Source organism: Camellia sinensis, chromosome 6 (genome assembly GCF_055761805.1).
Source record: "Camellia sinensis isolate YWXY chromosome 6, ASM5576180v1, whole genome shotgun sequence".
Taxonomy (NCBI): Eukaryota; Viridiplantae; Streptophyta; class Magnoliopsida; order Ericales; family Theaceae; genus Camellia; species Camellia sinensis.
Genome location: NC_138966.1, coordinates 189699601 through 189760548, shown reverse-complemented (window position 1 = coordinate 189760548; position 60948 = coordinate 189699601). Strand labels below are relative to the sequence as shown.

The window sequence follows — 60948 nt, the reverse complement described above, 5'->3', positions numbered from 1 at the left end:
ACTCATGGAGTATGACCAAAAGATGGACATGCATGTGAGGAAACATGGACTACAACCTCAAAACTTCAATATATGTACATGCATGCAACAATTAAGCCACAATTCAACATCTAGACCATGTTTTGGCTCTACACTCCATCAATATGACATGAACCATGCAAGAATCAACTTAAAACATGAACAAGAAGACAATGGAGCTACCTTTAGTCTTGTAGTTCAAGAAGGGAGCTCAAATATGCAATCTACCCTTCAACAATTCTTCAATTTCCAAGCAATTCACAAGGTAGAACTCAATTTCTCTCCCTCTCCCTCTCTTGGTCGGTTAAGCACAAGAAATGAGCTGAAGCAATGTTTTGATTGAAGTGTATACAAGGCTCAACATGTGTGAAGTAGTGGCCACTAAGTGGTCTAATGGTAATTAAGTCCAACTCTTTAATTAGCTTAATTTAATCTAATTTAATCATACCTAATCAGTTTTCAGGTAAATACACCATAAAATCACATTAATTATGAGGATCATAGAACACTAATCGGTTTCTAATTCGGCCGCCGATAAGGCCTTCAATTAGCAGTTTAAACATATAAACATGAACAGATAATCATACAGTCAACAGATAAAATCCAATTCAAACAGAAGTATTCATTCCATTCAGTTTCAATTTCGGTCAGTCAGTTCAGTACTTTTAATCAGTTCAATTATCAGTCATGATCAATTCAGTTTCACGGTAATCAGTGTTTATCGGTAACTAATCAGTCATTAATCGGCAAACAGTATGAGGGTTGTTACACAACTTTGGTGATGACGGACACGTGGCCTTAGGCAACGAGTTAGGGTTTCCTAAATTTCCCCCAAAGTAAAATATTTAGGTGGCGACTCTGTATCTGGCAAAGCAGTCCATGTTTGGCACTTCTTTCAAAAAAATCTGTTATCTCAAAACGATTTGCCGGATTTGGACTCTTTGGTTCAGATTTAGAACCATGACAATTTGAGAGTCCGAGCTGTAGTGAGCCCAAATGAACAGAACGGGACTCATCCTCCCGGGGCGTTCGGGGACGTCTACAGGTCTCCTCTAGTCAGTTGCAACCCTAGCCCCAAGGCATATAAGGATGAAAGGCGGACTAGGTCGTCCCATCTGACACCCTCCTTCTTCCTCTATTCCTTCACCTGTTTGACTCTCTCTTCTGCCTCTGCCCCCAACTTCGGTTCCACCGACTTTGTGGAGACCTTCTTTATCGTCTGCACCCCTTCCGTCCCATTTGCCGATACGAAGAACCACCTCGGCCTCCACCCCTTTACAGATGATGGTAGTCCAGCTACTAACCCCCTGCCTGCCACCGCCTGCAAAGTCACCAAAGTCTCTTGCTGACCGGATGCTTTGTAGCATGAAAAGAACTCTTCGACTGTCATCGCCGATCCATTGGTCACCCGTGGCCACGTGATCGCGCAGGCCATTACAATTTTCCATGCATTGAGCATCAGTTGCCCCGGCGCCGCCTCCAGTCGATTAAGTATCTCTGCCACTAACTTGGGGATAGGCAACCTCAGTCCTGCCCGTAACGCTTCTTCATACAGTGCGAACTCGCCCGGCTGCACATCTGACGCCCTCTCCTTAGAAGTGGGCATCCTCAACTCTATCTCTACCGGAATTTGGTACTTCCTTCGTATCTCTTCCAACTCCTCCATTGTGAATGTGGATCTATCCGGTTTGGTGTGCCAGTGGTCCGGCTCCACTTGGCTTATCGGCCTAGTGGCCGTGATCATTGTCGTCGTTGTCGGAGGGGCCCGCACGACCTGACCAACCCTCTTCCCCTCCCTCCGCTCCACCCAATATTGTTCCGCCAAGTCCACTGCGTTGTCATCACCCAACGAATCAAGCCTTGCGGCAGACACTTCATTTTTCGGCCATTTCTCTTACGTGTTTATGTATTGCTTCGGACGCGGGCACAAGGAAGTTTGCAAAGTGTTGCAGAGGCGTATCGTACGGGACAAATAAGCTCACTTCAGGGATGTGTTGGTTTTTTGCAAAAAAGTAAGTAAAATGGATAACCCCAAAGGCCTACGGCTTACCCATATTCCAAGGGTAACGATTCAACTTCGCCAGTTTGAAATATTTCAAAAAACTCCTGCCCCTCCCGTTTCACTACCCTATATCACCCCATCCCTTCACTTCGCACTGACGCGTCACCTCCCCCACTAAAGGATTACGCCATGTGTACGACCACAATCCCTACTCCTTTCCTTTCTCTTGTCTTTTCCACATCACGACATCACGTGCTATGCCGCACCTCGAGCCCCGCGCACCGTCATTTCTCCTTCCTACTCGGTCACCCTTAGCGGTTGGACCTCCTCTCAGTCGACCTTCCCACTGGGTCACCCTTAGCGGTCGACCCTCCTTTCAGTCGACTTTCCCATTCAGTTACCCTTAGCGGTCGGACCTCCTCTCAATTGACCTTTCCTCTAGGTCACCCTCTGCGGTCGGCCCTCCTCTCAGTCGACCTTCCCACTGGGTTACCCTTCGCGGTCGGCCCTCCTCTCAATCGACCTTTCCACTGGGTCACCCTTCGCGGTCAGTCCTCCTCTCAGTCAACCTTCCCTCTCGGTCACCCTTCGCGGTCAGCCCTCCCCACGATCGGTCCGTCTACTCGGCCACCCTTCGCGGTCAGCCTTCCCCAAGATCAGTCCGTCCATTCGGCCACCCTTTGCGGTCGGCCCTCCTTACGATCGGTCCGTCTACTCGGTCACCCTTTGCGGTCGGCCCTCCTGGTCGGTATCCTCTCCTATCAACATCTCATAACCTCTATCTTCTTTACTATTCCCTTCATTGGTCTGAAGCTGCACTTGGGAATGGGAGACTACTGACATGGATGGACCCATAAAGGACATGACCCATCGCTTAAGGCCCAGTCCATGATTCTCAATATTCTTGAAGCCCAACGTCACACCAAGCACCAATAACATCTAAACACTTGGCAAGTAAAGAGTCAGCCACATCAGTAGACAAAGATCCTACAAAGTTATTGCACCACACATCAGCCATTAATGAGGTTCCTTGCAGCATTTATTGAGATAACCCGTCCCCGTCGGAACAAAACGACCTCACCATGAACAAGGCAAGCTAGAACATAAACTTTCGGCCAACGTGACAGGTTAGAAGGGACAAGGAAATGATTAGTAGAGGATATAAGGGGGTTTCGAAGACAAGGCAAAGGTTAAGCTTCTCTATCACTAATCTATCTCTACATTCCATCTCTCTCTTTCTAACTTGCTCGTCGGAGGGTTCGCTAGGGGACTCCTCGTTCCCCGTTGAACTCTTGTGCAGGTCTCTCCGTGGACTTGGTATCTCGGGCACTAGTTTGGGAAGCGTGGATCAAACCGACTTGTTCCGTTTGGAACTCGCTGTATCATCATATAAAAAATAAGATAAATATGTTATTTATATATGTAAAAAATATAAATATAAATAATAGTTAACTATAGATAATACATTTATATAATAGTGGTGGTAGATGTTATTATTTTGGTAAAATATTAACTTTTTTTTAGCATGTCTATATATATATTATATATAATTGTATAATTAAAATTTTAATTATAATCTTAGTCTCATACGAAAGTATGAATTTATAAATTTTTTGACTCATTAAGGCTCGTGAACAAGTTCGAGCTTGGTTCAAGCTTAAGTCAACTCCGCTCGAGCTCGGTTTGTTAAATTCTTATTGAGCTTGAACTTGAGTTTAAACTTATTAAAATCTTAATAAAACAAGTTCAAACATACTAAAATTTTATTCGCCTTGGCTTATTTTCAACCTTACCTATAACCACATATTAGTCACACCCATACAAGTATTGTGTAGAATATTTTATTGAGACAATTACACTGCTAGTGGTATCAGTGCAAGTTAATTACAAGTTAATAAAAATTTTAGGGTAAATTATAAATACACCCCTTGAGATTTGTTTAAAATACGAATTGTCTCATGTAGTTTGGAAAATTACAAACACCTACTTGGTAGAATTTTTTATTTAACAAAATTAATTGAAAAAGTAAAATTTTTAACTGTTCACCTATACAATAATAAAATTATCTGAATTATTAATTGAAATAAAATTTTAACATTATTAAAAACTGTTAATTGACTTGATAATTTATTAATAAAATAACCTATTTGTTATGAAATTAGAAACCTTAGATGGCATAATATAATTTTTAGAACCACATGGGATAGTTTATAATTTAAATAAAGCTCAAGAGGTGTGTTTATAATTTACTTAGAAATTTATAATTTTAATTATTAATATTATAATGATTTCCACCTATTGAAAATTACTTTTTCCTATCTTCAGGTTTATTTCCCCTATTTTATTTTCTCCCCACCCCCCACTCAATTGAATTTTTTTTGTATTAAAATTTTTTTAGTAAACCGTCAAGAGCTTCTAAACCATAAGAGCATCTAATTTTTAAGAGATGCCTTTAATTTCTACTTTCTAATTATTAACTTTTATTTCATAATAAATTACGGCAAACAATACCATTGTCCAGTTGTTTGCTTTCATTTTATTTTATTTTTTATTTTTTATTGTACTGGTTGAATTTTGTACTTGTTGAATTTTGTTTCCTGCCTTATTTAACTACTAGGCCAGCTCCACTGATTACAAATTTGCACACCACTGAGGACAGAGACTCAATAATGAGACCACAGTACGAACACTGGCATAAGCCAAAAAGTGGCGTTTTATACTTCACAGCCTGAAAAAAAATTCAACCAAAATAACAAGAGAGTTAATTTTAAAAAAAAGAAAGGAAAAAGAAGACATACAGACACCAATCCAAGGTGGAGAATTACAATCAAAATGACACTAATGTTAACAAATTCACATTACTGACACCCTCAAATAACATGGAGTAACATCAATCCAACAAAAATATAGAAGTCACTCAAGCCTATTTAACTATTAAGCCATCATCCTTTCCATAGGCATCTTGATAAAAACCTACTTCCATTGAGGATCTCAAATAGCCTGGGTCCATGCTATTCTACAGGATGCAACAATCACTCTTGGAGCTAGATGGCTCGCTTCTCTTTGCTTTGACAAATCTGTTTTAGTCTTGGCTTCGCATGCTTCCGTCTGTGTTTGGAGAGACCTAATGGGAACATTGTTCAATAAAGAAACAATTTCATTTAGGAAACAAAATGAATCACAATGATTCGAGTAAGTTGTAGAAATTTTTGTTAAGTATGCTTAGTTACTTACATGTATCCCTGTGATCAGTTTGTTTCAACATATGTATAACTGAAAGAGTAAATGAAATCATAGGAAAATAAATCCATAATACACCTCAATTTAAGGTGTATTATGGACTTATTTTTATGATTCGAACTGTCATTTTGTACGGTTTGTTGAGTACTTCATGTCTACCAAAAATCATATTAATCGGATATCAATAACTATATGATTGACAACCAAAAAAATAAACAATAAATTTTTCTTTTGAGAAATAACATAAAAAATATGCAATTCGATCATATAATTATTGATATCCGATTAATATAATTTTTGGTAGGCATGAAATACTTAACAAACAAAAATAAGCTCATAATACACTTCAAATTGAAACACAACAGTCACTGTTGTGACTTTTAACACAACCATGACCCCATTTCCCAAATAGTTACATGTGCGTGATCAACACCATAAGAGTTTCACCCATATGATACAAATATAGTGTAAAATATTTAATAATTTAATTAGAGTAACAAATTTTTTTTTTTTTTTTTCACCCACCTCCCACTTAATTATAATTTTCTTTTAAATTTTTAGCAATCCATCAAGAGCTTCTAGGGATATTGCCCAGTCGATTGCTATTTTTTTTTATTTTTTATTGTACTTGTTGAATTTTGTTGGGCTAATTTCAAATCAGTTGAGGTTTGGAAAAATATTTTAAGTTAATGATAAACTTCACAAATATTAAAAAGTAAAATTATAAACTATCTCATAAATTTGTAAATAGTTTTTGTAGTTTGCTTAAATTCCCCAATTTTGTTTCCTGCCTTGATTACAAATTTGCATTAGAGGATAGGGACTCAACACAATGAGACCACAGTACAAACAATATTATGGCATAAGCCAAAATGTTCCCTTTTGTACTTCTTAGCCTGAAAAAAAATTCAACCAGAATAAAAAGGAAGAAAAAGAAGACATACAGACACCGATTCAAAGTGGAGAAAAAACTTGCACATCATCACATAAATATCAAAACAAAAATGATTTACACTAAAAAGAGAGCTCTAATGGAGCACTAATTTGTCTTCTTCCTTCCCATTTTTTGTCTTTTACTTCACTGTTTGTTCTTTTTTTTTTTTTAAAGGTGGACAGCTCATTAGAGCTGCACTGTAGCAGCTCTAATTAGAGCTCTACAGCACTTCTGATATCAAAATGACACTAATGTTAACAAATTCACATTACTGACACCACCACCAAATAACATGGAGTAACATCAGCCCAACAAAAATATAAAAGTCACTCAAGCCTATTCAACTAAGCCGTCATCCTTCCCACATGCATCTTGATAAATACCTACTTCCATTGAGGATCTCAAATAGCCTGGTGGCTCTCTGTCCACGTTATTCTACCGGATGAAACCATCACTCTTGGAGCTGAATGGTTCACTCATCCAACCTATATCTCTTTGCCTTTGACAAATCCGCTTTATTCTTGGCTTCGCATGCTTCCATCTGTACTTGGAGGGACCTAATAGGAACAAAAGAAACACTTCCATTCAGGAAACAAAATGAAAAAGGAACTTCACAATGATTCAGGTAAGTTGCATATTTTTTTTTAATTATGCTTAGTTACTTACATGTATCCCTATGGTCAGTTTGTTTCAACAAATGTATAACTGGAAGAATAAATGAAAGTACAAATGAAATCATGACAAAATGTCATGATGAATTTTTATTCAAGAAACAAACAAACAAAAAATATGCGTATAAACATTCACAACTTTGCAAAAAAAATATATAAAACATGTCTCAACTCAACGACGAGCCTATGGGCACCCGTAGTTTTCATTAAATTCAAGAACCAACAAAAAAAATTCATTTTTAATCACCTTCAGGAAACTTTTCCTGAAAATATTGATGCAGTGTCTTTGTCACATCGTTATTGTTTTCAAAAGCATTTAAAGCATCACATCCTGACCAACAAAATCATATAGGACATATATATTATTGGGAGAAATACAAAACAGTGATTCTTTGGGGAAAAAAAATTACGAAATCATAAAAAAGTTAAAATTTTTAATTATTAACATTTATAAGATTTACCATTGATTTGTAATAATTTTTTGAAAATACCACTGGTGATATTTCCCCTATATTATTTGGTGTTAGAAAGAAATATATGAGATGGAAGGAAAGACTGACAAAATGAAGAATGATAATATCAATCATCTTAATAGCAATCACTTGGTACAGAGCATCCTTACAACAAGAAACAATAGCCACAAGGAGCAGAAAACTCCACCTCATATAGTTTGAGGAACTAAAAAAGATAGGCCCTTGCAAAATTTTAGCTTACAGCAGTATGTTGAGATATCGTGCACTAGCCTTGTTCTTCTGTAGTTTGCAAAAGTTTTTGAAGTAACCATATCCTGACCAATTGAATCGTCTATATATATAATTAATTTGGTGTTCGAAAGAAAATTATGAGATGGAAAGAAAGACCGACAAAATGAAGATGATAAACTCAATCATCTTCAAAATCTAACCAACCACCATGTGGTTGACAGATTTACTTGCAGTTGGCCAAAAACGAAAAAAAAAAAAATCGGCATGGTGAAAAATGATTCATGTAGCTAACCACACTAGATTGAGATTTGGGACACAACACTTAGTTTGGTTTGGCCTTGAATTGCGTCAATTCTACCTTATTTTGTTTATCTGGCTCTCTCTATCTGACAATTGAAGCAAGCACACCAACCATGGGAATTTGACCCTAGCCACTTGAATACATTTAAGCCAAAATTCTATGTTAAAAATATAAACTCACACTGTTCTACTTAACATCAATAAAAAAGAGACAACGATGCAGCAAAATAGACATAGAAGTAAAATGGAATGACAAAAGGCGGTTTAGTTCAATCATTCATGTTGCCTACCTAGTAGTAATCTTTTATGAGATGCTGGGCATTAGCTGCATGGGCTCTTGATCATATTGCTGCAATTGGGTGAAACAAGGCTCTCAACATAAGTTTCGACACCAAAATGATTTAGCCTGCCTCGAACCACTAGTTCCTTAGATTTCTTCTCTTGCGGATTGTAGAAGACTAGCTTATTTGCATGCATATCCAACAAAAATTCGCCAGTGGTTGATAAACACAGCGGCCTCCAAAAGAAAAATCACTAAAATCGATTGTAATTTTAGTCCAAGAATCCCTTACACCGTAATCTTTCATCACCCAAACATCTTTACGATCATCATCATGAGAAACAAGTAGATATAGGCACCCTCGAACAACACAAAGCTCGGGATATAGGTTCAATTCATTATCAGAAGAACAAGGAGATGGCAAATGCTGAAAATTTTCGTCTCGTAAATCAAGTAAAGCAATTACATCCGCCTTATTTGAATGCACGCGACTACTCACTAACCAGTGGAGAGCCCAACTAATTAGAATCCCCGGTGAAGACCCGTAAGCAAATAAGGACAATCCTTAATCCTTCTCCATGAATTGGTTCTTAGATTATACACAGTGACTATATTATCAACAATATTGCAATCATATTCATAATGAGAAATCCTCACAACTTTGTAATCATAATCAAACCCATAACTATCTAAACAATATTTATACTCAATTGAAAAAGGAGATTTGGGTAATTTTCTAGATTGTCTAGTAGATGGGTTCACCAAAAAGTAAGAGTTATAGTGATTGAGCATCAATAAAAAGCCATCACAGGAACCAGAAACTCCCTACAATTAGGGTTTTGGTTTGGGGGGGAATTTGAGGCGAACGGCCACGAAATCGTCGCGGAATTGGAATGATTTGAAATCCACGGATTGGAAAATGCAGGATCTAGAAACGAGAATGAATCGCTTGTGTTTGTTTTCGTTGTTGGTGTTGCGAGTGAGTTTGAGGCGGGTTTTGATGAAATGACGATCGGAGAAGAGATAGAGCCATGGCTTTGAAACGCACCGCAATCAGTTGAAGCTTCTCAAATGGCAATGCCGAACCTTCCAGAAGAGATCATCCTTGACATACTCTTGAGACTCCTAATCACCTCTCTAGGTGCGTTTCGAAACCATGGCTCTGTCTCTTCTCCGATCGTCATATCATCAAAACCCACCTCAAACTCACTCGCAACACCAACAACGAAAACAAACACGAGCGATTCATTCTCGTTTCTAGATCCTACATTTTCCAATCCGTGGATTTCAAATCATTCCAATTCTGCGACGATTTCATGGCCATTCGCCTCAAATTCCCCCCCAAACCAAAACCCTAATTGTAGGGAGATTTCTGGTTCTTGTGATGGCTTGTTATTAATGCTCAATCGCTATAACTCTTACTTTTTGGTGAACCCATCTACTAGACAATCTAAAAAATTACCCAAATCTCCTTTTTCAATTGAGTATAAATATTGTTTAGATAGTCATGGGTTTGATTATGATTCCAAAGGTGTGAGGATTTCTCATTATGAATATGATTGCAATATTGTTGATAATATAGTCACTGTGTATAATCTAAGAACCAATTCATGGAGAAGGATTAAGGATTGTCCTTATTTGCTTATGGGTCTTCACTGGGGATTCTAATTAGTTGGGCTCTCCACTGGTTAGTGAGTAGTCACGTGCATTCAAATAAGGCGGATGTAATTGCTTTACTTGATTTACGAGACGAAAATTTTCGACATTTGCCATCTCCTTGTTCTTCTAATGATGAATTGAACCTATATCCTGAGCTTTGTGTTGTTCGAGGGTGCCTATATCTACTTGTTTCTCATGATGATGATCGTAAAGATGTTTGGGTGATGAAAGATTACGGTGTGAGGGATTCTTGGACTAAAATTACAATCGATTTTGTGATTTTTCTTTTTGAGGCACCACTGACGAATTTTTGTTGGATATGCATGCAAATAAGCTAGTCTTCTACAATTTGCAAGAGAATAAATCTAAGGAACTAGTGGTTCGAGGCATGCTAAATCATTTTGGTGTCGAAACTTATGTTGAGAGCCTTGTTTCACCCAATTGCAGCAATATGATCAAGAGCCCATGCAGCCAATGCCCAGCATCTCACAAGGCAACATGAATGATTGAACTAAACCGTCTTTTGTCATTCCATTTTACTTCTATGTCTATTTTCCTGCATTGTTGTCTCTTTTCTATTGATGTTAAGTAGAACAGTGTGAGTTTATATTTTTAACATCGAATTTTGGCTTAAATGGATTCAAGTGGCTAGGGTCAAATTCCCATGGTTGGTGTGCTTGCTTTAATTGTCAGATAGAGAGAGCCAGATAAACAAAATAAGGTAGAATTAACACAATTTAAGGCCAAACCAAACTAAGTGTTGTGTCCCAAATCTCAATCTAGTGTGGTTAGCTGCATGAATCATTTTTCACCATGTCCATTTTTTTTTTTTTTCGTTTTTGGGCAACCGCAAGTGAATCTGTCAACCACATGGTGTAGTTGGTTAGATTTTGAAGATGACTGAGTTTATCATCTTCATTTTGTCGGTCTTTCTTTCCATCACATAATTTTCTTTCTAACACCAAATTAATTATATATATAAACAAGGCTAGTGCACGATATCTCAACATGCTGCTGTATGCTAAAATTTTGCAAGGGCCTATCTTTCTTAGTTCCTCAAACTATATGAGGTGGAGTTTTCAGCTCCTTGTGGCCATTGTTCCTTGTTGTAAGGATGCTCTGTACCAGAGTTGGCAATGGCATAATCTAGAAATTTTCATCTGCCAAATGAAATGTAGCAATAACATCCAAATTATTCGAATCCTTAGTTAACCAATGGAGAGAGCCACTAACAAAAATACCCGATGGGCATTTGAATATAAAAGGGTTACCCGGATAAGAATAATCCTCAATCCTTCTCCATGAATTGGTACTTTTTGCCTACACACTGACTATATTACTATCAGTACAATCAGAAATACAGAAATAATGAGAAATTCTCACAACTTTGTAGTCATCATTCGATGAATCATAGCCAAGTCCATAACTATCACAATAAAATTTATAACAAAATGTAGACTTTTTTGAAAAAGGTGAATTGGGTATTTTTCTAGACTGTCTAGTAGATGGGTTAACCAAAAAGCAAGAGCGACCGTTATGGAGCATTAGTAACAAGCCATTACACGAACCACGCAAAGACCAGCGACCATGATTAGGGTATTGATTTGGTGGGAATTTTAGATGCAGAGCAGCCAATGAATCGTGGCTGAATTGGAACGATTTGAGAGGGACGGAATAGAAATCGAGAGAGTTGGATAGGAGAATGAGGTGGGTTTTGATGAAGTGAGGGTTGGAGATTAGAGAGAGCAATGGTTTCGAAACAGACCTGAATCGGCAGAGAGTGGTGATGGGGAGTCTCGACAGTATTTCGATGATAATCTCTTCGGAAAGGTTCGCCATTGTCGTCTCGTGAGAGCTTCAGAGGTGTTGAGAGACGTGATAGTCTGTTTCCCTTGTTCAATCTTGTATATGCATTTAAATTAGGGTTATCGCACTGTCGTCCTCAAGTCAGATCTTCCAGTAATATTTATGACTATAATTTTCCATTTATATGCTTTAAAAAAATTATTGGTAGAAATAAAAACTCATTTGATGTTTATTTTTGTTTTTTAAAAAAAAAAAAAAAACTATAAACAATTTATAAAATTTATAAAATTCTAGTTTAAAAAATTATTTTTACTTGTTTTGAGAACAAATTTCATGACTTCTTCCTCCCCACGCCTTCGGCCACCACACCTGGCCCATCACCATCTTTGGCTTCCCCTATCTACGGCCACCATCACTAGCAAACACTGCCAGTGAGTGCTCCCACCTCCAACAACCATCAACTATCTCCTATCACCCGCAACCACTTCCATCAACACTCTCCTTTCTGTATAATTTACTTTTAGTGAATAAATAATCTTTACTAAACATTTTCCTCTCCCTTATTTTCTAGGCAACCAAAAGATAACAGAAAATAAAAGTTTATAATGTTTGACTGGTGACAACTGCTTGAGGCCTCATGCTCAGACTGTAAACTTGGATTTTGTGTTGTTACTCCTTTTGAAAGCGGAAGAATATGTAACAATTCACAGAATCACAAACAGAAAAACTGACTCCGTTTTAACTCCAATTCCTGAATAATTAAAATATTGCACTTCTGTGATTCAGAAAATTGGGAACATCTCCACCAACTGGCATTGCCCCAAACCAATATGAGTTCACATGTTTGTGTGGTTTCCAAATATACGTACAATGACAAACGGACACATGAAGAACTATAGATATCAATGGCACTAGTGAAAATGCAAAATAAAAATTCTTTCGGCTATTTGACAGTCCATAACATGAACAACAATACAAAAGCATGCCATAATCAACCAAAGCTACTATCTATATTCACCATCAGAACAGTGTGACAGAAACTCAATATCATAGAACTATAAATATCAATGAAAGCTCTACACCCAAAACCTCTTCCATCAATCAATCATCTTGATGAAATACTTTTCCCTCGAGAATGGTTCATCAATATCCTCAAGGCCTTCTAAAAATAGCCCAGATCTCGGATCTTCACTTGTAGCAGCATGTTATATTGAATTAGCCATGTGCAATCTGTAGTTCTCAATAAATTCCAGTAACCAAAAAAGTAATAACTTTTTTCCTGAAATATTCATGCAATTTCTTTGCCACTTTGTTTTCAAAGGCCTTTAAAGCGTCACATCCTAACCGACAGAATCATAAGGGAAATATAAATATAAATATATATATATATATATATTATTTGGAGTTGGAATGATAAATGTGAGATGGAAAGGAAGATTGACAAAATGAAGATGACTGCATCAATCATCTTCAAAATCTAACCAACTTTATAATGTTTGCCAGATTCATTTGCAGTTGACCAAAAACAAACAACAAAACGGGTGTGATAGGTTACCAATAATATCAACCTAAAGCATAACCAAAAATAAACTGGAAAGAAAGGCCTTAAACCTCTCTCTGTGAGGATTAAAGACGAGCACACCAATCTTGCAAAATTTGACCCCAGCCACTTAAGCCAAAGATGTATAATCAAAATATATAAACACACTCCATACAACATAACAAATTAAATTTACACCGTCATAATAACGTAAAGGAAAAAGAGACAACAATAGAGCAACATAGATAGATAAAAGTATAATGAAAAATATGTAAGTTGATCCATGATACCTATACAGTACTAATATTGATGCTTGCTATTGCCTCATGATCATATTGCTGCAATTGGGTGAAACAAGGCTTTCCACGTAAGTTTTTGCTACAAAATTATTTGGACAGGCTTGAACCACAAGTCTCTTAATTTTTTTCTCTTGTGGATTGTAGAAGATTAACTTTTTTTGACAAATCCCCAACAAAAATTCACCAGTCTTTGATAAACACAACGCTTTGCACAAAGGAAAACAACCATGATTGATTGTAAATTTGGTCCAAGAATCCTTCACACCATACTCTTTCATCACCCAAACATCTTTACAACCACCACAGCGAGAAACAAGTATACAAAGGCACCCTCCAAGAACACTGAGCCCTTCAAATAAAACAAAGTCATCAACAGGAGATGGCACATCTCCAAAATTTTCATTTGTTAAATCAAGTGAAGCAATTACGGTCGAATTATTTGAACCCACAAAACTACTAGCAAACCAATAAAGAGCCCCATTAACAAAAATCCTTGGCGAGTGAAAAGAATTTCAAATCATATTGATTAGTCCAAAGCAGTAGGTAATAGGAATATTTTATTTTATATTATAAATAAAATGAGCCAACCTTTTTAGTCAAGTCGATTCAGATTATTACAACTTTGAATCAAGAGGTTACTCATTATTCTAGTTGGATGTGAAAGACATCTATTGTTCAAAAGGAATCATTCTTTTCTATTCATTATCTATTTGTTTTTTAGATAGCATTCTCTTGAAAAAAAAAAAAGGGATATGATATGTAATTTTTTTCTAGTAATTGGTCAAAATTGAGGAAAGAATACGCCTAATTGGACTTTTCAAATTCGAATGAAACTAGTAACTAGGGAGAGTCCTCAATTCTTCTCCATGAACTAGTTCTTAAGCTATACTAATGATAGGTCAATCAAGAACTAGAGAGAGAGGAACTTAGAGAGAGATATTAGAAAGAGAGATTCTCAATTCAATTCAAATTCAATATATCCAAGTTAGTTACAAGTGATGTTGTAATCCTCTATTTATAGGATACACTATCTAACACATGTTATGCACATGACACTACATCATACTCCCCCTCTTAGGAAAAGACTTGTCTTCAAGTGAAGACAACAAAATACAACCAATATTATAAATGAAAGACACAAACCCAAAGTACAAGACGACAACTTTTCAAGGAACTATATTACAAGGGTAGAGGTATCATCAATGGAAGAGGCATCCGGAAAGTATGATACAAGGTGTTGCATGTTAAAGGTATTAGAGATGCCTAAATGAGGCGGTAGCTTGACTTTATAAGCATTGTTTGTGCAACACCTCACAAGGTCCCACCTTCTTGTCACTCAACTTAGCGTAGGTACCACGAGGATATCTCTCTTTGCTCAATACCACCCATACAAGATCCCCTACTTCAAACACCACTCTTCGCCTATGCACATCACCGGCCGCCTTATACGTCGCATTAGACTTTTCAATTTGTGCCCTCACTTGAGAATGAATGCTTTTCATAAATGTGGCCATTTCCTCCGCCTCAACACTTCCTCTCCTTGAGAGTGGCAAAGACACCAAATCCCCCACACTTGACGGCCTTGTCCCATAAGCTACTTTAAAGGGAGAAGTATTTATGGTGCGGTTGATAGATGAATTGTAAGCAAATTCAGCCGAAGGAAGGAAGCCATGCCAACTCTTGGGGTGATCCCTCACAAGACACCACAACAAGTTGCCAAGGCTATGGTTCATGACCTCCATTTGACCATTGATTTGCGGATGGAATGTAGTAATAAAACTCAAGTCTGTGCCAATTTTCCGCCACAAAGTTCTCCAAAAGTGAGCAAGGAACTTAGCATCTCTATCGGATACAATAGAAGTAGGCACCCCACGCAACTTGTAAACTTCCTTGAAGAAGAGATTAGCAATGTTTGTAGCATCCATGGTCTTCTTGCAAGGTATGAAATGTGCTATCTTGGAGAAACGGTCCACCACTACCATGATAAAATCACTTCGCCTTTGAGTATAAGGGAGGCCCAACACAAAGTCCATACTAATGCACCGCCAAGGAGCATCTGACACCGGTAAAGGGAAATATAGCCCCTCATTAGTGGCAGTCTCCTTGCTCCTTTGGCAAATTTGACAACGCTTCACATGACTTTGCACATCCTTGGTCATGCCCGGCCAATAATAAGCATCTTGAAGCAACCCAAGGGTCTTGTCCTTACCAAAAAGCCCTATCTTGTGATGCTCCACCAACAAATGTGCCCTCGAGGAATAACTAGGAGCACACAACTTAAGGCCATGGAAGATGAATCCATCTCTTATCATGTAACTTGGACAAGCCGTCCTATCCCTCATTTGCAAAGCATCAAAGATCTTGGAAAAGTAAGGATCACTTGTATAGAATATGCGAAATTCATCAAAACCCATAACTTCATTTTTCATTTCAATCAAGAGAGTCGTTTGCCTACTCAACCCATCGGCCACCTTATTGAGAACCCCCGATTTGTGGCGCAAAGAGAATGTGAATTGTTCCAAGTAGGCCACCTATTTGGCATGGCGCTTGTTAAGATGGGATTGACTATTAATGTACTTGAGAGCCTTATGATCGGTGTTGAGCACAAACTCCTTGTATGCAAGATAGTAGCTCCAATGCTTGATGGCTTGGATAATGGCATAAAATTCCAAGTCATAAGTGGAATACTTGAGCTTAGCCCCATTCGACTTTTCACTAAAGAAAGCAATGGACCGCTCTTCTTGGCTAAGGACACCTCCAATACCTAATCCCGATGCATTACAATCAAGTTCAAAGGTCTTGTCAAAATCTGGTTATGCCAAAATTGGAGCCTCGGTAAGCAACTTCTTCAAAAGATAGAAGCTATCAGCGGCTTCCTTGCTCCACTCAGAAACTTTAAGCTTGAGAATGTTGGTCAAAGGGGCAGCGATGCTACTAAAGTTTCGGATAAATCGCCTATAGAAAGTAGCCAAACCATGAAAACGCCGTACTTCTTGGATACTAGAAGGAGTAGGCCATTCCACATTTTCTTTGACCTTCTCTATATCCATAAGCACCCCACTAGAATACACAACATATCCCAAGAAGATGACTTGGTCCATGGCAAAGGTGCACTTCTTAGTGTTGCCATAGAACTTGTCTCACCTTAAAAGTTCAAAGGCTTGCCGAAGGTGGCACGAATGCTCTTCCAAACTTTGACTATAGATCAAGATATCATCGAAGTAGACTACTACACACACCCCCAAAAGTGGTTGCAACATTTGTGTCATCACTCCTATAAAAGTACTCGGAGCATTGGTAAGTCCAAATGGCATCACAAGCCACTCAAATAGGCCATGAGGTGTTTTAAAGGCCGTTTTCCACTCATCATCAGGCTTGATGTGGATTTGATGATACCCGCTTCTAAGATCAATCTTAGAAAACACCTTTGATCCGCAAGGCAATCCAACATATCACCCAATCTTGGAATTGGAAAGCGGTACTTGATTGTAATCTTATTGATTGCATGGCTATCCACACACATACACCAAGAGCCATCCTTCTTAGGTGTCAAAAGTGCCAAAACACCACAAGGGCTAAGTGTAGCTCGGTTTTTTCATGCCCCCTTTCGGAAGACGAATAAGCCCTATAGTATCGGACTCTAGCGGTATTGAATCTAATCTCACAAGTGCAATGTGAAATAGATAATCACCAAAGAGTCCAAATCCAGAAAATCTTTTGTAAAATCGATTTTGAATCAAATTGCCAAAAATGAATTGTTTTGCCAGATACAGAGTCGCCACCTAAATATTTTTTAGAGAAATTTAGGAAACCCATGACTTGTGCCAAAGGCTACGTGTTTATCATCACCAAGATTGTCTCGGCTCGGGAACTTAGGTGCGAGAGGGGAAGGTTATGAATTGAGCACCCCCACTCGCCCGATCAAAGATCGACCTCTACTAATCATGATATGAATCTTATGTACATTATATACTCTTGTTCCGGTTTATTAGGTTAGCATTACTATGTGATGCGCACACACACAAGTATAGACTAACTTGCAAGAATTGGAACACTTAATTCATGTTTGTTTTGAAAATTGCTTCGAATATATACCACTTGAAAAAGTGATCGCATATAAACATTACTCAAATTATTCCAATTCAAGTAATTAGCCTTCATCCACAGGCATTTCAAGCAATTATAGCACTTAAGCAATTAGCCTCATGGCAAACATGCTAGACATGGCAACAATCACACTCATACAATTATGTTAAAGCTAACAAAAGCTTATCTAGTACTCGAAGCTAAAAAGATTATAAAGTTAGAAAGATGCATGATCCTAACTAGGCAATATGACTAATGCAACACATGCGATATGCAATTAATAGGCTCGGCTACTAATATGATATATGAATCAACTTGATAACATGTGATCTAAGCACGTATTCAAAGAAGTATTTAAATGATAATGCAAGTTAGAATGATGAATCAAGCCTCGGTGCATGCAAAACAAGTGGAAGCAAACATGGGAATGCTAAACAAAACATGATGACCTAAACTAACCATTATAAGCTAGTAAATAAAAGGGAGAAAGACGTGTGGTTGGAAGACATACACATTATTAAAACATTGTGCCCTTACACAGGAGGGTCCGAATAAACTAACTAGCTACCTAATTACCTAGCTATTACAACAACAAATGAATAATTTAGCTAAACTACTTAACTAATTACTACAAACCAAATGAACTAATTAATTAACTAATCTAGCTAACTAAAATAATTATAACATGAGACGAATTAGCTATTCTAACTAATTAATTAAAAAGCCACTATTTTAAGCTCAACACTAATATATTTACAACATGGACCCCGAGGATTGATGGAGGGCTCATGCATGAATGCGGTTTCCATCTGAAAAAGCCGCTGTTTCTGCTGCTCAATGCCTCTGTTGCATAGTAGAACATTTGCACTGATTTCCATCTCCAGACTAACTCTATTCTGCTTCAAAAGTACACTGTTGGATTTTTCACTGGTGGTCGACAGAGGGCCTGCCTTCCATTGATGACTGGGCTTCCCTACTGCAATAGAGAGCAAGCAGAGTAGAGACAGTGTATTCTCAAGGGTTTGTTTGCACAATTTACGCATTCTTATCATTTGAACAGCTCAAAGGAGTAGTAAGTTTGATTCACAAACCACTAATGGATACAATTTCATTGCATGATGGCTTATGAATCAAGTGGTAAAATTCAATGAATGCAATAAAACAAGACTCAAAACCACCTCCCTATCATGAAAGATCAAGGGAAGTAATTGACAATGAATCTTGAACCGTTTTCATCACTAATGAGTTTGAAACAACTCAAGATTCAAGGGTTCAATTAACGTCCTATTGAACCCAAACAAGTTATTATCTTGCACCTTTTTAATCACCAATTTTATTACTCCATTTTAATTGCCTCTCAATTCTTTAATCAATTAAGTCCACAAGTGAATTTAAGTCCTCTAATGGAAAGAGGGCTCAAACCAAGTGTTGCTTTGGGCATGAAAGAGACATCATACCGTTAGTAATGAACCCCTAAAGGGATTAAACCATTAAGCATGACACCTCAATCTCATGCTTAAACAAACAAATAATTTGAAACCACTTTCAAAGCAAAGAAAAAAACCAAGAAAGGATGGAGATTGTAGATGTTATTAAAGGTGATCACAAGTATGGAAAGCCATAAATAAATGCAATCAACTTAAATGAGGTGGTGTCTAAGGCCTAAAACACCAAACACATGAGGACAATTACACTACAAGCATGCAATATAAGGTTCAAATGCAATGAATACTTAAAAATAGTCTTAAAACAGTGCTAAATAAGTCCTAAAACATACTGGAATTAAGACAAAAATAGCTAGGACAATAAGCTAAAACATAGAGCATGCTAGGCTAATAAGCAAGACATAAGGAGGGGAGGCTAACCCCTCCAATTTTGGACTTCAAAAAAACACTTTGACCACTAAAATAACTCTGAAAATCAGTGTTTAAAAGCTAAAAAAAAAGAAAGTGTAAGGGTGGAAAACACAAAGGTAAAGGCCTTGAAAGTAAGTTATAAAGAAGGGTGAACCACCCCTCAACCTTTAATGGCCTTAATCCATAAGTTTCACACCAAAAATAAAGGTTTTAAACAACTAAAAAATCAGTAGAAAAGATGGGAAACAAGTGGTGTAAAGATGGTACAAAAGCATAAACCAACAATTTCACACTCTCAAGTGCTTCAAGAGTTCAAATTCAAGCTCAAATCACCTCAGCAAGAAGCTTTCTAGCTTGGTTTAGAGTGTTTGGGCAAAGGTTATCCAAGTTGCAAGAGAGAGAGAGAGGATATTTTTGTTCCTAAAATTTTTCTAACCTTAAAACCAAGGGAGAAGGTCCTCTATATATACACAAACACACAACCCCCTCAAAAACATCCATTCATACACGTGGGAGCAGATGTAAGCATTTGTGCAAACAGCTGGCACAGTTGTCACGAAATATCTGTAAAACACATTGGCGCTAGTCGGTCACTAATGGTGGCCGGCAACCAGAAGTGATGGTCGGTAGCCCATAGAAGGGGCCGGCAAGCCACAAAAGGTTGCAGGCTTGAAGATCTCTAGGTTTGGTCCAAAAACAAGACAACAGGGGTACAAGGTTTGGAAGGCTCAAAACTGTGGCATTCTGCTGAGGGCTTCGAGCACTTGACAAGCATATACACTCATCATTGGGTGTGCAAGTGATGATGTCCCAGTCGCATGGGTGTAGACAACCCATTTTTGACCGCCCTTAAGACTTGGGTGCCATTGATTGATCACTCGATAATGAAATATGTGCTATGCAAATGTTTGATTTCTTCAGCAAGAAGAGCTTTAAATCCCAACGTTACACCCCATTTTGGACCAAAATTTTTTCGACCAAAACTATTTTAGACCTCAAAACCCTCTCTTTCAAAATATTTTTGAAAATGTTTTTACGATGTTCCGAGGCTCGCATTTCGTCAAATGTTGCACTTTTCGGTAAACTGAGCAAGGACAAAGTGGAAATAAATGGAAAAGAGATGAACTCTTTGAAAAATATTTAAAACATCTTATTTAGAGGTTTGAAGTTGGAAGAAAATTGAAGGAGAGGGAAGAAACCTAGTTGGGGAAGAAGTTAGGCATCAAACCTTTGAGGGAGAATTGAGCAACCTTCACTAAAATAGGCATATCTCTTTGAACACTTAGAATTTAGATGTGACGCTATGAACATTGGAAAGTAGACTTCTGGGGCTTCAATTTAGACTGAAGAATGACCTAAAACCGAGTCCAAATGAGGGAGATATGCCCATTTGAAGTCGGACAGGAAGCATAGCCAGCAGCCACCATTTGTGGACGGTAAGCCATCATTTTTTGCCTACCGGCCATCACTGCCGACAGCCACCATTTGTGGACGGCAAGCCATCATTTTTCGCCTGCCGGCCACCAGTGTAAAACCCATATATTTTCTCCAGCCGTTTCCATAAAGCTCCAGCTATCTTTTTTTAGATATTTTCGACCAAAGCTCATACATTTCTATATATAGAGGACCTCCCTCTTATCTTTCAAGGTTAGAAAACATTAGGAGTGAATAAATAATTTTAAAAAATTCTCTCTCTCTTTTGCAACTTGCGTAGCCTATGCCCAAACACTCTAAACCAAACCTAGAGAACTTCTTGCTGAGATGATTTGAGTTTGAATTTGAGCTCTTGAAGCACTTGAGAGTGTGAAATTAGTGTTTTTTTGACTTAAGGGTGTTCATTCATCTTCAAGAGGTATACTTTTTCTTACCTTTGTACCATTTTTACACTACTTGTTTTCCATATTTTCTTGTTGTTTTTAAGCTCTTTAAAACCTATTTTTAAGGGATAAAGCTTGTGGTTTAAGGCTATTAAAGGTAAAGGGGTTAGCCACCCTTCTTTACACCTTGTTTCCTAAGCCTTTACACTTGTGTTTCCCATTCTTTCATCAACTTCTTTTGAGCTTTTTACCACTAATTTTTAGAGGTTTTCAGAGGCTAAAAAAGTGATTTTGAAGTCCAAAAAATGGAAGGGTTAGCCACCCCTCATTTGGCTTGTTTACTAGCTTAATTGCCCTGTTTTAGCTACTTTTTTCCTTCATTTTAGCACTTTTTTTTGTACTATTTTTGGGCTGTATAAACTCTTTATTTTTTGGGCTGAAACTTATGGTTTAAGGCCAATAAAGGTTGAAGGGTGGTTCACCCTTCTTTGTACCTTGTTTTGGAGGCTTTTGCCCTTGTGTTTCCTGCCATTTTACTATCTTTTTCTAAGCTTTTAAACACTGTTTTTCAGAGTATTTTCAATGGTGAAAATCATGTTTTGAAGTCCAAATTTGGAGGGGTTAGCCTCTCCTCCTTGTATCTTGTTTTCTAGCCTAGTTAACTCTATGTGTTAGCTTATTTTCTAGCCATTTGTAACTTAATTCTAGCATGCGTTAGGCTCTGAATAAGACTTCTTTGCCTCTGTTTTTGGCTGTTTGTTGCATGTGAGCTTTGTTTTTCATAGTTGTAGTGTAATAGTCCTCACAAGCTTGGTGTTTTAGGCCTTTAGACACCACTTGTTTGAGTTGGTTGCATTGTTTTAGTGTTTTTCTCACTTAATTTCAGCAAGCATAATCTCTGTAACCTCCATCCTTTCTTGGCTTTTAATTTTGCTTTGAAAGTGGTTTCAAGTCACTTGTTTGCCTAAGTGTGAAATTGAGGTTCCATACTTAATAGTTTAGTCCCTTAGGGGGTTCATTATCAACGGTATGATACTTCTTTCATACCCAAAGCAACTTGTGTTTTGAGCCCTCTTTCAATTAAAGGACTTTAATTCACCCAATGGACTTAATTGGATTAAAGAATGGTTGGTAAAGTAAAATGAGCAATTCAAACTTGGGACTAAAAGTGAGCAAGATAATAACTTGTTGTGTTCAATCGGACGTTAATTGAGCACATAGAACTTAGACCATTTCACACTTGCTAGTGATGAAATGATCCAAGTCTTCAAGGTCACTTTCTTCCCTTGATCTTTCATGAAAATGGGAAGGTTTGTGTCTTGTTTTGCATTTATTGAGCTTACACATCTTGAGTTACAAACCATCATGCAATGGAATTGCTTGAGTTGCTGGTTTGTGGCTTAAGTTCACTACTCCTTGGATTTGCTCATGAAAATGAGGGGTGAGTTGCGCAAAAAAACCTTTGAAATACGCTGTATATGCTCTGTTTGTCCTCTGTTGTAACAAGATGAACATATGCATTAGTGGCCGGCAGAACACTTTCCATGGCCAGCAGACCATTATCCATGGCCGACAACCTTCAACCATGGTCGGCTGGTGGCCGACAACCTTTACCAGTGGCCGGCCAGCCATTGTTGCAAAATTCAGCAGAGTTTTGGTAAGGCAGAACAGAGTGAACAGCAGTGCTGGTGTTCAACTGTGCAAACCGAGGCATTCGGGAGCAAAACGGTGGTCTTTTCGGTAGAATCCGAGCAAGCGCGTGCACATCTCTCATTTCCCAGGGCAGAGTAGTTAATTGCTTAGTTTAATTATTAATTACAATTGAGTTGTAATTCTTTAATTAGTTAAGTAGTTAACTAGTTATGATGTAATTATTTTAGTTAGCTAGATTAGTTAAATAATTAGTTCATTTGTTGTTATAATAATTAGTTAAGTAGTTTTGCTATTTATTTGGTTTGTAATAATTAGCTTAATTAGCTTAGCTTAGTTAGCTAGTTAGCTTAATTCATTTAGACTTTCCTTCGTGAGAGCATGATGTAATAATTTGTATTTCTTCCAATCCTACGTCTTTCTCCCTTTTATTTATCTGTTTTTGATGGTTAGATTTGGGACATGTTTCAATTAGCATATCTTACACTTGCATCCATTCATCTTGTATTGCATGCACCGAGGCTCAGCGTATCATTCTAACCACATTGTCATTTCAATACTTCTTTGAATATGTGTTTAGACCGTATGTCTTGAATCGATCCATATGCCATATTAGTAGTCGAGCCTATTAATTGCATATTGCATGTGTTGCATTAGACATTTGGCATAGTTAGGAACCATGCATTTTTTCTAACTCTTTTGTTTATCTTAGCTTGGAGTACTAGGTGAGTTTTTTTAATGCTTTAGCATACTTGCATGAGTGTGAGTGACTGCTATGACTAGTATGCTTGCCATGAGTTTAAGTGCTTTATTGCTATAAACTGTTTGAATGCCTGTGGATGAAAGCTTGTTGCTTGAATTGGAATGATTCAATGAATGTACGTTTAAGCCCACTTTGTTGAGTGGCAAATTCGCAAACCTTAAGCCCACTTGAGGTGGCAAAATCAAACCCTTTTCGCAAAACAAAACATGAAATTGAATTGTTCCAATTTGAGCAAATTAGTCTATACTTGTGTATGTGCGCATCACATAGTAATGCTAGCCTAATAAACCCGAACAAGAGCATATAATGTGCATAAGATCCATATCATGATTAGTAGAGGCCGATTTTTGATCGGGCGAGGGGGGTGCTCAATTCATGACCCTCTCCTCTCGTACTTAAGTTCCCGAGCTGAGGTAACTTTGGTGATGACGGACACGTGGCCTTTGGCACGAGTCATGGGTTTCCTTAATTTTCTCAAAATAAAATATTTAGGTGGCGACTCTGTATCTGGCAAAGCAATTCAATTTTGGCATTTTTGATTTAAAAATTGATTTTCCAAAAGATTTTCCAAATTTGGACTCTTTGGTATTTATCAATTTCACATTGCATTTGTGAGATTAGATTCAGAACCGTGGGAGTTCGAACTGTAGGGCTTATCTTTCGAGCTTCCGAAAGGGGGCACGAAAAAGTCAAGCTACAAAAGGCCGTCAAAATGAGGTGTCTACACGAAGGCCAGGCCCGATATACCCTTTAGCCAAAAGCTCTTCTATTTGCCGTTGCAACTCTTCTTTCTTCTTTGGAGACATGCGATAGGCCAGTTTGTTTGGAAGCGCCGACCCAGGTACCAAATCAATACAATGTTGAATGTCACATATAGGAGGTAAATCAGGAGGAAATTCTTGGGCAAAGACATCGGAATACTCTTCCAAAAGAGTAGCCACCTCAACCTTTTGTTTGGAAGCCCCCGTGTGCACAACTGGAACCAATACCAATACAATCCTAAAATCCCAACTCTCTTCCACAAACTCCTTGGAAACAAGCAACGTAGTGGCACTAGGAGATGACTTGGAAACATCCTTGGAAGTAACCTTTCCCTTCATTGGAAGCAAGGTAAACCGGATATCATTCTTGACAACGGTATAGGTGTTCCGTTTTCCATCATGCAAAGATTGTCGGTCATATTGCCAAGGTCGCCTAAGTAGAATACGACAAGCATCCATAGTCACCAAATCACACCATGCCTCATCAAAGTATTTTTTCCGGATGGAAAATGAAACCAAGCACCGTTTGGTATCCTTGATCTCATTGCCTTTCTTGAACCAAGATAGAGAATAAGGATGGGGATGTTCCTCCACCGGAAGATTGAGTTTTTCCACCACTTCTTGAGAAACTACGTTCTCACAACTTCCACTATCAATGATCATGTTACAAACACGGCCACCAATGTTGCACGTGGAATAAAAGATATTGGTATGCAACCAATCTTCTGGGCTCTCTAGTTTTGGTGAGAGAAGAGTCTTCTTCAACATAAGAACAAGACTGTCTTCTTCATTACTATCTCCACCAATTGCCACATTTCCCGAAGGATCAAAGATTGGAGCATCTTCAAAGTCACCATGCTCCTCAACTTCTTCAATGAGAAGTGCCTTGTTTTGGTTATTACCCATGGTCTTGCGGCAATCGGAAGATCTGTGCCCCGGTTCACCACACTTAAAGCATTTGAATGTCCCACATTGTGGTGTATGTTGGTTTTCGAAAACATCATTAGAACGAGTAGCTCGAGAGAAGGAAGCACCCTTATCCACAAACTTGGAAGGAGGATAAGCTTTGGCAAAGCTAGGAGTGGAAGGACCCGGTCTAAAACCACCTTGGAACCCTCTTTGGGAATATTGTCTTATTTGGGAAACACGACGACTTTTTTTCTTCTCCATGGTGAAGGCCCGATTAGAAGCTTCGGAAACACTATATAATGTGTGCAAGGCAAGAACATCTTGGATGAAGATTTCAAGTCGCTTACATAGCGGACCACCGGTTGTTCCTCACTTTCTTTTAAGTCAACCAGTGCAATGAGTTGATAAAAGGCTTTCATGTTGTCATTTACACTACCATCTTGCTTAAGAACATGAAGGCGGTGATAAACACTTTGGAGGTAGTTGAATGGTAGAAAATGGCCCTTTAACTTCTTTTTCATTTTCTTCTAATCATGGATTTTCTCCATCCCACATCGGCGACGATTGAGTTAAAGTTGTTCCCACTAAGCGGAAGCACTCCTCTTCAACCGAATAGCCACAAGCTTAACTTTCTTTTCAATAGAGACCTCTCCATAGTCAAAGATCCGCTCAATGGTGTTAAGCTAATTGATGAACTCATTGGGATTAAGGCTTCTATGAAATTCGGGAAGGTCAATTTGGATATTGTTCTCTCATTTGTGTTCCATCCTACTCACATCCGTTCGACGCTGTCGTGGGGCCTAAAAGATATTACCAAAAGAATGATGAATCCCACCTTCGGTATCATCGGAACCATCATTACCCTCGGTAGGAGGTATGAGACGTTGCACTGTCTCAATTAACGTGGCAATTTTCCATCTCATCTCGGCCATCTCATCTCTTGGATACGGAATCCCATTACCCCCATCATGATCACCCAAATTTGGGATATAAGCCCTACCACAACCACCCCTGCGACCTCGACCTCGTTGAGCCATTGAACAATTCTCAAGAATATATAGAGACACAGTAATCTTACCTAGTTGAATATTGATAAAACAATGCACAAATATACAATCTCAGCACAGTGAACAAATAATGTCACAACAGAGGCAAGACCCAAAATATTGAAGACAAGAATTGAACTTAGATTGATACACACAGATTTAAAGAATTTGAGAATCGATATAACATAGGAAATTCAACATAGATGGATTAAAGCCTTCAAGAATCATTTACCCACATGCTGATTTCAGTTAATCGAGTCCAGAACAACTTCAAAGAACAACCCAGATAAGATTTCATCGCAAGAGAACAAAACCCAGATTTGAAGCTGGTATGACGTGAACCGCAGATGAATTCAAGGGTTAGAAGTCGTGATCTCAAGAACTTTTAAGGATTTCGAATAAGGATCTTCCCGAATCAAAGTCTTACAAATTTGCAAACTACGAACTTTGATTCTATGTCTTGAGTTCGACGGGGTTTCCACTACTGCTTCGTGATGGCTTGTCGAACTTCAGGACCCAAGTCGTGTTCAAACTACAGGGCTCTTTGCAAACTACCATTCGAAGTCGCAAGTTGGTTTAGTGACTCGAAGTTGAGTCGGCACACCTTCGATGGACAAATTCTAGTTGATCACGAAACATGACAATGGTTGTATAGGTCGCTACTGTGTCGTAACTCCTCTAACTAAGGCTTCAACAGTTGAAGGCTCCAGATGGGCTCCAATTAGGACTGCGATCAAGATTCAAACCCCAAATTGAATCAGGACTTCGAATCTATGGTAGATTGCTACTTTAACTAAGGGTAGAACACGAGGTGATGAAGCCTCATACACAGCCAGGGAGAACCAGGTCAGATTCTGGGCTCTGATACCAAATGATGATAGGTCAATCAAGAACAAGAGAGAGAGGAACTTAGAGCGAGATATTAGAGAGAGAAATTCAATATTTAATTCAAATTCAATATATCCAAGTTAGTTATAAGTGATGTGGTAATCCTATAGGATACACTGTCTAACACATGCTATGCACATGACACTACATCATATACACACTGACTATATTATCATCAAAATCATAACCATAGTCATAATGAGCAATACTCACAACTTTGTAGTCATCACTGGATGAATCCTAACCAAGCCTATAACTATCTAAACACAAATATTTATTAACAGAGATGATTAAAAAATGTGAAATTGGCAATTTTTTAGATTGTCTAGTAGATGGGTTAACCAAAAAGAAAGAGAAATAGCCATTGGGCATCAATAACAACCCATTGCAGGAACCCCAAATCTCCTTACAAAGATTGGGGTTTCCCTTGGAAGGGAATTTAAGGTGGAAAGCCTAGAAATTATTTTGAAATTGGAATGATTTGAAATTGACGGAGTGGAAATTAGAAGAACTCGAAAGGAGAATGAGTCGATCGTGATGGTGATTGTCGTTTGTGTTACGATTGAGTTGGGTTTTGATGAAAAAAGGGTCGGAGATGAGAGAGAGCCACGGTTTCGAAACGCACTTGAGTCGATAATTAACTTCTCATTCCCATTCAAGATTATTGTTATTCGAACACAACCTATGATATGAGTAAGTTTTCACAAATGATTTGATCTAGTTCTGAAGTAAATTACACCCTACTCATGTTTTTTTCTTTTTTCTTTACATGACAAAGAAAAAAAACTTCGTTCCATATAATAAAAGGATATTATTATATGATAAAGATAGAATAGAAAGAAAAGAGGCACCCTTAATTACTTCCTGCTAAACAAAAAGGATAACATAACAAAACAACCTATGACACAAACTAAACAAAATAGACACAACATTTGTAATACTAAGACTTGGTAACAAACTAGTATCTTTGCCCTTTCTATGTCAACTCTCAGGTAATATAGTGAGACCACAGAACTGACATTGATAGAAGCAAAATAGTGTTTCCTCTTACTTCATAGTCTAAAAAAATTTCAACCAACAAAAAAGAAAAGACACAAATTAAATCCAAGGAGGAAATAGCACTAGCAAAGCATAACACAAATATCATAGTACACAAAAGTTAATAAGTTCACAACATTGGCACCACAAAACAACATGAGTAACATCAACAGAGAATAAATAGACTTCAGTCAAGCCTATTCAATTAAGACATTTATTTTCCTTTCCAGTGGCATCTTGATAAATTCTTGCCTCCAGTAAAGATCCTTGAACATTATCAAGGCCTTATAGAGCTGATTCTTCAATCAAACGGGGAAAAGCGAGGACTCGAGGGATTAGATGACTCATCCAACCTAAATGTCTTTGGTGTCGACGAATCAGCTTTAGTCTTGGAATCATCACATGCTTCAAGCCGTGCTTGGGGAACCCTGATAGGAATATTGTTTAATAAAAGAAACACTTCCATTCAGGAAACAAAATGGAAAAGGAGCTTTCAAAATGATTTAAGTAAAGTTATAGATATATGTGTTAGTTATGCTTGCTTGCATGTACCCCTATGATCACTTCATTTCAACAAATGTAAAAGCAAAAATATAAAGGAAAGAGCAAATGAAATAATGGCAAAATGTAAGGAATGATTTTTATTCAACAATGAATAAAAATATTCACAACTTTGCATAAAAAATACAAAACATAAACAAGGCAGTAGAGGGACAAAAACAGAAGAGCTAAGATATTATTGAAAAATAAGAAATAGAGAAAGCCAAATGCACTCACTGAAGACCATCGGTCACTCCAGGATAGGCTCATATAGTTGAAGGACCTAAGAAAGAGAGACCCTCCATGTGTTCACTTTAGAATAACATGTTAAAGTATTATGCAAGTCCTTGTGCCTTTATAATTTGCAATAAATTTAAAGAAACAAAAAAAAAAAAAAAAATTATATATATTTTTAAATCACCTCTGGGAAACTTTCCTAAAATATTGATGTAATGTGTCTTTGCCACATTGTTATTGTTTTCAAACACCTTTAAAGCATTATATCCTGACCAACTGAACCATATATGATATTATATATATATATATATATATAAATATATATAATGGTGTTGGAAAGAAAATTATGAGATGGAAAGAAAGACCAACAAAGAGAAGATGATAACCTCAATTACCTTCAAAATCTAACCAACTAAATCATGTGGATCACAGATTCATTTGCAATTGGTCAAAATCAAAGAACAAAACATGTAGACTCCACTTAATTGGTACACAAGACTTAGTTTGCTTTTGCCATGAATTGTGTAAATTCTACCTTATTTTGTATAAATGTGCTAATACTACTAGAAAAAGAAACTAAGCAAAAACATATGGGTCTGTGTCATCCATCTCAAGATCGAGAGGCTCTCTTCGTCCCCTTCCTCGGCTGCGCAGACTCAGCACTGTCCTCATCAGCGCCATCATCTGACTCTGAATCGGAACTAGAACCAGAGCCGTCTTCGCTCCCATCCTCGGAGCCCTCCTCAGCATCGCCGCCACCCTCTGATGACCCCTTGTCCTCGCCGGACTCGTCATCATCATTGTGTGCAACAGGCTCCTGACGCCTCCCTCGGCTGCCTGCTGCTAGAGGAGGTCCTGATGGTCTTGCCTCTGCCTCTGATCGTCCTGTCTGGAGGGGTGTCACCTGAAAAGGCAGTTTGAATATATGTTAGCCATCGTGTGTATATCAGATGCAAGTGTAATGTGCGAGGTAAGTGTTTGCAGAAAGCATATATAGTATGCACATATGGTGTGCAGCGTCAGATGTGATCTATACATACAGTGAATCAATGTAATGAGATGTTCAGTTTAGGCATATCAGCAGAAATATGATGGTCAAAATGCAAGAAAACTAAAAAGTTACCGAATTGCCATGGGAGTGCAACATCAACTCTCTCTGTAGGACCATACCCTCGAGTGAGGCCATTGCCTCGAGCAACCCCTCGACGTATCCTGTGGTGGGCTGCAAATGCAAGTTAAAGCCATGAATAGATAGATAAACAAATATCTGAATGAAACTGAAATACATAAATGCTGTAACGTATACCGGTGGTGAGTCAGGTGACCTGACGTATGATGATCAGGCAATTGGGGCTCAAGCGGAATTTGGTAAGGTCCCCTACCAAGTCGCCAACCTGTCAGCTCAGTCAGGGGATTTGGTCATCCAGCCAATCGCCTAGAAGAAGACACCCCTTGGGTCTTATCCCGTGGTGCCCGAGCTCGGCTCGTCAAAGGGACATCGGCAGCCCGAACCCTACTCAATGAGGGCCTATCAACCGTCCTGCCTGTGGGAGGACGTGCGCTTGTCAAAGAAAGTATCAGATATACCTCCATGTAGGTCGTGTAGTCCCCCTCTCTGATGTAGTGGTCTGCCTCCTCACCCCGCATAGAGTCAATGAGTCCTTGAGGGGAGAGCATATCTGTCCCCCGCATGGAATGTGGGGGCACCGAAGGGACATACTGTAGTGGTAGGCCCATCGTTTGGCACATAAAGCGCTCACCGAGAAACCAGGCTCGACCTATGGGTCCTTCGAATAGGATCCGACGCCTGGAGGCATCCCAAGCCCCGACATACTAAAGCTGAGCAAACCCGGGCATCGATACCCAAGGCTGCCATGCTATTTGCAAATAATAAGTGTGTGAGCTGATTAGTTGTCATCAGTTATACAAAATGAATTGCAGATGAAAGCATAAAGGACTGTGAGTCTTGAGTTACGTCGGACGCCCTTACAGTATCGAAGTACTAGCGAAGGTATGGCAAGGTCTCCCGGGGCCTTGGCTGGCATCGGCCGTCAAATTTATGCGAGTATGGCACATCAAGCGGTGTCTCGACCTCTGGCTCGAGGGCAAGCGTCGAGAAATATGCGCATACCCACAACTGTGAAAGGCAAGACAGTGGCAGTCAGAATACAAAATATGCAGAAAATACATAATGCAGAGTGCGGAGTACATAATGTAATGTATGCAATGTGTGAAGTGTGCAGTGTACAGGTAATGAAAAGTAGAAATGTAAATCAAAAGGGCAGAATGTACCTCCCAGGCTTTCTAATAGCTGCCTATTATGGTCCCACTCTTGCGGGAGGTCAAGCTCATATAGCAATAAATGGTAGTAAGGCCAGTGCCGTCCCAATCGAAGTGCCGAACCTGGGATAGGTCTACTAGAGCACTCAGAAGATGTAGACCGACCGTGTTTCCCCTATCAGAGAACAATGTGGTCCCAAGAAGGAACATCAGGAATCCCCGGGCGTACTACTCCGTGGCCTCAACAGTTTCGGGCCTAGTCCCTCTGTAATGCTCTGTGAACCAGGTATATCTGACTGTGCCTGATGATTGGTATATCGGCGGATGGGCCCCAAGTAGATAGGTCCATGCTGCCTCTCACTCACCCATATCGGAGTCATATGGGATCGGCCGGCCTCCTACCTCGAAGCCCGTCAACATAGCAAAGTTGTACAGGGTCATCGTCATGTCCCCGGTAGCTGAGAAATGGAAGGAGTTGGTGGTGTCCCACCATCTCTTTACTAGTGCACCCAGGAGGGTCTTACTCGCCGAAAGACGCGATAACCCTATGCAAAATATCCCAAACCCTGCCTCATCAACAATCTGCCGAACACCGTTGGGGAGCTCCATATACCAATCCCTCGCGATAATCAACCCATATCCCCGAGTGGAACAGGAAGCTACCTGTGTTCAGAATGAGCAGAGATGCAGCATGTGAGTTCTGTTCAGAATGAGCAGAGGTGCAGCATGTGAGTTATGTTCAGAATGAGCAGAAATGCAGCGTGTGAGTTGTGTTCAGAATGAGCAGAAATACAGCATGCGAGTTATGTTCAGAGTGAGTAGAAATGCAGCGTGTGAGTTGTGTTCAGAATGAGCAAAAATGCAGCATGTGAGTTGTGTTTAGAATGAGCAGAGATGCAGTGTGTGAGATGTGTTCAGAATAAGCAGAAGCGTTGTGTATGTAAATATGTTCAGAACAAGCAGACGAAATACGGAGCAAAAGCATGAATTGTGCAAGAAATGTAAAGTGCATTGCAGAAAATGTGAGAGTGCAGTATGTACCTCGGGCGTGTAGTGAGACAGGTGAGACTCTGGTTCCCGCAATAGAAGATCTACGGGGGTGCGCCGTGCAAACCCGATAAAATGGCGAGCTGTGCTAGGTGGCAGAATATGTACCTCAGGACGGTACATCGTAGGATCGCAAGGGCCGAGTCCTAGGCGGCAGCAAAATAATGTCAGGCTCCTCCTCCATCCTCGGAGAGCCCTCGTCGTATGGAGCATCGTCAGCCATTTGAAAAGAAGGTGAAAAATGAACAAAATGAGCAAAAGTGCCAAAAGTAAACAAAGGTCAACTCTCGGGAGGAGAAAAAAGTCAAAAAGTCAAAGTCCGGGAAAAGGACGCCAAACTCAAGACAAACTTGGGGGAAACATACCTCAAATAGCGAAAATGGCAGAAAAGGGTCCGAAAGCAAGATTTGTTCGGTTCAAAGTGAAGGAAACCGAAGAGTTTTCGTGAATCAACTTCACGTGGAGCGTTGGAAAACACGTGTAAAGCCCGGATCTAAGAGGAAAAGAGGTCTAGGGAGGTAGAGGAGTGATTTTCGGCCTTGTATGTGTGAGCATTTGTGCTTTGGAGTTGTGCTTTTAAAGATCCGAACCTCAAAAGACCAAACTTTCCCGAAATCTGCTAAACTGGTCAACTGACCAGCTTTTCTGGTTGACCGAGCACCTATGTGGTCGACAGGCGGTTTTGGTGGTCGGCAGCTCTCTAGGGTGGTCGGTAGGGTCCGACTGTCCTCCCTGTGTGCTTTTATGCTATTATGAGTTCTTTGATTTTGAGAAAGTCCCAGAACAGTTCACTTTTTTAGCTAAAAAGCCCCCGTGGGAATTTGAAATCACGCTCTGATGCGTGACTCATTGTCAAGTCTTCATGAGCGAAGTGTATCCTTTTTGAATGCATTGTCACCCCTCCGAGAGGCAAATCGGAGGTTGTATTTGAATCAGCTTTGTGAAGGCATGTTTTCTTCATTCGGTGTTTTGCATTGAATGTACACTTCTTTCTTGATTATATCACACTTTTGCTTTGTATAAGATATGCGTGTCTCCACTTGCATTGTTATGCACGTTTCACTTGCATTGTTATGCATGTTTCCCTTGCATTGTTATGCACCTTTCACTTACATTGTTATGCACTTCTTGTTTCGCATAGAATATGTATCTCGAATGTTGCATGGAACATGTGTTCAACTCTCTTGCATTCACATGCGTTTGCCGCTTTTGCATAGAATATGCACTCCTCGCATACGTATAGAACGTGCATTTGGCATTTAAACACAGAACGTGTTGTCAATCCTGTATAGAATATGCATTGTGTTTTATTGTACCTGTTGAGTTTCTTTCTTACGCAGGAGACGATATTGTATGTAAGGTTCATTTGAAGCTGATGCAACCAGACGATATTGTATGTACGGTTCATTCAGAGGAATTCAAAGTAAAATCTTTCCTGTCCTTTTGAGTTCATCTTGTCTCGGTTAGAAGCATTCGGGTACGTCTGGTGCTTACACCGATACCTCGTTGGTTAGAGACATTCGGATACGCCCAATGTCTATACTAGTATTTGTCTTTCCCTCTCTTGCGTATGATACGTTGAGAGGTGTTGTTTCCCTCTCTCGCGTGTGATACACTGGGAGGTGCTGTTTCCCTCTCTCGTGTGTGATACGCTGAGAGGTGTTGTTTCCCTCTCTCGCGTGTGATACGCTAAGAGGTGCTATTTTTCTCTCTTGCATGTGATATGCTGAAAGGTGTTGTCTTTCCCTTTCTCGCGTGTGATACGCTGAGAGGTGTTGTTTCCCTCTCTCGTGTGTGATACGCTGAGAGGTGTTGTTTCCCTCTCTCGCGTGTGATACACTGAGAGGTGTTGTCTTTCCCTCTCTCGCGTGTGATACGTTGAGAGGTGCTGTTTCCCTCTCTCGCGTGTGATACGCTGAAAGGTGTTGCCTTTTCCTCTCTCGCGTGTGATACACTGAGAGGTGTTTCGTTTGAGAATCCGGGTATCCCCGGTAGTCGTTTTTGGCCTTTCCCGCGTGACGCATAGTGGGAATTGTATAATTTTCTTACATGCTTTCTATTGGAATGTGTGAGACTGTTGTTTCTTATTCACTTGCTTAAAATGTTACATTTATCGTGCCTAGTATTTGCATTCAAATGTGTTATTACAGCTTTCTTTGCATGATCATAAGTTATGCTCTTACATAGTGTATGTTCATTTGCATTTTGCCCCAGCCTGCGGGCATATCTATTTGATATCTTGCCTGTTTGTCTAAGTCTTTGGCCTTGTCAAAAATGGGTCGTCTCTGGGCTTTAACATTCACTCCCGTCATTTCATGACTTTCGAGTTCTGTCAAAGAGGGGCAACTGTAGACACCCCATTTTTGACCGTCCTAAAGACTTGGATGTCATCATTTGAGTGCTTAATGATTGTGCATGTTCGCGCTAGTTTGGAGTCCTCGAGGTTTTCGGTTGTGTGCCTTGCCTCTAAGTCTCTGAACTCTCTTGGTTTTGTGTTTGTTTTAAGCCAACTCTTGGTCCTCCCCTTTTGCCTGGAGGGAGAAACAGTGGTGTAGACCACTTTTCTCCTATGTCGACCACTTTCTTCCCTGCCAGCCACTTTTGGTAGTCGGTCAGCTAGGGTGGGTGGTCGGTCGACCCTCTTAAGTGGTCGGTAGCATGCCACCACGTTCTCCTCTCTTGGGAGACCCCATTTTTGCCCTGTCGACCAGATGTTTCCCCTGTCAACCACCTGAGGTGGTCGGTCGACTAGGTGGGGTGGTCGATCGACCACTTTGAGTGGTCGGCGGCCATTTTTCACTTTCTGCAGATATTTTTGGTGCCAGCTGTTAGGCACAGAATGCACCCTTCCTGCACGTGTAGGGAGGGATTTGAGCAAGCTTTGTCTTGCATTTCTATAAAAGGGGAGGTGCCTTCCCCTTCTCAAGGGTTCAGAAATTTTGAGAGCAAATTTTCCACTCTTTCTCTAGAATCCTCTTTCTCTTCCCTTTTAGTGCTTGAAAGTGAGCTTTCTTCAAACTTTTGCAAAGAGACTCTTAGCCAAACATTACCATCATTGAGTTGAGGTTCTTGGAGGTCATATTTGAGGGCTAAAAACTGGTTTTAGCTCAAGAAACTTGCTGTTCTTGCTGTACTTTAAGGGTAAGTCCCATATCCTCTTTAAAGCTTTATTCTAATTGCATATTTGGCCACCTTTGCATGCCACTTTAGGCCTTGCTTTCAACTACAAAAACCTTTGTTTTTAAGTGTTTAAAATGGTTGTTTGAGGCCTTGTTTGAGTTAGGGGTGTTTCTCCCTCTTTTGTGCCTTATTTGCTAAGCTTCTTGCCATCTTTTAAAGATTTTGAAACCATCTCTTTTTGGCCTTCTTACCACTGAAACTCAGAGGAATTTCAGTGGTGGAAAGGTGGTTTTGAGGTCTCAAATGGGTGGGGGTGGTCCCCCCTCCTTTTCTCTTGTTTGTATGTGTTGATGGCTCATCAAAAGAGTATGTGTTTCTACTTCTTAGTGGCTTTGTTTGGGCTCATTTTTGTGACTTTTTAGACTTGCCATAACTCTGTTTTTGGCTGTCTTGGTCACCTCTTGCATGCTTCTTGTACTTGTAGTGTAATCCTACTTGTAGCCTTGCAAAGTAGCATGTCTTTGTGCTTTGAATTTACTTAGTTCAAGCATGTTTTTAGCCATTATTTTCCATGTCATAACTCTGTTTTGGGTTGGTTTGGTTGCCTCTTGCATGTTCCTTGCACTTGTAGTGCAATTTTGTTCACTAGCCTAATGGATTCGGTGTTTCAGCCTATTGATCTAGCATGTGTATGCTTTACTCCAGCACATTTTTGGCTATGTTTTAGCATGCTTTAGGTTTGATTTGAGTGGTTTTGGTCATGCATGCTTGGCTTTGCATAGCTATAGTGTATTTGGCTTTGCTAGCCTTGCACTTTGAGACCTCTAGCATGTCATATTTGAACTTTTTGCATGGCATAACATCATTTGGCATGTTATTTTAGACCATATAGCTCTGTCATATTCTTGCATTTATCGCCCTTTTGTTGTGTTTGAGGCTTGGGCCTTATGCTTCGCTTGTGAGCCAACTTGCATGCTTGTTTGTCTAAGCTTTTGGGCTATCATTTCAGCATGTTTTGGCCTCTATTTTGGCATGTTTTAGGTCTATCCATAGTTGGTTTGACCATTTGTGCTTGATATTGCATGCCTCTTGCGTGATGCTCTTCACTAGCCTTAGTGTTTTTGGCCTTTAACATGTCTTGCATGATTTAGCGTCTTTAGCATATCATTTCAGTGCTAAAATATATGCCATTGCATCCCACTAATTCACTCTTTCAAAACTAGAGGACTCTCACTTTTGGACTTAACCGATTAAGGGATTAATTGGTAATCTAAAATATGTAAACAAAATGAATCAAGTAAAACATGGCCAAGATAAGCATGTTGTTTGTATTGCATGTGTTTGGATCGGACGTTAATCCAAATACGAGAAATGTGGGACGTTTCATACTCATAGTGATGAAACGTGTCACATTTCTCGGTTGCTGAAACCCTTGATTGTGCATGATAGGGTGGAGGCCTTTCGAGGCTTATGTGTGCATTCATTGAGTTTTGCGCAAGCTTGATCCTTTGGCCACCATGCATTGAAAATGCTTAGTTGTTGGCTCGAGAGTCAAGTGCCATACTCTTTTGAGCTTGAAATATGATAAGGAGTGTGAAAGTGCATACATTTCCTTGTAAATACACTGTCTTGCCCCTGTCTATGCTCTGTTATAGTAACAGGAGGAATTTCAGCCCTCAAGGTGTTCTTGAGATCAGAAGAAGCAATATGGAAATCGGTGTAATTTTCAAAGGTTCAAAAAAGTGCAAATAGAGGCGTCTTGAGACAAGGCGGTGGATTTCCGGGAGGACGTAACCGAGCATGCATATCTCCTTCGCCTGCGAGGCCATTTATCGTTTTTGTTAGCTAGTTATAGTTAATTACCTGTGCTGTAATTAATTTAGCTTAGTGCTTTGTAATATTCTAATTAGCTTAGATTAGCTAGTTATTCAATTTGGTTTGTAATAATTAATTAGCTAGAATATTTAGTTAATTAGTTGGTTTGTAATAGTTAGCTTAATTAGCGTAGCTAGTTAGCTTTCATTTTATTCGGACCCTCCGTCGAGAGGGAAAATGTTGTAATAAGTGTGCGTGTGTGTGTGAATGTCTTCCAACCCCACGTCTTTCTCCCTTTTACTTATCTGCTTTTGATGGTTAGTTTAGGGCATATTTCAATTAGCATACCCTTTGCTTTGCATGTTTGCATCATTCATTTGTCTTGTATGCACCGGGCTCGACGCATCATTCAAACCGCATTGTATTTCAATACACTTCTTTGAATACATGTATGAAATGTCGCATTCATATGCCATCTTAGATAGCCGAGCCCATTTAGTTACATTTTGCATGTGTTGCATTAGGCATTGTTAACATAGCTAGGATCATGCATTGATTACTAACTAGCTTCTGTTTTGGTTTGGAGTACACTATGAGTGTTTATGCTTTAGCATCCTTGCATGCGTGTAAGTGATTGCCATGACAGCATGCTTGCCATGAGGCTATCTGCTTAAGTGTTTAGCTGCCTGAATGCCTGTGGATGAAGGTTTCATTACTTGAATTGGAACAATTCATCAAAATATGCGTTTTAAGCCCACTTGAGGGTGGCAAATCCGCGTTTTAGCCTACTTGCGAGTAACAACTTCAAACCATTTTTGAAAAACAAACATGAGATGTTTTGTTCCAACTTAAGCGATTTGGTCTATACTTGTGTGCTGTGCGCATCACATAGTAAGCAGCTAATAATCAAACAAGAACACATATGTTTTCAAAAACAACGTATCATGTTAGTAGAGGCCGATCTTTGATCGGGCGAACGGGGGTGCTCATTTCAGGACCTTCCCCTCTCGTACCCAAGTTCCCGAGCTGAAGCAACTTTGGTGATGATAGACACGTGGCCTTAGGCACGAGTCAGGGTTTCCTAAATTTTCTAAAAATAAAATATTTAGGTGGCGACTCTGAAATCTGGCAAAGTAGTCCATGTTTGGCACTTTTTGATTAAAATTGATTTTCCAAAACCAATTGTCGGATTTGGACTCTTTGGTGATTTATCAGTCTCACATTGCACTTTGCGAGATTAGATTCAAAACCGTGACAAGAGTCCGAACTGTAGTAGCTATGAACCCAATTCGCGCCCTCGCACGCGGAGCGAGTTCGAGCGGTCTACAGATGCTCAATCAGTCTAAATGGGTAAAAAGACTCGAGATAATTGTTTGGCTGATTTTGGAACCCATATCAGTTTAAGAATTTGTCTTAAAATTCGTAGGAGTCCTGAAAGTACAACGTGAAAAGTTTCTCTCAAGGGTGATTGTTTGGGCGAGAAACGTATCTCAAACAAGAAGATTGGCTTCGAAAACAAACATTTGGCTTCAAAGTCAAGATTTGGCTCCAAAGCCAGATGTCAAACAACCAACTAAGGCTTCGAGAGCAGGAAGTTGACTTTGAAGCACATTTTATTCCTGAGAATGTAGGAATGTTTAGGTTTGGTCTGCTTCAAAGGGATTGGGGACTAGTTCTTAGATTGCTTGTGAAAGATAAAATCCTCCGAAGTGAACTTTGAAGTATTCTGTAGCTGGAAATTGATTCTTATTTGATGTTTTAGACTTCAAAGTTACAGAGCCAGTACCAAGTCAAGTAAAAGATCGAGATCAAAATATTCCTTTTGGGACTCTCTGTCAAAGTGAACCGTTTTTGGAAAGTAGCATTGTTATTTTTAAAAGTACTTCGAAATACTTAAAAGTAACTTTGATATAAATGTTGGTCAATTTAAAGCTATCAAAATTGTGTTGACCATGCGATTGTCAATTGTACTCCATATTTTGGAGATATTCAAATCAAGTTTCAAATATTCCGTTGGAAATGTTCAAATCAGGCTTCGAAAAAAAAAAATTGGTACATTCGAAGCTTTAATTTTATTTGAATTGTGTGAATAAAATGGTCACAAGCATGCAATTGGAACATAAAACCAAATCATGCCAAATAGAGAAAGAAAAGCCTAGCTTTATTGATATGTAAGTAATTATATTAGAAAGCTTACTTGGCTACAAATTCAATCTCATAAAAATAAGGAATAGAAAAAGTAACAAGTTCATTAAATTTGACCCAACAATGTTTAATGAACTTATGTTCTTTCTTTATTCTACTTTCTATCCTATCAAAGTTGGGTTGTTGCAGCTAGTATGATCTTATTTGGTGAAAAAGCTGTTCAACTTTCGCCTCGAATTCTGTCTCTTTCAGGCCTTGTTCCATTTCGTCCATATCAAGATCATCCCAGTATGCTGAATCCTTATTTTTGAAGTCATTATATTCTTCAATAAGGTTCTCTGCTTCGTACTATGTCTGAATTCGATTGGTTGTTATTTCGTCAAATAATTACTGGTAGCCAAAGAAATTTTGCACTAACTCCAAAAAAGTTTGAAGTTCTGCCTGGGCGATGGAATTGAGAACATGACCCCGAGTCATAACATCGTAAGCCCATTGGAAGTTCTTGAGAGGAATCTCATCTCCAAGAACATTGAAGGACAGGTGAGAGAAGGCAACCAACAAAAGTTGAGCTTGATATTGCTCAAAGACAGTTGGAAGAGCTGGAGGTTGGTAGGAAGGAAGAAACTAATTTTTGAAAAGAGTAAGTTTCAATTCTTCCATCTAATGAGGATTCTGAGGAAGAGGGGGTGTAGAGGGATCCATTCCAAAGGAAGAGGGGAACTATGGGTTATTTACGCATTCAAGCCAGTCAAAAGAGCAACGTTTGGCCCTCTTAGCCAAGAATGACGGATTGTATCCCTGTGCTTCATCAGGATGGGGAGTTCCTCGCACTATCCTCGTTGGCATGGAGGACGTGTACCATGCCACAAGTAAGTTGTCCTCCAAATTGTGTTGGTGATCAATGGGTACATAGGGGTAAATCACTGAGCTCCGAGCTAAAACGGGAATAGAAAGGGGATCATCGAATTCAACCAATCGATGGTGAATCTGATCCCTTAATTTGGGTTCATTAGGTTTTGGCTAGCTTTCCCAGCCAATAGACTTGGAGGAAGAAGAAGCAGCTGTGTCCCATGCAAAGAGTGGTGGGGCAAAAGAGGAGCTTCCAAGATCCATTTTTATGCTTGGTCCAAAGGTTTGTAGTTGGCAAATTTTTGGTCTAAAGGTTCGTAATTTGCAAAAGCTTCCATGACTTGTATAAATGGAGGCAGATGTGTGTAACCAATAAATGCATTGAGGTTCTTTCAAGACCTGCAATCATCTTCCATAGACTCCTCGTATGCTCGATCAATGTAAGAGAAGATGTGATTGGCCATTGGAGATGTACCAGTCTTTTCATCTACTCAAAGAATAGAAGTGTAAGATACAAGGATTTAATGAAGTTCACTGCTTCATTATTCAAAAAGCGGTTATACTACCAGAATACATAGAGTCCATGCATGTCCTAGAATGTGAGTGGATTGCACAAGTTCACTAATATCACCAAGTATTAGGTATATTAGTGCGGGCGGTAATGTTGGCTGTATAATTTGTAAAAGCCAATCATAATTTAACACGTGGCACGAAGAGGGCAATTTGAGAAATTAATACAAGTTGCCAACCAAAGTCAGACACGTGGCAGTTCGTATTGGTAATAATGGATCTGTGTAGCACTAGAACAATCGAGAGAGACAAGATGATGTGGTCTAACGGTTACTCACAAAGTTTAAATTCAAAATCAGGAGGGAAGCCTAACTGCAAAAGTGGGGTGGTGGGACTAACTGTGAGAGAGCATATTCAGCAAACATGGGAAGACATTTCGACGGTTGGAAGCCCACTTCGACGATTATCATTGAAGAGTATAAATAGCAGAGAAGGCCCCAGAATGAAGGACCGGACTTAGATAAAAAAAACTAGTTTATTTACTTCGTTTTTCCTTCCACTTTTTATAGTTCCTTACATTTCTGCACTTCAATTCCTGTACTGCACTTCATTTCTTAGGAGTAGTTTCAAATAATTTGTTGCTGTAAACCTCTACGAGACTGGGTCAAATCATTGTAAGTTTTCATTTTACTTAATGAAATTCAGATTTTGAAATTATTCTTCATTTGTTGTTATTTACTAAATTCTCCTAAACAAGCCACCAATAAAAGTCCTCTTCATTGAGGCTGAGAGAACTAAAACACAACCGTCTGATAATTGGTTGGCAATTAATATTCTGTAAGGACTAATTGATCCTTGTTGGCACGCTTAAAATTACATTATTAACCTTCGAAAGCCAAAAAGCCAACAATACCATAACATCAACCCTAATTTTTAGGGGTAAATTACACTGACGCCAAGGGTTGGTCCGATTATATTTCACCTTGGTACGATTAATAGTCTCATTTCACAAACTTCTACTTATATAAAAGATAATAACTCCTGATAGAAAAATAAAAAAATTATATTAAAAAAAGTAAAATAAAGGAAAGAAAAAAATATATATAAAAAGTAAAACAAAGTAAGAAAAGTGAGAGTGCATGCACTCAATGTCTGTTTAATACCAACGTTAATTCTGTCTAAATAATTAGAATGACTGGGAGGTCGGTATAATCTTTCAAATGTCAAGAGCGATATGTATTAAATCTAAATTTCAGAGATGTAAGTGTAATTTACCCAATTTTTAGTTATCATAAAAATTGAAATGAATTCCTTCAATACATTTCCATCTTTTTGGTGAATTTTTCTGAGTGGGATGCCAAAAAAAAATTTATTAAATATTTTACACAAATATTTACATGTGTGCGACCGACACCATGAGAGTTCCACCCATATGATACAAATAGTGTAAAACATTTAATAATTTGTTTAGGGCAACATTCCCCCCCCCCCCCCATTATACTTTTCTTTTAAATTTTTGGCAATCCATCCAGAGCTTCTAGGGATATTGTCCAGTAGCTTCTAGGGATATTGTCCAGTAGATTGTTATTTATTTTTTTATATTTTTATTGTACTTGTTGAATTTTGTTGGGCTAAATTCAAATCAGTTGAGGTTTGGAAAAATATTTTAAGTTAAATGATAAACTTTACAAATATTAAAAATTAAAATTATAAGCTATCTCATAAATTTGTAAATAGTTTTTGGAGTTTGCTTAAATTCCCCAATTTTGTTTCCTGCCTTATTTCACAATTAAAGTAACTACTAAGGCGAACTCCACTGATTACAAATTTGCATTAGAGGATAGGGACTCAATATAATGAGACCACAGTACTGACAATATTATGGCATAAGCCAAAATGTTCCCTTTTATACTTCATAGCCTGAAAAAAAATTCACCAGAATAAAAAGAAAGAAAAAGAAGACATACAGACACCAATTCAAGTTGGAGAAAAAACTAGCACAGCATCACATAAATGTCAAAATGACACTAACGTTAACAAATTCACATTACTGACACCCCCAAATAACATGGAGTAACATCAACCCAACAAAAATATAAAAGTCACTCAAGCCCATTCAACTAAGCCATCATCCTTTCCACATGCATCCTGATAAATTCCTACTTCCATTGAGGATCTCAAATAGCCTGGTGGCTGTCTGTCCATGCTATTCTACAGGATTAAACGATCACTCTTGGAACTGGATGGCTCACTCATCCAACCTATATCTCTTTGCCTTTGACAAATCTGCTTTATTCTGGGCTTCGCATGCTTCCATCTGTGCTTGGAGGGACCTAATAGGAACAAAAGAAACACTTTCATTCAGGAAACAAAACGTAAAAGGAACTTCACAATTCGGGTAAGTTGCAGAATTTTTTTTTAATTATGCTTAGTTACTTACATGTATCCCTATGGTCCGTTTGTTTCAACAAATGTTTAACTGGAAGAATAAATGAAAGTGCAAATGAAATCAAGACAAATGTCATAATGGATTTTTATTCAAGAAGCAAACCCAAAAAAAAAATAAATAAATATGCGTATAAACATTCACAACTTTGCAAAAAAAATATATAAAACATGTTGTCTCAACTCAACCACGAGCTTTTGGACATCTGTAGTTTTCAATAAATTCAAGAACCAACAAAAAAAATTTTCATTTTTATTTTTTTTAATCACCTTTAGGAAGCTTTCCCTGAAAATATTGATGCAGTGTCTTTGTCACATCGCTATTGTTTCCAAAAGCCTTTAAAGCATCACATCCAGACCAACAGAATCATATAGGACATATATATTATTGGGAGAAATATGAAACAGTGATTCTTTGAAAAAAAAATTACAAAATCATAAAAAAGTTTAAATTTTTAATTATTAACATTTATAAGATTTACAATTGATTTGTAATAATTTTTTGAAAATACCACTGATGTGATATTTACCCTATATTATTTGGTGTTAGAAACAAATATATGAGATGGAAAGAAAGACTGACAAAATGAAGAATGATAGTATCAATCATCTTAAAAAACTAAACAACTATGCCACATGGTATGACAGATTCATTTGCAATTGACCAAAAATGAATGACAAAAAAAGAGAGAACAATGCAGCAGCATAGATATATAGAAGTAAAATGGAATGATAAAAAATAGACTCTGCTCATTTCAATTGTGTTACCTATCCAAGAGTAAACTGTTACGGGAGGATTGGTATTAGTATTATTACCTCTTGATCATATTGCTGCAATTGGGTGAAAAAAGGCTCTCCACATAAGTTCCTGCTTCAAATTGAGTTGGACTGCTTCGAACCACTAGCTCCCTTCATTTTTCTTCTTGAGGATCAAAGAGCATTAGCTTATTTCTTATCGTGTGGAACAAAACTTGGCCATTCCTTGATAAACACAAGATTTTCCAATGATAAGAACAAGTATAACCAATTGTGATTTGGTCCAGGAATCTCTCACACCATACTCTTGCATCACCCAAACATCTTGGCAACCATTACTGAGAGGAACAAGCACACAAAGGCACCCACCAAGGGCACCAAACCGAAGCTTATGACGGTGAGCATACTGCAGAATTGGCAATGGCATAATCTGGAAATTTTCATCTACCAAATGAAATGTAGCAATAACATCCGACTTATTCGAATCCGTAGTTAACCAATGGAGAGAGCTACTAACAAAAATACCCGATGGGCATTCGAATATAAAAGGGTTACCCAGACAAGAATAATCCTCAATCCTTCTCCATGAATTGGTACTTTTTTGAATACACACTGACTCTATTACATTCAGTACAATCAGATATACAGAAATAATGAAAAATTCTCACAAGTTTGTAGTCATCATTGGATGAATCATAGCCAAGTCCATATCACAAAAAAAAAATTATAAAAAAATGTAGACTTTTTTGAAAAAGGTGAATTGGGATGAAAGTGGAATGGACTATTTGACAGTCCATAACATGAACAGCAATACAAAAGCATGCCATAATCAACCAAAGCTACCATCTATATTCACCATCAGAATAGTGTGAGAGAAACTCAATATCATAAAACTATAAATATCAATGAAAGCTCTACACCCAAAACCTCTTCCATCAATCAATCATCTTGATGAAATACTTTTCCCTCCAGAATGGATCATCAATATCCTCAAGGCCTTCTAAAAATAGCCCAGATCTCAGATCTTCACCTATAGCAGCATGTTATATTGAATTAGCCATGTTCAATCGGTAGTTCTCAGTAAATTCCAGTAACCAAAAAAGTAATAACTTTTTTCCTGAAATATTCATGCAATTTCCTTGCCACTTTGTTTTCAAAGGCCTTCAAAGCGTCACATCCTAACTAACAGAATCATAAGGGAAATATAAATATATATATTATTTGGAGTTGGAATGATAAATATGAGATGGAAAGGAAGACCGACAAAATGAAGATGACTGCATCAATCATCTTCAAAATCAAACCAACTTCATAAAGTTTGCCAGATTCATTTGCAGTTGACCAAAAACAAACAACAAAACAGGCATGATAGGTTACCAATAATATCAACCTAAAGCATAGCCAAAAATAAACTGGAAAGAAAGGCCTTAAACCTCTCTCTGTGAGCATTAAAGACGAGCACACCAATCTTGCAAAATTTGACCCCAGCCACTTAAGCCAAAGTTGTACAATCAAAATATATAAACAAACTCCATACAACATAACAAATTAAATTCACACCGTCTTAATAACGTCAAGGAAAAAGAGACAACAATGGAGCAACGTAGATAGATAAAAGTAAAATGAAAAAGATTTAAGTTGATCCATGATACCTACACAGTACTAATATTGATGCTTGTTATTGCCTCGTGATCATATTGCTGCAATTGGGTGAAACAAGGCTTTCCACGTAAGTTCCTGCTACAAAATTATTTGGACAAGCTCGAACCACAAGTCTCTTAAATTTTTTCTCTTGTGGATTGTAGAAGATTAAATTTTTTTGACAAATCCCCAACAAAAATTCGCCGGTCTTTGATAAACACAACGCTTTGCACAAAGGAAAACAACCATGATTGATTGTAAATTTGGTCCAAGAATCCCTCACACCATACTCTTTCATCACCCAAACATCTTTACAACCGCCGCGGCGAGAAACAATCATACAAAGGCACCCTCCAAGAACACTGAGCTCTCCAAATAAAACAAAGTCATCAACAGGAGATGGCACATCTCCAAAATTTTCATATGTTAAATCAAGTGAAGCAATTACGGTCGAATTATTTGAACCCACAAAACTACTAGCAAACCAATGAAGAGCCCCATTAACAAAAATCCCCGACGAAGGCCCATAAGGTGTATGAATATAGGGAGAGTCCTCAATTCTTCTCCATGAACTAGTTCTTAAGCTATACACACTGACTATATTATCATCAAAATCACAACCATAGCCATAATGAGCAATACTCACAACTTTGTGGTCATCACTGGATGAGTCATAACCAAGCCCATAACTATCTAAACACAAACATTTATCAACAGAGTTCATTGAAAAAGGTGAAATTGGCAATTTTTTGGATTGTCTAGTAGATGGGTTAACCAAAAAGAAAGAGAAATAGTAATTGAGCATCAATAACAACCCATTGCAGGAACCCCAAATCTCCTTACAAAGATTTGGGTTTTGCTTGGAAGGGAATTTAAGGTGGAAAGCCTCGAAATTGTTTTGGAATTGGAAAGATTTTAAATTGACGGAGTGGAAATTGGAAGAACTAGAAAGGAGGATGAGTCGATCGTGATGGTGATTGTCGTCTGTGTTGCGATTGAGTTGGGTTTTGATGAAAAAAGGGTCGGAGATGAGAGCGAGCCACGGCTTTGAAACGCACTTGAATCGGCAAAGAGTGGTGACGGAGAGTCGAGAGAGTATGTTCACGATCATCTCGTTCGGAATGTCCGCCATTGATTTGCTTTGCTTGTTCTGTTTTTTTTTTTTTTTTTTTTTGGCGAAACTTTTATTGCTCTGTATGGTTTTATATGCATTTAAAATTAGGGCTAACCACATCTATCAACAATTACAAAATTATTACTTAAAAAAACCTTCTAAACTTTTTCTTTAAAATAAAAAAAAATGCACCCCTCAATTATAACATTATTTTATTTTTATTATGGCTATGTTTTACTCATAATAAAATTGTTTCTCAATCTTATTCAAGCATAAATCTTGAATAATTATCCAAGTGATTATGGAAAGAACATTAAATACAAAGTGAGCAAGTCTAAGTTGTAACTCAACTGTTATCTTGTGCAAAAAAAAAAAAAAAAAAAAGTCTTATTTAAGTGTTTGGTTTTATAAGAAATTCTCAATAAGAAAATAAAAATATATTAAATAATATAAAATTATTTTTACACTTCAATGACTAACATTCCTCTCAAATGTGAAATTCTCAGAAAAAATTGAGAAAATTGGATACTTTGTGTGGGGGGGACAAAATCCAATTTAGTTAGAAAATGTGATTCTTGCTAAAATAAAAAATAATAATAATAAGGAATCACTTTTCTATTTTAATTTGTTCCAAACGATAAAATTATGAGAATCGATAATTAACTTCTTGTTCCCCTTCAAAATTATTGTTATTCAAACACAACCTATGAGTAAGTTTTTATAAATTGATTTGATCTAGTTTTGAAGTAAATTACACCCCACTTACTTATGTTTTTTTTTTTTTTCATGACAAACAGAAAAAAACTTCATTCCATAGAAGGATAACATATTAAAACAACCTACGACACAAACTAAACAAAACAGGCACAACATTTGTAATACTAAGACTTGGTAACAAACTAGTATCTTTGCCCTTTCTTTGTCAACTCTCACGTAATATAATGAGACCACAGAACTGAAATTGATAGAAGCAAAATAGTGCTCCCTCTTACTTCATAGTCTAAAAAAATTTCAAGCGACAAAAAAGAAAAGACACAAATTAAATCCGAGAAGGAAATAGCACTAGCAAAGCATAACACAAATATCATATTACACAGAAGTTAATAAGTTCACAATACTGGCACCACAAAACAACATGAGTAACATCAACAGAGAATAAATAGACTTCAGTCAAGCCTATCCAATTAGGACATCTATTTTCTTGTCCATAGGCATCTTGATAAATTCTTACTTCTAGTAAAAATCCTTGAACATTATCAAGGCCTTATAGAGCTGATTCTTCAATCAAACGGGGAGAAGTCAGGACTCGGGGGACTGGATGACTCATCCAACCTAAATGTCTTTAGTGTCGACGAATCAGCTTCAGTCTTGGAATCATCACATGCTTCAGGCCGTGCTTAGGAAACCCTAATAGGAATATTGTTTAGTAAAAGAAACACTTCCATTCAGGAAACAAAATGGAAAAGGAGATTTCAAAATGATTTAAGTAAAGTTACAGATATATGTGTTAGTTATGCTTGCTTGCATATACCCCTAGGATCACTTCATTTCAACAAATGTATAATATAAAGGAAAGAGCAAATGAAATAATGGCAAAATGTAAGGAATGATTTTTCAGCGGTGCTAGAGGCCTCGAATTTGCCTTGACAACATTTTTTTTTTTTAGGTGGTGGCAGTGTTAGTTTTTTTTTTTTTTTTTTGTTAATTAAAGGGTGGTTTATGTGTAGGAATGTGCCAAAAAATTAAACATTCCACACCAACTCATCGTATAAAATTATACGAAATTAACAAAATTTTACCAACAGCTTAACTGATTAGTCAATTTTATCACTCAACCAGTCCAATCTAATTGACTAATCAGTTAAGCTGCTGGATAAATTTTGTTAATTTCATATAATTTTGTACGATGAGTTGGTGCGGAATGTTTAATTTTTTGACACACCCCTACACATAACCATCTTTATAAAAAAAAAAAAATACCAAACTAGCATAGCCCAACAAATAAAATAAAATAAAATAAATAGCCCAACAAATAGAAGAAAAAAAAAAAAAACTCAGCCTATGTAGTTTGATAAGGTGAGTGAGTTGGGTTAAACTTTATCAAACCATACAGGTTGAGTTAGTACGAGATGTCTAATACACATAACCACCCTTGCAAAAAAGAAAGGAAAAAAAAAAGATAGAAAAAAAAAAAACCAAACACACAGCACAAAAAACAAAAAAAAAAAAAAAAAGAATTTCGAGGCAATTTCAAGGCCTCAAATTCGAGGCCTCAAGCATTAATCATGATTTTTATTCAACAATGCATAAAAATATTCACAACTTTGCATAAAAAATACAAAACATAAACAAGGCAGCAGAGGGACAAAAATAGAAGAGCCAAGATATTACTATGAAAAATAAGAAACAGAGAAAGCCAAATGCACTCACTGAAGACCATCGGTCACTCCAGTACAGGCTCATATAGTTGAAGGACCTAAGAAAGAGAGCCCCTTCTTGTATTCTCCTTAGAGTAACATGTTAAAAGTATCATGCAAGTCCTTGTGCCTCTGTAATTTGCAATAAATATCAAGAAACAAAAAAAATGCTTTTTTTTTTTTTTAAAAAAATTACCTCTGGGAAACTTTCCTAAAATATCGATGTAACGTGTCTTTGCCACGTTATTGTTTTCAAACACCTTTAAAGCATCATATCCTGACCAATTGATATTTTATATATATAAATATATATAATGGTATTGGAAAGAAAATTATGAGATGTAAAGAAAGACTAACAAAGAGAAGATGATAACCTCAATTACCTTCAAAATCTAACAAACTAAATCATGTGGATCACAGATTCATTTGCAGTTAGTCAAAATCAAAGAACAAAACATGTAATCGAGTCCACTTAATTGGTACACAAGACTTAGTTTGGCTTTGCCATGAATTGTGTAAATTCTACCTTATTTTGTATATATGGTTGTCTCTCTCTGTCTGAGAATCGAAGACAATCACACCTACCTAGAAAATCTAACCCAATAACTTGAACCCAACTAAGCCAAAATTCTATATTCAAAACATACAAGCAAACTCCATAAAACACAGTAAATTGAACTCACACTGACATTGTTCTATATACCATAAAGGAAAAAGAAACAACTATGCAGCAAAATAGACAGATAAAAGTGCAATGGAATGACAAAAAATGGTTTAGTTCAATCATCCATATAATCAAACTAAACATCACCATTGCCAAGAAATACTGGAAAGGCCTTAAACCTTTGTATGTGATCATCAAAGACAAACTCCAAACTAACATCAAGGACATTTGTTTTCTCCAAACAACATGACAAATTAAACTCACACCATTCTAATAAGATTAAGGAAAAAGAGAAAGTGATGCAATAACATAGACATATAGAACTAAAATGGAATGGGGAAAAAAATAAATTAACCCAATCCATGTTACCTATCCAGTACCAACCTTGATCCCCCATGATCATTAATATTGCTGAAATTGGGTGAAACAAGGCTCTCTATGTAAGTTCCTGCTTCAAAAAGATATGGACTGCCTTGAACCACAAGTTTCTTAGATTTTCTCTCTTGTGGATTAAAAAGGACCAACTTTTTTTTGAATAACCTCCAACAAAAATTCACCAGTCGTTGATAAACACAATGGTTTCTAGAAACGAAAATTATTATAATTGATTGTAAATTTGATCCAAGAATCCCTCATGCCATACTCCTTCATCACCCAAACATCATTATAAACCCCACAGTGAGGAACAAACACCCTCCAAGAACACCAAGCTCTTCAACTAAGATAAAGTTATCAATAGAATTTGGAGATGGCATATCTCAAAAATTTTCATCTGCTAAATCAAATGAAACAATTACAGTGGATTTATTCAAACCCACACCTTTACGAGCTAACTAGTGGAGAGCCCCTCTAACAAGAATCCCTCGTGAAGGTCCGTGAAGTGTATGGTCATAAGGAGAATCCTCAATCGTTCTCCACAAATTCATCCTTAGGGTATACACACTGACCATGTTATCAGCACAATTAGCATCTTGGTCATGATGAGAAATTCTCACAACTTTGTAGTCATCATTGGATGAGTCATGACCAAGCCCATAACTATTTAAATGAAATTTAGACTTAGAAAAAGATGATTTGGGCAATTTTGTAGATTGTCTAGTAGAGGGGTTCACCAAAATGCTAGATAAACAAATATCAAGCATCAACTACAAGCCATCACATGAACCCCAAATATCAACGCAACGATTAGGGTTTTGCTCAGGTAGGAAATTCAAGTGGACTGCCACAAAATCGTCACAGAATTGGAATGATTTGAGATCCACAGAACAGAAATCAGAAAAATCCAAAATGAGAATGAGTTGTTCGAGTTCGTTGGTGTTGCGATTGAGGTAGGTTTTGATGAAATGATGGTCAGAGATAAGAGAGAGCCACGGTTTCGAAACGCACCTGATTCGGCAGAGAGATTTGACAGGGAGCCTCAAGAGTACCTCGACGAGGATCTCATCGGGAAAGCTCAGCATCGTAGTCTCAAGAGTATGTTGACGGTGGTGACAGATTTTAAAGTAATGTATAAATAAATTTTCAAGTTATCCCCAAAAAAACAATTGATACATTTTTTAAGGTTGTGTTTGGATTATGGATTTGAAAAAATAAAAAAAAAAATAAAAAAAAAAGAAGAGAAAAGGTGGTTGACATGTGAATGAAATATAGCCACATTTCACCCATCTTTTTCCTTTTCCTTTCCAAATCCATGATTCAAACACAATATAAGGAAATGAGTGTTGATTTCAACATCTGATGCGCCTGAAGTTGAACTTTAATATTAAGACTTTCATTCTTGATCAACATGCTTCCAAAATTTCGTGTCACGAGTTAAATGTGAAGTTGTGCCCTAAAATGTGATCCACGAATACACCCTAACTACAAAATCCTACACGTGCACTTTTAAACGCAAAATGTTTTTGAGTAGTATATTGATAATACGACTTCAGCTTTGAAGTTGTATTTTCAAAAGAAAATTTCAAATAATTTATTGTAAAATCTTTCAAAACAAGATGAGTTTGGTAAATAAATATAACTTATTTGAGATTGAATGAAAAGTATGATCAAATTGGAAATATGATTTAAAATCAAATTTATTTGGTAAAAAATATCCAAATATGCCATGTGCCACTTTGATCATACTTTTCAATTTGTGATTTTAAAAACATCCAAATATGCCATGTGCTACTTTGATCAAACACAATCAGACTGGGCTATCAGACTGGGGCTTTAAAATATGATTTAAAATCACATTTATTTGGTAAAAAATATCCAAATATGATTTAAAGCCCAACTAATCCCCAGGGGTGCACAGGCTCTCGACAAGGAGTTTCCGCAAGTACACCACAGTTAATTCAAGGGTTTTTTCCCTAGTCTGATAGCCCCAAGGAATTGCTAGCACCCAAGAGATTTCAACCCTTGAACCTTGGAGGGAGCACACTGTTAGCTTCCAGCCCACACTCCACATGGTGTGGGTGGCACCATGTGCTAAAGAATGGTGGTGGGGCCAACACTAACTCACTAAAGGAAGGTAGTGAGGGTGGCACCACCTTGGCCAATTATGGTTGTCACTTCACCCACTCATCCTCTCTTGGTTATAAATTGAGATGAGTAAGGAGGGGTTATATAGGGGAGTGATACACTGAAGAGCAAACACAAAGGGTATAATCTGTGAGTGAGAGTGCTATAGAGAGAGTTGTGAGGTGTGAGTACTGTAATCTCCCTCTGGGATAATTCTATAGTGGATATCTCTCTCGTAGATGTAGGCAATTGCCGAACCACGTAAATTTCTTGTGTTATTATGTGTGATTGATTTCTGGTGTCCCATAGTCCTAACAAGTGGTATCAAAGCCTCGTCGGTCGCGTTTTGGAACAAAAACATAGTGTTTTTCGAAACTGCCCAGAAATAAAGTTGCTCGAAATCCGTTATTGAGCATACCATGAGCAAGGTCTCCCAGAGAGGAGTCCAGAACTGCAAAGAAGAGGCCTAGAAGACCCTGGATGTACCCTCATGCGCTTTCTGAATTAGGCGCGTGAGTCCCACGCCCAACCACGCGCCTTACTCGCCGATTAAACTAGCCGGCGCATCAGTCCACTCTCACCACGCGCCCCACGCACTTCTGAAGGAGGAATATGACTGCGTACGCGTGTTGTGACGTCACACGCCACATCACTGTCCACGTGGCTACACGTTATCGCCACGTCACTGACACGTGGTTGCCACGTCATCGATAACTCACTGCCACATGTCTGACACGTAAGCGTCACCTCACTGACACGTGTCTGCCAGGTTAGCCAAACCAGGGCCGCGTGGCTGTCCACATCAGCACCCCTGTTGACTAGTCACCTCGGAGGCAAAGAATTATCCGCTGCTGCGCGGCTAAGGTACACCTATAGATCTGAACTGTCCAAACTGTTTTGGCCTAATCTGAGCCATTTTGAGTCCGTTTTTGACGTTCCAATAGTGGTTTTCAACTATTTAGAGTATTCCGGACACATCCGTATGGTCAGATTTTTCATTTGGAGTTTTCTATAAAAAGAAAGAATATGATAGAGGAATCAACATCAACTTCAGGATCTATGTTCAAGTTGATTCCTTCCAATTATGCAATTTGGAAGTCAAGGATGGAAGACATCATGTTTTATAAAGACTTGTTTGACCCTATTTTTATAAAGGGGGTTAAACCTGAAGGAGTGAAAGATGATGACTGGATAAAGATAAATCGCAAGACTATCGGTTGTATCAGACAATGGATAGACCACGGTGTGTACCATCATGTCGCTAAGAAGACATATGCCTATTCTCTATGGACAATGTTAGACAACATGTACCGGCCAAAGACCACTCGGAACAAAGCCTTGGTGATGAGAAGACTTGTCAATTTGAAGTTGAAGAATGGTATGTTTGTCATCGAGCACACCAGTGAATTCAAAAATCTATTGAATCAGCTTGCAACCGTCAAGATGCGCTTAGACGATGAAATGCAAGCCGTACTACTACTCAGTTCTTTACCGAACAGTTGGGAGACGTTGGTGGTCTCTCTCAGTAACTCTGCACCAGAAGGAAAGCTGGCCATGAGTATGGTCACAGATGCCATATACAATGAAGAGACAAGAAGGAAAGACATGGGAGGTAATCAGTCCCATGCTCTTGTCACAGAAGATAGAGGCAGAGAAAGAGGTAAAGGAAGAGGTAGAGAAAGAAGCAAGAATAGAGGCAGCTGGAACAACATGAGTAAATCCAGAGACAACAAAAGTCGAGGTAACTCAAGCTTCACTTGCTTTCATTGTGGCCAGGAGGGTTACATAAAGAGAAACTGCCTAAGCCAGAAAGAGAAAGGCCGAAGCAGTAAGTCAAAAGGAGATAAGAACACAACAGCCACAACAACTGATGAAATACTTCTTGCAGTTGGTGAAGAGGAGGATTGTCTTCACATGGCTGACCATAGCTACACAAAATGAGTGATAGACACAGCTGCATCCTATTACGCCACTTCCCACAGAGAGCTCTTCAACTCGTACAACGCTGGAGATTTTGGCACTGTTCGAATGGAGAATTCTAGCTATTCGAAGATTGTGGGTATTGGCGATATTAGCATTCAAACTAATGTCAAGAACAAGTTGGTTCTCAAAGATGTGAGGCATGTTCCAGATTTGTGCCTCAATCTTATTTTCGGAAGGGCCCTGGACTGACAGGGCTATACAAGTACATTCGGAAATGGCCGTTGGAAGCTGACAGGAGGAGCTTTGACAATCGCTAGAGGAGAGATGTCTTCAACACTATATAAGACTCAAACGAAGATCTATCTGGAAAGTCTTAATGCAGCAGAAGACAAGGAATCACCGGACTTATGGCACAGAAGACTGGCTCACATGAGTAAGAAGGGATTGTATCTGTTAACAAAGCAATCCAGGATACCCTTATCCAAAAAGAGTGCCTTGAAGTCGTGTGATCATTGCCTTTACGGCAAGCAACATCGAGTATCATTCAGTTCAACGAGCAAGAGGAAAACAGAAGTGCTCAATATGGTATACTCGGATGTTTGTGGTCCAATCGACGTGGTGTCATATGGCGGCCGCAAGTATTTTTTGACTTTCATTGATGATGCATCAAGGAAGTTGTGGGTGTATTTCCTGACGACAAAGGATGAGGTATTTCAGTACTTTTAGGAGTTCCATGCAATGGTGGAAAGAGAGACCGGGAAGAAGTTGAAGTGTCTTCGCATAGACAATGGAGGCGAGTACACTTCCAATGCTTTTGCAGCATACTGTGCCAGCAAAGGTATCCAGCACGAGACAACAGTTCCTGGCACCCCACAACACAATGGTGTGGTAGAAAGGATGAACCGCACTATTATGGAAAGAGTTAGATGTATGCTCAAAATGAAAAAGTTGCCAAAGTCATTCTGGGCTGAAGTTGCCCGTACAGCCTGTTATTTAATTAACAGGTCACCTTCAGTCCCGTTGAATTTTGCGATACTTGAGGAAGTTTGGTCCAGAAGAAAGGTATCATATTCTCACTTGAGAGTCTTCGGGTGTAAGGCCTTTGCACACATCTCCAAGGAAAACAGACAAAAGCTTGATGACAAGTCCACTCTATGCATATTTGTGGGCTGTTCAGATGCAGCATTTGGGTACAAGGTGTGGGACCCAGTGAACAAGAAGATGTTCAGGAGCAGAAATGTTGTGTTCTAAGAAGACTAGACAGTAACAGATTTTAAGAAATCTGCAAAGTTTAGAGATGTCATCACTTCAGACTTGTTTCCATCTCTCGAGCCATCACAAAATGCTAGATGTGATGATGTATAACAAGAAGTGCCAGAGTTGCAGGATCCTATGCCAGAAATTGAGGATGAGGAGGAAAGAGATGAAGACCCGAATGAAGAGGGTGTTGAGTAGGGGGAGCAACCCCCTAAACTAGAGCCAACTGGGCCTCATTTGTGGAGATCTGGAAGAGCTGCCGTGCCATCAATCAAATATCCCGCTTCTTAGTATATTCTGATTACTGATGAGGGGGAGCCCGAGAGTTTTTCGGAAGCCAAGAGTTATACAGAGAAAGATTGTTGGATGCAAGCCATGAAGAAGGAGATGAATTTTTTGCAGAAGAACCACACTTATGAGCTTGTTCCACTTCTAAGAGACAGAAGAGCCTTGAAGAACAATGGGTGTATAAATTGAAGAAAGATGGAAATGGTAAACTATTGTAGCATAAAGCTCGATTGGTGGTCAAAGGCTCTGGGCAGAAGAAAGGAATCGATTTTGATGAGATCTTCTCCCCAGTTGTGAAGATAACTTCCATTCGAGTAGCTCTAGGCTTAACAGCTCGCTTGAATCTGGAACCAGAACAAATGGATGTCAAGACTGCCTTTCTCCACGGTGATCTGGAAGAAGAGATCTACATGGAGCAACCAGAAGGATTTGAAGTTAAAGGAAAACAGAATCTATTCTGCAAACAGAAGAAGAGTCTCTACGGACTGAAACAAGCACCGAAACAATGGTATAAGAAGTTTGATTCATTTATGGTGGATCACAAGTACACAAGAACAGTGGCAGACCAGCGTGTATATTTCCGAAGGTTTTTCGGATGGAAACTTCATTATCCTACTGTTGTATGTCGATGATATGCTAATCATCGAACATGATACTACTATGATCAACAAGTTGGAAAAGGACTTGTTGCAATATTTTGACACGAAGAATTTAAGCCCAGCACAGCAGATTTTGGGCATGAAGATTGTTCATGACTGGAAAGCCAAGAAGATATGGTTGTCACAAGAGAAATATGTTGAACGGGTGATTGAAAGGTTTAACATGAAAGATGCCAAGCCAGTCAGCACACCACTGGTCAACCATTTCAATGTGACAAAGCGTTCGTGTCCCACGACCAGCTCTGAAAGGAAAGAAATGTAGGCAATCCCTTATTCTTCCGCAATAGAAAATTTGATATATGCAATGGTTTGTACCCGGCTAGATATAGCTCACGCAGTTGGCATTGTGAGTAGATTCCTCGCCAATCCAGGAAAGGAGCATTGGGAGGTGGTCAAATGGATTCTTCGGTACTTGAAGGGAGCTTCAAAGATGTGTTTATGTTTCGGAGGAACTGAACCAATTTTGGAGGGTTTTACAGATGCCGATATAGCAGGTGATCTTGATAGTAGAAAGTCTCATCAGAATTTTTGTTCACTTTTGCAGGGGGGAGCTGTCTCATGGCAGCCCAAACTACAAAAGTGTGTTGCTTTATCTACAACAGAGGCAGAGTACATTGCTGCCGCAGATGCTGGAAAGGAAATATTGTGGTTAAAGCAGTTTCTCCAAGAATTAGGTCTACAGCAGGAAGAGTACAAGGTACATTGTGATAGTCAGAGTGCAATTGATCTGAGCAAGAATTTCATGTACCATTCACGTACAAAACACATTGATGTCCGGTATCACTGGATATGAGAAGTGATGGAAAAGCAACTGATGAAGCTAGTGAAGATTCACACAAACAAGAATCCTTCTGACATGATGACCAAGGGTGTCACTAGAGAGACAAACTGAAAGTTTGCAAGAATCTGACTGGGATGGACTTCAAGTGAGAAGTTAGTTCTCTATGTGGGCGTGGAGGGGGAGAATTGTTAGCTTCCAATCCTGTGACAACCCTCACCACTAATTAGTGCTAATCTATGATTAAGCATGTTGATTGACTGACTGACTGAATCACTAAACTGATTGATTGATTGTGCTAGTTTGAATGCATATCTATCTGTTGACTGTGAAATTATCTATTCATGTTTTATGTTTTAAACTACAAATTGGAGGCCTTATCGGCGGCCGAATCTGAAATTGATTAGTGATATGTGTTAATCATAATTTATGTGATTTTATGGCATATTTATTTGAAATTTGCATTGGTATGATTAAATTAGATTAAATAATGCTAAATTGCAATAGTTGGATTTATTTACCAAACTACCATTTAGTGGCCACTTTATACAAAACACACTTGAGCCTTATTACATTCAAACAAAACATTTCATCAGCCATCTTGGGTCTATAACCGACTAGAGAGAGAGAGGGAGAGGAGAAAACCTTGTTTTCATCTTGAATTTGCTCGGAGGCTTAGTGGATTTGGAAGACAATTGCAAAATTGAGCTTCTGGACTTGGAGTTGGAGACTTAAGGTAGGGTAATTACCTTCTTGATTGTGTATTTAAGATAGTTCTTGCATGGTTCATGTTACATTCATGTTATATTGAAGAGTTGAGTCTTGAATTGGACCTAGCATGTCGAATTGTATCATAAATCATGCATGCATGTTGCCATTCTTGAGTTTGAAGCTATTGTTCATGAAATTCCTCATGCATGTCCATATTTTTGCATTGGGCCATGAGTTCATCTTGTTTTTGGAGAAATTGGCTCATTTGAGCATGTATTTGAAGCTTGAAGTTGTTTAAAATTCATGCATGTAAAGCTCTTGCTATGTTCGTGGAAATTGGTTTGAAACTGAGTTTAATTGAATTACCTTTGGGCTTTGATTTTACAAATTGAGCTTTGAATCATGTTATGTTATGACTTTACAAGAGTTTTCCAGAAAATTGGCCCAAGAGGATCGAATTTGGTGTTTTAAAACTTGGTTTTGAGCTTGAGGTTCGAATTTGGAATTTCTAGAATTTGGACTTCCGCTCGAGCGGGGTTACTGGCGCTCGAGCGGGAAAATCGTGTTCCCAGCACTTTCATCTGTTTTACAGTCCACTCGAGCGGGGTATTGGACGCTCGAGTGAGGACTTGTGTCACACGCTCGAGCGGGTGTCGAGCGCCCAATCGAGCGTGATTTTCACCTATCCAATACTTTTGTCACATTTTGCAGACCGCTCGAGCGGTAAGGTTTACGCTCGAGCGGAGAATTTTGTTCGCATTCACGCTCGAGCTGGGAAGCCCGCTCGAGCTGGGAAACCCACGCTCGAGCGGGACCTCTGTTTTCTGAAAATTTTGAAAATGTTTTAAAGTGCATCTTTGCATCCTCGTTCTATCCTAGGCATTCCTAGGCCTAGTTTAAGGCATCTTAATGAGGTTATTGATGTAGAACCACACTGAGGCAAACTAGGGGCTAAGTTATTATTTTCCCAACTGTGTAGCTTAGTGTGTGTTCATTCTGCAACTGTGTAGGGTTGGCATCCGGAGACGCGTACTAGCTTATTTGTTGCCCAGAACTCTGTAAGTAACAATGTTGTAAAGATATGTTCGAAAATGAATATTATCTGAATGATCAACTGAACTGTTTTCTGAACTGTTTACTGTTAACTGAATGAATGTTTGTCTTCTAGTCTGAACTGTATTGTGGCATCCTTAGCAACTACTGTTACTGTTACTGCTACTATCACAGAGATCCCTGTCAGTTCCTATCTTGGAACTTCTGTTTACTGTTACGATGGCCATCATTGCCTGTTCGATCTTACAAGACCTACTGTTTACTGTACTATTCTGCTAATGGATGTACCACGTATGACTGTTATGACTGGATGGCTGATACACTGAATCAATTGACTGTTTTCAATACTGATAGGGCATTCATTCTTAACCTCTTTACGCATTATGTTATTCACTGGGCTTTAGCTCACTGCTCATATATATATGTAGGTGTTCAGGCACCAAACCAGAGTTAGGAGCGTGGGTTAGACTCCCTTTTGTCAAAGCCAACCATTGTGCCTCATTGCGAGGTTCCGAACCTGTCAAGCTAAGGCTTTTGGGGTGTTTTAGTTTTCCCCCTTCTTGGTTATGTTCTGTATAGACTGAATGTTTTTGTACTGTACTATTTTAAATAGGGATTAAGTCCCTGTCCTGAATGGTTGTTTGTATTGTACATACTATTTTAGTACTGATTGTATATGCATATATGTTATGAAAAGTCTTTTTGCATACAGACTGTCACAGCTCATTGGACATATTTTAATTACTGTATTGGCTTCCGCCAGCCCCTGTACTCTGTAATTCTATTTGACTATTAAGCAGGCCTTCGGTAATCTCGGATTACTGGCCGATTACGGTGCTAAACCCATAGGGGCAGGTTTGGGTCGTGACAGAGTGGTATCAGAGCGATACTTAATCACAAGTTATACCGCACACACGTGTCCAAATGAGCTATAAGATGTCCTAGAAAAGTGATTAGGGCATTACATGAGCATGATAAGTGTGTGTGGCTAAGACATGAATATAACTGTTAGTGTGATAATCTGTCTAAGTGTGCAACTGCCTATATTTATAATTGTTATAACTGCCTATAGTGAGATGGACAACGCAAGAAATGTTGATGAAACTGAATCCTCTGAGGCAAGAATGGCGAGGTTGGAGAGAATGGTGGAACTACTAACTGAAAGACTAGGGCAACAACAAAACCAACAGCCCCCACCTCCTCCAGTACAACCAGAGCCACCTATGAATGATGATATCATAGCTCTGACACAAAAATTTAGTAAGATGAAACCGCCATCCTTCCAGGGAGGCCTCGAACCGCTAAAGGCTGAAGTTTGGGTTCTTGAAATAGAAAAATCATTTGAAGTGTTTTCGTGTTCGAAAGCACATAAAGTGTTGCTAGCTACCTTTACCTTACAAGAAGAAGCTAGAAGGTGGTGAATGCTGGTCCGTGACACCAATACTACTATGGATTGGGCTCAGTTTAAGGGAGCCTTCTTCAAGAAATACTTCTCTCAGTGTGTCAGGGACAGAAAAGTGACTGAGTTTGAACAACTGAAACAAGGCACCATGTCTGTCGCAGAATGTAAGTCAAAGTTTACCGAACTTGCTAGATATGCACCACACATGGTGGACACTGACTACAAGAAGGCCAGAAAGTTTGAAGGTGGCCTCAATGTAGAAATACTAGACATAATCAATGTGCTAAAGTTACTGAAATATGTGGATGTTCTTGACCGAGCAATCATGGCTAAGTCGAACATCGAGGCACTGAAACAAATTGAAACACCAGCGTCTGAATGGCGTGGTAAAAGACGAGGCTTCAAGTTCAAGAAAGGCAGAAATAATTCATCAGACAAAAAACAGAACACAGGGTCGACGACTAGTTCTACTCAAGGGAACCGTTCTATACCGCCCTGCTCCGCATGTGGTAAGAACCATCAGGGAGT

The 60948-nt window shown here is 38.6% G+C and overlaps 3 protein-coding genes and 1 long non-coding RNA gene across 7 annotated transcripts; all 4 read right to left on the bottom strand.

Annotated features, from left to right (window-relative positions):
• Nucleotides 1-6220: 6220 nt before the first annotated feature.
• Nucleotides 6221-11774, bottom strand: LOC114261321 (uncharacterized). The gene is made up of 2 exons (XR_003628906.2): nt 11574-11774; nt 6221-6751 (listed from the first exon to the last, which is right to left on the bottom strand). It is a non-coding gene; the product is annotated as an uncharacterized LOC114261321 (long non-coding RNA).
• A 12558-nt stretch (nt 11775-24332) lies between these two features.
• On the bottom strand, nt 24333-25556 carry LOC145793923 (uncharacterized). The gene has a single exon (XM_082876827.1). The coding sequence runs from the start codon at nt 25554-25556 to the stop codon at nt 24333-24335; it is 1224 nt and encodes a 407-aa protein (XP_082732953.1).
• Nucleotides 25557-42604: 17048 nt separating this feature from the next.
• On the bottom strand, nt 42605-46834 carry LOC114261322 (F-box protein CPR1). Of its 4 annotated transcripts, none has more exons than XM_028201587.2 (3): nt 44072-46834; nt 43251-43289; nt 42605-43143 (listed from the first exon to the last, which is right to left on the bottom strand). In XM_028201587.2, the coding sequence occupies exon 1, from the start codon at nt 46782-46784 to the stop codon at nt 45690-45692; it is 1095 nt and encodes a 364-aa protein (XP_028057388.2). In that variant the 5' UTR covers nt 46785-46834; the 3' UTR covers nt 42605-43143; nt 43251-43289; nt 44072-45689. The 4 variants fall into 4 exon arrangements, with proteins under 4 accessions (XP_028057388.2, XP_028057385.2, XP_028057387.2 ...); XM_028201586.2 differs by lacking the exon at nt 43251-43289 and having other exon boundaries at nt 42610-43143; nt 44072-45041; nt 45664-46834; XM_028201585.2 differs by lacking the exon at nt 43251-43289 and having other exon boundaries at nt 42610-43143; nt 44072-45041; nt 45668-46834.
• A 3846-nt stretch (nt 46835-50680) lies between these two features.
• On the bottom strand, nt 50681-51307 carry LOC114261279 (F-box protein CPR1-like). Its single transcript, XM_028201515.2, has 2 exons — nt 50997-51307; nt 50681-50885 (listed from the first exon to the last, which is right to left on the bottom strand). Exons 1-2 carry the CDS (start codon nt 51305-51307, stop codon nt 50681-50683), a joined length of 516 nt encoding a protein of 171 aa, XP_028057316.2.
• Between the last annotated feature and the right edge of the window lie 9641 nt (nt 51308-60948).

What these genes read in the sequence shown, in the direction of transcription:
- LOC114261322 (XM_028201587.2), bottom strand. Translation starts at nt 46,784, where the DNA reads ATGGCGGACATTCCGAACGAGATGATCGTGAACATACTCTCTCGACTC.
- LOC114261279 (XM_028201515.2), bottom strand. Translation starts at nt 51,307, where the DNA reads ATGCTGAGCTTTCCCGATGAGATCCTCGTCGAGGTACTCTTGAGGCTC. An exon ending in TGGGGTTCATGTGATGGCTT is followed by an intron (nt 50,886 to 50,996) that starts GTAGTTGATGCT and finishes TCATTTAAATAG; the next exon opens with TTATGGGCTTGGTCATGACT.
- LOC145793923 (XM_082876827.1), bottom strand. Translation starts at nt 25,556, where the DNA reads ATGGAGAAGAAAAAAAGTCGTCGTGTTTCCCAAATAAGACAATATTCC.